Source organism: Prionailurus bengalensis, chromosome A1, assembly GCF_016509475.1.
Source record: "Prionailurus bengalensis isolate Pbe53 chromosome A1, Fcat_Pben_1.1_paternal_pri, whole genome shotgun sequence".
NCBI lineage: Eukaryota > Metazoa > Chordata > Mammalia > Carnivora > Felidae > Prionailurus > Prionailurus bengalensis.
In genome coordinates this window covers 208401885-208473973 of record NC_057343.1, presented here as the reverse complement: position 1 = coordinate 208473973, position 72089 = coordinate 208401885, and the positions used below count along the sequence as shown (strand labels likewise).

General features: G+C 37.5%; 1 pseudogene; it reads right to left on the bottom strand.

Moving 5' to 3' along the window:
• Nucleotides 1-30749: 30749 nt before the first annotated feature.
• On the bottom strand, nucleotides 30750-54061 carry LOC122480049 (annotated as a pseudogene).
• Nucleotides 54062-72089: the final 18028 nt, after the last annotated feature.

The window sequence follows — 72089 nt, the reverse complement described above, 5'->3', positions numbered from 1 at the left end:
CAGTAAAGGAGAGGTTCAACTAAAAATTTAGAAACTAGTCCAAATAAACTTTAAATGCTTGTCCACTTTCTTAGTCTCCTAAGAAACTAATCCATTGTTGCTTTTTTTTTGTCAAGGACTAGAGACTGAGTTGGTAATTTGGGCAACAAGGCAATTAAATAAGCAGTGGAATTAGCTGCATGGTAGAAAGTGCCTCCAGTAAGGATCCGAGGACCAGGGACTAGAAATGAAAGGGACTGTACAATAGCCCCTGCCCACCTACAGCCAAGGTGACCCCTGACACTGAACCACATACCTGGCTAGGCAAGAGGTACCTACATGCTTTTGAACTTGGGTCATAGCTGGTCTCAGAATATGGGTTAATTCAAACTCATTGGTAGAGGTCAATAGGGACATTTGTCAGGCAGTTTCTGATATTAGAAAATAGGATGTGACTGGAATGACTCCCCCCCCCATAGGAATTTAGAGCCTTATAACAGCAGAAGTATATTCTACATGCAAAACATGACCGTTATGCAGTTCAGATGAATGTGAAACATTTTACTATATAGATATAAAGAAGTGTTATGATAGTTGAGGGAGCATTTTCTTTTATGTCTGTCATATCTTTTATGGGATTTTCCAGCTTCACTTGAGATATTTCTGGTAAATGAGGTACAAAACTCAAAACATCAATTGGAGCTGCAGACCGTAGATTTTTTTCTCTTTGCGTTTTATTTTCTTAAAATTCTGTTAAAGAAATAACTTGAGACTTTGGTTCAGGTTATAAATAAGAAGCATCCAGGGATAAGACCCATGCATGAGTCAGCATGAGTCAGTAATTCAGTAAGCCTGGGAACTGGAAATGAGTTGGAATGTAATAACTTTCTAGCACTTAAATGAACAAAGCTTTTGAACGCCTGAAATTTCAAATGTCTGTGGTTGTCTGTTTGAAGATGATTTTGTAATACAAAGTAATTCAGGGAAAGGTCTTTCAGACGGGACAAAAAGTTGCTACCACGTCTTATTAAAAGAATTACATTACTTGAGTAACTCAACCATGGTGAAATAAAGAAGTTACATAGTGTGAAATCCTGCAGCATCCACAACTAGTGAAAGCTTGAAGTACTTAACGTGAAACCCCAAATAAATCATTTCCGGGACAGATTTAAGCAAATTTCTTATTATAAAACAAGTGTAACTTTCAAATCTTCAAACATTGTAGTCATATAAAAAGGGGCTTCCACTTATTGAAGGAAGTAGCTGCATTTGCTTTGTCAGTATCTTCAGCTTTATGGAGGGTGGTGATAGTAAAGACATGTAAATAAATTGCTTGTGAATTCCTGTTATAGAAAAGCAAACGATCAAATAAATAGGCAGATAATTACCCACTGCCAACTACTGAGCTAATTAACTTAGAGATCCAAACAGGGACATTGAGAAGTTATAAATTACAAGCAGTAATGATATTCCAACTGATTAAAAAAAAATAACATAGTCACAAGCCAGTCAGCATGGGTGGCACAATTATTCAAAAAGAACACCAGCTGTAAGTAACCAGTAGAGTCTTACTGATAAGTATTCGCTGAATATTGGTGCAGGTTATGAGTAAATTCACCTATCAAGTTAATGATGCAAAGGAGACTTTGATTTCAACTAAGTCACTTTTATGTACCAGTAAACTTCTATGTACCAAAATTTTATTCATCTTCATATGTGGGAATTTGATCACTACCTCATAAGCTGTATGGAAAAGTATACAAATTGTTTAGGTTGCTGAGAAATAATTAAATTAAAATGTTTTCGAACAGTCAGTAAATTAACTTGGGTAAGTGTGGGTAATAATAGACCAGTATTATTTGTCAAGGTCCTTGCAAAAGTGTGATAGCGAATTTGACTCCAGTGAAAGGATGAGAAACTGGCTTAGTTTGTAGAATATATTGAATCTTAGCTACAGTATATGCTTCCCTATGACTTTGAGTAATATTTCGTGGTTTGCACTGAATGCTTGATTAGAGAGATAAGATCAGTGTTGTTGCTTCCTTATTTATTGTGCTGTAACTCTAAAAGTAGCAAATTGGAATTATTGATGAGGCAGCTGATATCTCACCCCACTTCTAACTCATAACGTTGGCTGTAAATTAGAGTTTGATGATCCTGTATGTATTCCAAGCTCCTTCAGACCCACTTGTGTTGCAGGTCAGTGCTAAGTTACCAAAAGCTTCATAATAAACTGTTCATCTGAACATGGAATTGCTAAGTAAATGCTGCAGAGAAAGAAGTTTAGGAGAGAGAAGGTTTAGGAGAAGGTTAGGAGTTTAGAAAGAAGTTTAGGAGAGAGAACTATTATGTTCAATTTGATTTATTATATTTGATAATATAAAAGGCTTTTGATTTTCATATATTACTGCATACTTAAAAATTACCCAAGACCTATCCCATGTTTTTCCATTCTTATAGAGTATCTAGAAGTATAATGTATACAAAATAGGAAAACCTCTTTTGCAAGATTAAAGGAGTTCTGGAGACTGATCGCACAGCTATGCGAATGTACTTACTACTGGAATGTGTGTTTAAGAGTTGTTAAGATGGTAAATTGATGCTATGAGTGTTTTACTATACTTTTTTAAATGCTGAAAAAAATGGACAGCAGACAAGCAAAAAGCAATGACATGTCTTGGGGAAATTCTTAAGTCACTTCACTCATGGAAGGTCCACAAATAACTTACACTATCTTTAGTCATGTAACTTCTTAATCAGTCAGACTTTTTAAAAAGTTTTCTTAACATTTATTTATTTTTGAGAGACAGAACATGAGTAGGAGATGGGCAGAGAGGGAGAGAGAGAGAGAGGGAGACACAGAATCTGAAGCAGGCTCCAGGCTCAGAGCTGTCAGCACAGAGCCCCACACAGGGCTTGAACCCACAAACTGGGAGATCACGACCTGAGCTGAAGTTGGACACTTAACAGACTGAGCCACCCAGGCACCCCAATCAGTCAGCCCTTTTAAAGCAACATGGTAACTGGCTTCCTGGAGGGTTGGATCCTTGAAGGGAGAGGACATTGTCTTGCTATATTCCCATTGCCTATAACAGTGCCTGTTACAGAGTAGACAATAAATCCAACAAATGGGAGACCACTTATTTTCTATGTTACATTATCCACTAAAAGTAAAAAACAAAACAAAACAAAAAGTCAATCCCTGAGGATAAATATTTTTGTGACTCTCAATTCTAGGAGAAATGTAAAGCCCTGTTTTCAAGCATCATTCAAGTCCATTTCAAAATACTGTTTCTGAAACCATGCTTTATATTCCCACAACAGTATCTTCCAAACTGATATCCCACATAATGCTTTCTGGAAATTGGACAGATGTGTTGAGCACAAAAGAATTTTAGATTACAGAAGACTGGGAAGGGCCAGGTTACATCTTCCCATGTTTCTATATGGTAAGAATACTCATCATTTTTATAAGCCAATGAGCATCAGGAGCCCTCACCAGGGGATTAACAACAAGCCGTGCTTCCCAAACTCTTTTAATCATAGAGCATTGTGAGTGTGTGTGTGTGTACATAGTGCTCGTTATATATTTCCTGGAAGGAATGTTCTCCAGCCCAACATTCCACAGTCGGAAAATGCCGTTCCAGCTAGAAATCAGCATGTTGATTCTGTGTCAGTGACACCCTCTGTTAGGTGGAACCATGTTAAGTTTCTACTTAGTGGGTCAGGGCGGTCCAGGTGTCCTTTGGGGTCATTTAATCAGATTTAAAATATACAGAATCTCAAAGAAATCTATAAATCTCCTTTTGTTATCAAGTTAACTTTTGACACTAAGTTATGCTTGGAGAACCGTGGTGTCAGGATGATTCATTTTTGGATCATACACAGGCCGCGAGCAGATTCTTCCTTCCTGATATTTTTATCATAGTTCTCCAGGATGCATCTCCAGAGATCAGCACAGTTGTTCTTGTCTAACATAAAGCAATCCACTTTAATTTACTTTCTGGAACATGAGAGTACTGTTTTTTTCTGTTCAGGGACTAGTAGAAAAACATGGAGTCATATTTCTGTATTATATTTAAAATCACAAAGATTTATGTATATATATATATATTTTCTAGTTGACGTGTGTTCCATAAATTCTGTTTAAACTGACGTTTTAGTATGGGATATTGTTGAAACATATGATTAACATGATTTATATGGAGCAACCCAGGAGCAAATTCTTTCAATAAAGATAAGAATCCTTTCTGCCTTCATTTTAAAGGATATATGTGTTTGATTATTTTCATAAAATCAGATACAACGGCAACCATGATATTTCAGTTGTGGTGGTGCTGGTAAAAAGATTATTGATAACTTGGAATTTCCAAAGAGATCTCATCCATCCATTCTCATTTAATTTTTGCAAATACCTTATAAGGTAGATATTATTAGAAACTACAAAATGATTCTGACAATCAAACACATTTTAGTGGTTTGCGCAAGTTTCTGTAGTTAACAAGATGAGCCTAAACTTAAATCTAGTTTTACCAAATCCAGCCTTGATTCTTCTTTCATTAGGCTACAGCTACTTACTTTCTTGATAAAAAAAAATTATGCAATTTAAATAATTCAGTAAGTGCATTTATATGATGAATTCTTAGAAAAGCAATTGGTGGGTCAAAAGATGCACACACACAAAATTTGATATATATTGTCAGAATCTTTCTAAAGGCTAAGTCAATTACATTTTCACATAGAAACATGAGTTTCTCTTTACTCATACCCTAGACAGCTGTGTGTATTATTAAATATTGAACATTTTAATAAATTGTTCTTCTAGTAATTTTGATTTCTCTAAGTGATGAGTTACTTTGAAGGCCTTTTAATGTTTGGGTTTTTTTTTGTTTTGTTTTTTTTTTACAAATGTACAGTTCTGTTTTCATAAGACACCCTTGCTTTTCTTTTGCTCTTTTTAGAAAAACTGTTTTGCCTTATTGACTTACAAAAACTCATTGTACTTTAAGAAGATTAGCCCTAATCTTCTTGGGCTGGCTCAGTTAAGCGTCCAACCCTTGATTTCAGCTCAGGTCATGATGCGATTTGTGGAATCGAGCCCCACCTTGGGCTTGGTGCTGACCCAGTGGAGCCTGCTTGGGATTCTCTTTCTCCCTTTCTCTGCTCTCTCTCTCTCTCAAAATAAATAAACAAACTTAAAAAAAAAAGATTAGCCTTAATTTACTGGCGTATAAATTAGTGTGGAACTAAATGTATCCTTGTAATACCACTTTTCTCAATCATTCCAATATATTTTCTTTAGTGGGACAGAAGAGACAGAGTGTTAGCTAATACCCTGAGAATTCAGGGTAACCCATGATCTGTTTTATCTGTGATTTGGTCTGTCTGTAACATTATTTGCTTTATTCCCCACCAGACTTTCTTTTATGTCAAAATATGGACATGCTCTTGAGAAAGTGTCACACATGTGAAAGTCATCTGCTGTGAATGTCACAGAAGGAAACAGTTTGAGAAATATTTATTGGGTATATCATCCCTTTTTCTAATGCGGGGGGGCGGGGGGTGGAAGTGGGGGTGGGGTGAATAGGTGAGAGGGGAACAGCCCAGAAGCACCGAGGTCAGGTGACTCACCAACAGTCATGAGATTACTGAGCACCAAAGGGAAGGAATACCAGGCTCTTGGAAGCCTCACATTTCGATCCCAACTCGCCAACAAATAAACTTTACTTCCGTGGCATTCCATTTCGGCTTCACATCCAAGCAAGGAAAAACTGCATCCTAGGAAGCTCTGCAACATTCTTGATATGGTTTCCCATAAAAATCCCCTTGACAATTAGCTAATAGGAAGCGTTCACATGAGTTTATTTGGGAATTGGCCGCGGCTGTGTTTTTGCTGTTGCTGCTGCTGAAATAGTTTGAGTCTGAAATCATTATGGCTGTGGTTACATTTCTTTGGCCAGAGGATATTGTGAAAGCCTCCATCACCACAGAAACAGATGAATATTCCTCCGCTCATACTGGAAAAAAAGTGAATTGGTGACAAAGCTCTGGCTGCTTCATGGGAGGCCTCGAGCAGTGACTCAGGCTCGTGAGCTGATGTCCCCAAACACGATGACCCATTTCCTCTCCTGCTGGTATTTGCTGCTGCTCACAGGACCCAGGGTGCACTTTGAACAGTCTCTTTGAAAAGTTACTTTTCTCGCAATTATTTTCCGGATTTCGGATAGCTTTTGTAGAGAAAGGATTTGACATTATCCTATCTGGAAAGAGAGACTTCTTTCATGAAGCTAAGGAGTAAAATTTCTAGGTTCTTGAAAAAAAAAATATCCTAGGTTCTGATTCTTGAAACTTTGATATTCCAAAACAATAAATGTAATTATAGAAAATTTACATAACACAAACAAACCAAACCCAAAGAGATCACCTGCTAGGCCAGCACACGATATGAATCCTGTTGACCGTGATGAATAGGAGGTTTCTTTTCTATGAATTTTTGTCTTTCAGCCTTTTAAAGCTTTGGTTTAATTACAGATTACCCTAAAAGAGCACAGGGACAATTCTTTTTATATGCTCAGATGATATAATATTTTTATTTGGTGAAACATTCGTCTCCATTGCATGAAAAATATCAAATATATAAGGTGGCAATGTGGCTAAATTCGACCGATTTTAGAAGACAGGTCTTAACAGCTGTCTCCTTAGTTCACTTAGTCATGAATCTTTCAGTGAAAATCACTAAGTTCTTTAGGCTTTTCTTTACCCCATCTCTGAAATGGGATTTGATGACCCTAATTTTTTTTTTAATCCATACTTTTATGATTCCGTTCAAAGGCAAACATAGGGAAATCCCCCAACTCAATCTCCCAATTCCGTGTGTGGGAGGCCTCACGGACTAGTTAGAAGGTCTTAGTTTACCATCTCACAAACATGAACATCAGACTAAGTGGATATTTTTAGTTATAGATATATTTTGGATTTTTGGAGAAACCAAGAAAATGACTCTTTCATTGCAAGAATGTTATCTGTTGCATAGTTTAATATTTTCTTTTAAAATGTGGTCATAATCCTGAAAGTTTTCTGGCATGTATCAGGATGCTGTCTTTTCTTTTTCACTTGTATGCAATAAACTCATTATTTTTATAAAAAAAAAAAACATGAGTTCTTTGTGGAAAATTCAAGGAATTCTCAAAATGTTTAAAGAAGAGGTAAAAATGACTCAAAATGCCACCACCATAAACTAACAAGAATCAGCACTTGGTGAACATGACTACAAATATTGTCTGTGCGTTAATATATAGAGAAAGACAGACAAACAGACTGGCGTGAAGATGTAAAGGAAGTTTGACAAATATACTTAGCTCTCTGGATAGGTTTCATTTTATAATACGTCCATAATTCTGTACGTGCCATTTTAATAAAATTCTAAAGTTTAAATGTACTTGAACCTAATGGAAAAAATAAGGAAACGGAATTTGAAGTAAAGGAAATGCTGAATATCATTGCAGTCAATGTTTCTTCAACCCATGGGATGGGAGGGACAATTATAAAAATATAATCAATTTTTGAAACATTATAATCAATTTTTTCCTTAATTTCTTTTTTCAATTTTCTGAAAAATGGTCTCCCTGATATAAAAGGTAAGGAAGTTAGGATTCTTACATCTTCTCTACCCTTCCTTCTCCCATCTCATCTTTATTAGGTATAGTTTATTAGTTATCACTATTGCTTTTCAAAACTTTTAAGATTTCCATAGACCTAACAATCCTTACTTTTGTGTAATATTTGTCATAGGTTCAAATATTCACTGACCATCACCAGTTTTTTCCCAAAGCTTCTCCATTTTGAGTACATTATTTTAAATCATCTCTTGATTATTCTGATTTTATTCACAATATAAATTTCAGGAAGGGCACTGGTTATTACAGTCCCCAAACTCTCTTATTTAAAATTGTGGAACTCTTGCCTTTATACTTGAATTGTGATTTTGTTTTAGATCAAAATTTGCAATAAGAGTTTTTCTTCCCTGATTTCTATAATTAACAGTAGCAATTCCATTGTATTGTCAAACTAAAGGGCTCTACAATAATGGTTTTGTAACACTTAGAACAGTGCCTGGAAAGCACTTAGAAAGTCCAATGTACATAAACATCTGAGACAAGACTTCTTTTTTTATCTCTTTACTGACGGATTGCTTAGTTTGTTTAGATGCTTGAATATTTATCTTTATATTTTGATACATGAGCCAGATATGCCACAATATTGATTATTCTGCATCAATATTTCTTGGAATATAAAGCATCATTTCAAACTGCAGATTAAATTTTCTCTTAATTTTAGGAAATCTTCTTTTAGATCAAAGTACATTTTCCACTGTATTTATTTATGCCTCTGTTTCAGGAATAACAATATTGCTTCAATTGTTTCAACTCTGCCTCACCTCCATATTGCTAAACATCTCATCTTTTAAATTTTCTTGTATTTTTCTTCCTGTGTTTACTGTAATTATCCTAAATCTTTCCACATGATAATATTTTTTGTCATAAATGTCTTTCTTCTCTTTCTTCTTCCTGTCCTTTTTTTTTTTAATTTTTAAAAATGTTTTTATTTTATTTTTGAGAGAGAGACAGAGTGTGAGTGAGGAAGGGGCAGAGAGAGAGGGAGACACAGGATCTGAAGCAGGCTCCAGGCTCTGAGCTGTCAGCACAGAGCCCGACACGGGGCTCGAACCCACAAACCTCGAGATCATGACCTGAGCCAAAGTCAGATGCTTAACCAACCGAGCCACCCAGGCACACCATCTTCTTCCCGTTCTTTGTAATTCATTTATTGAATGTGCAGAAATGTAGCTTTTGTTAAGATATCTCCATAGCTCTGTGATCACAGAGGCTGCCGTGGGGAGGGCACTGAGGGTGCTGGGGGGTGGGGGCAGCTCACTCTCTCCCATCCAGAACCACCTTTGGTGTGTTGAACTGGGGAAGTAGAAGGAAAAGTGAAAAGATAACACAAATGTGCAGAAGGTGCCTTCTTTGGCTCATACTCTGAATCCTGGAGTTGGTGCTTTTATAAATATATTTATATACACAAATAGTGAATGGCAAAATCGGCTTGTCTAATTATTTGGCAAATAACCGATTATTTAAGAGGTAACACAGAGAAAAGCGATTAAAATTTAGGAAAGGAAAGCAAGACCCTTACATCACAATATATTACAAAATAAAATTACATATTTAGAAAGGGATTGTAACAAACCACCACTACCACCACCACTAACAACAACAATAACAACAACAAACACTTAAAAGGATTAGCACAGGCAAATGGATCAACACATTGTGGTGTATCCAAATAGTGGGATAAAAAGGAACAAGCTATTCGCAACAGGGGTTAATCTCAGAACGACACTTTGGAGTAAGAGCACAGAGGAGAGGGTTCATGTGTATGTTGCCATTTATATAAAATTTGAGGAAAAGTCACTGGTCTACAAAGACAGCAGTAGTGGTCACCTGGGAAGTGGGCTGGGGACAGTAGGGAAAGGGGCTGTAGGGAATGCAAAGAAGTGTTGGGGGATGATTAATATGTTCCCTCTTGTGGTGATGGTTTCACGAAGGTACACATATGTCAAAACTTAACAAATTGTACACTTTAGATATGTACAATTAATTGCATATCAGTAATACCTCAATAAAGCCTTTTTTAAAAGCCCCCCCCCCAAAAGAGCTTATTGGGAGGTGTTGGAAAGACTGGATATTCACCTGCAAAAGAATGGAATTACACCCTAAACTTACACCAATCACTTCAAAATGGATTAATGAGTTAATTGTCAGACCTGAAACCATAAATCTCCTTATAGAAAATATAGGGATAGGGGTGCCTGGGTGGCTCAGTCAGTTAAGCATCTGACTCTTGGTTTTGGCTCAGGTCATGATCTCAGGGTTCATGAGTTCGAGCCCCTTGTCAGGTAGAGCCTGCTTGGGATTCTCTCTGTCTCCCTCTCTCTCTGCCCCTGCCCCCTTAAGATAAATAAACTTAAAAAAAAAAAAAAAGAAAATATAGGGACAAAGCCAACTGACATGAGTCTTAGCAGTATTTGGGGGGGGGCACCAAATCACAGGCAACAAAAGCAAATATACAAGTGTTACTATATCAAACTAAAACTTTCTGTACACCAAAGGAAAAATTAACAAAATTTAAGGGCAACCTATATAATGGGATAAAGTAAACGCAAAGCATATATCTGGTAAGAGGTTAATATTTAAAATATATAAGGAATTTTTACAAATCAATAACAAAACCAAATCACTCAGTTAAAAGATGGGCAGAGGACTAGAACAGACAATTGCCAAAGAAGATATACAAATGACCAACATTTGTATATGAAAAGGTATTTGAACATCACGAATCACCTGGAAAAGGCAAAGCAAACCCATGAGATACCACTTCACATATATTAAGATGACTATTATATTAAAAAAAACCCTATAGATAACATATTTATAAGGATATGGACAGAAGGGGACCCTTTTGTTCAGTTGGTGATAATTTAAATTCATATAGGCATTATGGAAAACAGTATGGAGGTTCCTCCAAAAATTTAAACTAGCAGGGGAGCCTGGGTGGCTCAGTCAGTTAAGTGTCTGACTTTGGCTCAGGTCATGATCTTACAGTTCATGAGTTCAAGCCCCGTGTCAGGCTCCGTGCTGACAGCTCAGAGCCTGGAGACTGCTTCAGATTCTGTGTCTCCCTCTCTCTGCTCCTCACCCACTCATGCTCTCTGTCTGAAAAGTGAACAAACATTAAAAAAATTTAAAACTAGCATATGACTCAGCAGTCCTACTTTTGGGTACATATCAAAAAAAAAAAAAAGGACTAGGAGAAAAGTTGTGTAAATATTACCTTATTCAAGTATGGGAAAGATCATTCTCTGAATAAAAGCACAAAATGACAAGTTGTTAAACTATATCATATGAAAATTAAGGTATTCTATATATGAGAAATGCCATAAAATTGAGAGTTAATCTGACAAAAAGTATTTGCAAATAAATGCGTAGATATCTCTCCTAAAAATACTTTTAAAAACAATAGTCTCAACAGAAAATTGTATTCTCACTCATGCTTAGAAATTGTTCAACAATACAGGAAAATGCTCATGATCTATTATCAATTAAAATTGCATAGAGAACTGAATGACAATTGCTATAAAATGTCCATGGTGCTTAGTTCTGTGTGATGAGATTATGGAAACTTTTAAAATATTTTCATACTTTTCTAAATGGTCTCAATTTTCCTTTATATTCAGAAAAGAATACCATATTATAAAAATGCAAAAGTCTAAAATAAACACAATGATTGATCCCTAAACCAACTTCAGGGAAATAGGTGTGGGGAGATATTTGAATAATGTATGTGTTCACCCTTTGTGAAAAGATTACTATTAGAAATGTTTGTCTTAGGGGCGCCTGGGTGGCTCAGTTGGTTGGGTGTCCAACTTCAGCCCAGGTCGTGATCTCACGTCTGTGAGTTCGAGCCCCGCGTCGTGCTCTGTGCTGCCAGCTCAGAGCCTGGAGCCTGTTTCAGATTCTGTGTCTCCCTCTCTCTCTGACCCTCCCCCATTCATGCTCTGTCTCTCTCTGTCTCAAAAATAAATACACGTTAAAAAAAAAAAGAAACGTTTGTCTTAGTGAAAATGTGATGGAAATTAGTTATTTAAAAAAAGGCTTTTCTTGAAAAGCATGTTCGAATGTCTAAAACTGTGTAGCCTATTATCATTTTGTAAGGTTACAAAAATGTCTTAAGTGAGCAAAACAATACAGTAGGTTAAGTCATGTCTAAACTTCATCACTGTGTGTGTTCTTGGGTGAATCATTTTATTTTTCTCTTAGTTCATTTATTATAAAGGTTTGAGCTTTAAGCTTAAGCAACATTTGGGCATGTCAGGGAGCACCTTGATGTAGGCAGCTAGAAATCTATTTGCATGGAGGGCAGGGAACCAATTAGGCCATAATATCCCAATGTTAGCAGGGAGTCAGGTGGGGCAGGAATGCTTCTCAACCAAGTGTTAGCCATGAGCACAGAGAAGTGAGTCTAAGTACACATAATTTCTCTTATTTGAATTTGTTTCTGGCTCATTCCCCATAGAGTTGTGACTTAAGAAAATAGAATCTAAGTAAAAACCATAAAAACAATTTTATTAAAAATTTCATAAGGCAATAAATACAGCATAAACTGCCTTACTAAGACATCTAGTTGTTTCTCACTGGAGGGAGGCTTCCAAGTAGTTCTACATACAAGCTGAGTGACGACGCCTGACCTGAGAGGTCAGAGTAGCGACAGGACCCAAGATAAACCATTGGTTAGACTCACTAATCGGCTCTCCCAGGGAAGCTTTGTAGTGAAGGGACTTTTAGAAAAACTCACCAACAGCTGGAGCAAGAGAAAGCACAAATGTCATCATTTCACTTGAGGCACAGATGAGATAGCGTATGTGGAAGAACTTTGGGAAATAGGGATCATTACAAGTGTTCACGATGTGTATTTGCTCAGTTCAGACACCACGTGAGCAACTGAAAAGAAAGAGAACAAAGCTCAGTCTCTGGACTGGCTGTTCTTTCACTGTTCTTTCTCTCTGAGTCCCCACTCTTCACTGTTAATTATTGTGACGCCGTGTCTTCATTAGTAATTATAAGAAAGATCAAAAATCAACCAGAAATGGGCGCCTGGGTGGCTCAATCGGCTGAGTGTCTGACTTTGGCTCAGGTCATGATCTCCCAGTTCGTGAATTCAAGCCCCACATTGGGCTCTCTGCTGTCAGCGCAGAGCCCGCTTTAGATCCTCTGCCCCCCTCTCTTTCTCTGTCCCTCCCCTGCTTGCACTCTCTCTCAAAAATAAACATTTAAAAAACTCCACCAGAGAGAATTAAAAAAACTTACAACAGCTTGTTAAAGTTCTCTATAATATCCTTGTATGTGTACACAAATGCATATAATTTATGTAAATTGGATTACATTATGCATACTCTTTGGCAACTTAATGTTTTCACCCAGAGCTATTCATTGACAGCTTCATCCCATGTAGGGGCTGCACAGTATCCCTTTGTATTGACAGATCATATTTATTTATCCAGTCGTGTACTGCTGGAGAATCACTCATTCAATAAGTCTTTATTGAGCACATACTATGTGATAGGCAATTGTGCCATTGATTGAGGTACTACAGTGAGCAAGGTGGAGACTGTTCTGCAGAGCTTCCAGACAGATGTGCAGAGACACAAATGAAGAGCCGGGAGATCCTGATCTTTTCTGCCTAAACAGTAACTGGGCAGGGCCTGAGAACTAGGGACGAATTTGGTTGAGTTACCTCTGATTGCGGGCAGCCCTGCATGGTGCTCGTTGGAGCAGGGTAGCGATTAACCTTGTAAGCTGCGAAAGAGTGAGTGTAGCAAGCACAGGCTGTTTCATTGTGACCCAGTGTGGACATCATGTCCAGGGTGCCCAGTCCACAGTGAAAACGTCCTGGAGGTGCTCTCTTATTTGGATGTCTAGATCAACGGCCAGCCACAGAGCTCACTGCTGCTGCCCATAACCGAGGGCCTGGGGAGCTGTGGAAGGAGTTTACATTCCAGGTGTCGGGGCACATGCTGAAGAGATCAACCTGTGACCACACGTGGGGGAGGGGAAAGGAAGCGAGACGGGGCACCAGGCAATGGCGGCCCCGGGTAACATCCTCCATTTCTGTTTCCATGTATCATAAAATCTGTTCTCCTTTTCCCCATAAGCTTTGTTTAATTAATGTACAGAGCTCAATGAAAAGAAGAGTAAAAATGGAACAACCAAATCCTCTGCGTTTTGTTTTTTTGTTTGTTTTTTAGTATATTTTTTCTTTGTTTGAAAATGTTCTCTCTTTTTAATTTAGAATATAGATGGCACACAATGTTACATTAGTTTCAGGGGTACGACTTAGTGATGTGACAAGTTTATATATTACGCTCTGTTCTCCACAAGTGTAGCTACCCTCTGACCCGTTACATCGCTGTTCCGATCCCCTTGACAGTATTCCTTGTGCTGTGCCTCCAGGAATTGCATCAGGACTGCTGTGACAATGCATGATCATTCTACAAATTCGTGTATCCTGGATATTTTGAAATACTTGATATGAAAACAGTCTAGTTGGCTTAAAACCCCGTTAGTACTCTCCAACAAAAAAATTCAAGGTTTCATTTGCTAATGGAAGAAAAGGAAACCTGTTAAGATTCCTTAGATACAAATTGAACTCTTATGTCCTGATGCACAGAATCACCTTTACAGAAAACAAGTTCAAATTTCTCATTTTAAAATATTGGAAAATATTTTATTTGATTCAATAATTTCTTCCGTGTTTTGAATTATGCTTTTCTTATTACAAATATGTGGAGTAATAGTAATATTTTTCATTGAAACCCAGTTAGAAAGCAATTAAATGCCCTGACTTTACCCCAGTGTCCCACACAAATATTATCAACTTTTTAAAAAGCTGTGCTATGAAATGATACAGGCTAGGAAGCGTGGATCCAATGACTGCTTCTAAAAGTATATGTGGTGAGGGGCACCTGGCGGCTCAGTCAGTTAAGTGTCCGACTTTGGCTCAGGTCATGATCTCACGGTTCTTGAGTTTAAATCCCGCATCGGGCCCTATGCTGACAGCTCAGAGCATGGAGCCTGCTTCAGATTCTGTGTTCCCCCTCTCTCTGCTCCTCTCCCACTCACACTCTGTCTCTCTCTCCTTCAAAAATAAACAAACACTAAAAAATATTAAAAACAAATAAATAAAAGTATTATCTGTGGTAAAGTACCAATTTTTAAAAAAAATTTCGGCTGTAGTGGATCATTATTTTTGTGACAAATGAAGTGGCAATAAAAATGAATGATTAAAAAAAGGAAAGAAAAAAGGGCATAAAATATAAGCTTCCATATTTTTAATTACAAAGTTCAACAGATATGATATTACTTTGTCAAATTGCTATAAAAGCTTAATGCTTCTTCTCAGTTCTTTACTCTATCTTGTCATGAACTCACTAAAAACCAGTTTGCAGACCAACAATAGAAAATGGACCATACTCTTTTGTGTAATCCTGATCTGTTAGAGTTGGATTCTGAATTTCAGGTATTTTGAAGCCACTGAGGCATTTCTATATTATTAGGCATACAACTTAATAAATTTTCTGATTATTTACTTGCAAGAAATTCTTAGAAATGCAATAATAGTCTTTTTTAAACTTCTTCCATAGGTAATGTAAATCAACTTCTTTTCCACTGATATGATATTTTTGGTTACCGTACATATGGCTGCTAGACTTGACCTTTTGGATGTTGATTTTATGTATCAATAGAGTCTATTTTCTTTAAGCATGATGCATCCAAGCATAGCCAAAACAATTTTGAAATAGAAGAATAAAGTGAAATAATAAATCTTCCCAATGTTAAGACAGTGTCAAACTGGTTGAGGGACAGACACATAGATCAACAGAACAGAGGAGCCAGAAATATCTATTCACACACATATGTCCAATTCTTCTTGACAAAATAGCAAAAACAATTGAATGGACAAGTGACAACCTTTTCAATAAATGGTGCTGGAGCAATCAGACATCCCTGGGAAAAAGGTGAATCTCAACCAAAATTCACATTTCACACAAAAATCATCTCAAATGGGTCATGGATTTAAATACTGAGCAGAAAACTATAAAACTTCTAGGGAAAAAATGAGAGAAAATCTTTAGGACCTAGAATTTGACAAAGATTTCTTAGATATGACCCAAAATATGTTCCATAAAAGGTAAAATCATCAGATTGGACTTCATGAAAATTAAAAATTTTGTGTTGTGAAGACTTTAATAGGATGAAAAGACAAGTTTCAGACTTGGAGAGATAATTGAAAATCACACATACAAAAAAAGGTTTGTATTTAGAATATATAAAGAACTCTCAAAAGTCAGCATTAATAAACAACCCAATTAAAAATGGGCAGAAGGCACCCATAGACATTGAACTGAAGACATGTATGATGAAAATAAGCACATAAAAGATTTTCAGCAACAGCTGAGGGGCAGAATCTGAGGGTCCAGGAAAGGCAGAGCTTACCAGCTATACTCAACGAAGGAGCTATGAAAAATACCATCATCATTGTCATTGTTGTCATTATCATCAGTCATTAGAAAAATGCAAGTTACAGCCAGAAGGAGATAACAACCTTTCAGAATAGCTAAAAAAAAAAAAAAAATAGTGACAACCCTAAATGCTGGAGAGGTTGCACAGAAACTGGATAATTCATTTATTGCCTTTGGGAATGTAAAATGGTACATCTACTGTGAAAAATACTTTGGCAGTTACTTTCAAAGCTAAAAATAGACTTCCACATAACCAGAACATATATCACAGAGAAATTTTTTAAAACATTTATGCAAAAATGTGTACATGAATGCTTATGGCACCTTTTTTTTTTTTAATAGTCAAGAACTGGAAACAACCCAGATGGCCTTTCAATGGGTACATTCAGATCACGGGATACTATTCAGCAAGAACAAAGAAAGATATTGATACAGACAACAACTTGGAGGAACCTCAAGGAAATTACATTAAGTGCAAAAAACTAATCTCAAAAGGATACATACTTGGAATCTATTCATGAGGACACTGATGTAACATGTCTGTGAAGTGACATAATTATAGATAAGGAAAACAGATGAGTGGTTGCTAGGGGTTAAGCATGCATTGGGACTGGGGCAGAGTGGCTATAAAGGGGTAGGACAAGAGAACCTTGTGGTGATGGTACAGTTAAGTATCTTAATTGTGGTGATAGTCACAAAGAGCTACACATGTGACGCAACTACAGAGAGCTACGCACACACACGTGCGCACGCATACATATATGATCAGTGAAATATGAATAAGCTCTATAGTTGTATCAATGCCTGGTTGTATCAATACCCTGGTTTTAAGGTTGTGCTATAGTTAGGCTAGATGTCAACAATGAAGGGCATTAAAAGTTGTATATATATACAACTATATATATATATGTATATATATATATAGTGCCCCCAGTGTTGACATCTAGCCTAACTATAGCACAACCTTAAAACCAGGATTTATATTTATATATATTATATTATATACATATTATATATATATATATAATTTTATAATTTAACATTCTAGTTCTAATGAATCAACATTAAAGCATTTGGAGAAAAATAAAAGTCACACAATGATACGAGGGGGGAGCCTGGGGAAATTTCCAAAATGGAAGAGAGATAGCACAGCATTTACTAGTATAAATTGTATATATATTGACATCTCAGTTTTATATCCTTACTTTGTGATAAAGAAAAGTTAGAGAAAATGAACAAGGGTCTACTAACAGAAATTCCAGGCAGGCTGGTGAGTTGGCACTTGGTTATTGAAAGCACTCAGCATTCCTTGGTATAAGGGCTCTGTCCAAGTTCATGGCATTATTATGCCTGTGACTTCAAAAGCCTTATTGGGTAAAAGCAAGGGGACTTTCCATAAACATACTGTTTTTATCCAGATGATTTCCGAAAATAATAATGAAAAATGATAGTCAAATATTAAAGGAATGGGCACCAAGTAAGGAGATTGCTTGGGGATATTTATACTTCACTCACTAAGACTTGAAAGATTTCTCTCTGTCCATCAGTGATAGCACGATTGTTATGATGGAATCACCAGTCTGTCAAATAGTATCCTTTCTGCTATAGGTTTCCTTGGGTTGGTTGAAAAGTCTAGAACTTTCCATCCCTGAAAGGTATCAGGACAAATGGGTAAAGAGATCCCAAATGAAACTTGAGAGAACAAGAAAAGGAATTAAAGAGGAGGGAGGAGGGAGGAGGATACGGCTCTAGTCCCACATGATCTCAAGGGCAGAGAACAGACAGCAGGCCCTGCCATAGGAAAACCCATATGGAAGATCTCTGTGTGTAGGCAACCCATGTGAAACAACTCACCCGGAATACCAGGCATGAGACGGAATTTGTAGGGTGTGAGAAAGGCAATAGAGAATGGAGATCTACCAGCACTTTTCTTGGATCCTGAAGTAAGTCTAACATTAGAATTTTTGCCGATTAGCTTATGTAATCACTTAATAGATATTTAGAGTCATACCTTTAACCGTATAAGGTGGATTTGTCATAATTTTAAATAAAAACTCTTCAAAGCTCAGATAAAAATTATACTTGGGTAAAAGCATAGATGGGTCCTTTGAAAATGCAATTTATTTGCATTATTACTTACTTTTTAAAGGATTAAGGAGCAGAGGTCTATTCAATTCACCTCAACCAGTAAATAAGAAAAGACAGTTCATTTTCTTTAAAATTGAGCAATTATTTTTCATGCTTCTGCCAAAAGAGATGGATTCTGGAGTGTGAGTAGGTGGTGAAGCCAGTTGATAGAGCCTGTTATGATGAGAGGAGAAAAAGAGAGAGAGAGAGAGAAGAGGAAGGAAGGAAGGAAGGAAGGAAGGAAGGAAGGAAGGAAGGAGGGAAGGAAGAGAAAAGTATTTACAAGAACATTATTCACAAATTTTAGGGGGGTTAGATCATGAGCACTAGAATCCATCTGCCTGGGTTTGAATCCTGGCTTCACCACTTACCAGTTCTGTGAACTTGCTTTTGTTGCTAAACTCTCTGCTCTTCGTCTATGATTAAGGGTAATAAAATAACTTGCCTTAGAGTGTTATTGTGAGGGTTAAATAAATCAACAAATCCTTTTATTTTTACAATCATAAACTCACTGCAAAATCTGAGGGCCAAGGAAAGATAGGGCTTACCAGCTGTGTGCATAGAAAGACTAATGAAAAATATGGTCATTGTTTTCATCATCATCATCATCATCATGGCTTAGATGGCTTCACTGGTCAATTCTACCAAGCATTAAAGAAAAAATAGTACTCAACACAAAAACTCTTCTTTAAAAAAAGAAGAATAGTTCAAAACAGAGAAAACAATGAGTTCCCAATTCATTCTTAGAGGCTAGTTTTACTATATCAGAGCAGGACAAAGATATCACAAGAAAAGAATACAAAAGACAATAATAACCATGAACAAAAACTAAAAAAAAAAAAATTAACAGCAAAAAAGAAACTGAATCCAGTTATATATATATATATATATATATATATATATATATATATATCACTGATACATTATCCAAGGGGTATTTCTGCAATGTATCAAGGACTCAGGAAGGCCACTCTGTGGGATTCATTATTTAATAAATTAATTCTCTGTAAAGAAATTGAATGTCCCATTCTTCATGTACTCACACTTTTTTCTCAGTCTCTTCAATGCTTGCTATGAGGTATGGGAGGTTGAAAGACAGAGTACAATGATCAGAGGGAACAATAGAAAGAAACAAAGAAAAATCTAGTTATTTAGGTCTGGTGTCAGTATAGTAAGTAAAAACTTGCTATGCATCCCAGAGTGACAAAGAGATCCCTCCAGTACTGTCTCAATCCACTAACAGATAGTCTTAAGAAACACGCTCATTACACTGAGTTAGGCAAGTGCTAGATGAAAACTCTCTCCACATATTTCCATAACCAATCAAAACATCCTCTCTGGATAATATCAAAGGCTGATTGACCAGACCAAGCTCCATTCCCCACATTCCATGATGCTGTGTTTCTCTTGAGATATGTATAACCAGTTTACAAGAATATATTTATAAATATAACTACTGGGGCACCTGGGTAACTCAGTCGGTTAAGCGTTCAACTCTTGGTTTTGGCTCAGATCATGATCTCAGGGTTTTGTGAGTTCAAGCCCCATGTCTGGCAATGGCAGTGCGGAGTCTGCTTTGCGATTCTTACTCTCCCTCTCTTTCTCTGCCCTTCCCCCACTCATGTTGTCTCTGTCTCTCTCAAAATAAATAAATAAACTTAAAAAAATAAAAATAAAAAATATGTAACTACCTAAAATCCATATTTGTTTAGAGGTTTTAGACTAACCAGTGTGAATGGGCACTAAACTGAAAATGCAAATAATTTTTATGCCTTGGCAAAAAACAAGTCCTACATTTGGTCAAGAACTAAAGGTCAAAGGAGACAGGCGGATTACAAGAAAAACAAATTATAAAAACTGATTCCCATAATAGTTTTGCCAGAGATTTCCTATACATGCTACACTTTCCTGTTTGGAATGCAGTGCTGTTTTTTCAGTAATTACGAAAGAATGATAATGCGTTTTTTCACATTGGAGATTATCTTTGGTATCAATGATATGCTCAGTTTGCTATGTCCTTAAAAATTAAATATTATGATAGAATGCTTAAGAACCTTTGTCTGGGAACCGTAGTTTGGTAGAACGTCTACGTAGTCTGGTAGAAGCAAGGATAACTGCTTCTGCCTTCCAAGGCAAGGTTAGCATCAATATTTCCAAGTCAGTAAGACCTTCCTTTAGGGAAAGCCCCTGGTTTCAGTGGGAGCCCAATGGCCAGTGATCCGGGGAAGCGGCATGGGTGGAGGGGTGAGGATGGGGGAGGGTGGGGGAGAGGTAGACAGGACTCTCAAGAGTTGAGGGGCTTTTACAGCTGCCTCCACCAAACCAAGTGTGTCTCTTCTGAACCCTGAGGTCAGCACTGAAATACTTCCTGTTATTTTCTACCTCCTTCAGAGAGATCTCCTTGTACTGGGTGAAATCTTGCCCAGAAATATGCAGCTTTGAATCTTAGTAATATTTTGTGATGCTGGTCAGTGGGTACATGTGAATATAATTTGGCAATGCTTCACCTTAGCCCGACAGCTGTTGAAGTTTAGCTAAACTAGAAACTCATAAAAATGACTCCAAACATTCCACATGCTTTCTTTAATTGTATTTCCCTGAATCTGCTTGGGGGAAGTCTTTTAGCAGATGTCCTAACCATATGGAACTGTCCTAGCAATTAATTTTTATAACTCATGGGCTGAGAATGTATTGAATGGAAATATGCCTGCTGGGTATATATATGTGTTGTTGACACTTTTTATAGAAACAGCTAGAAGTACATTGTAGCAAATACATCTCATTTATGGGAAGTTCACTCTTCCTTCTCTGGAGCATTTCCCAGACATTCTTCCATCATTCCACCCTGCAGGTTGTCAAAATGATAGATACTCTTTGCTCTGAGCACCTCTGCTTTCTCATTAGGGTCTCGGGCACTATTTTTTTTTCTTTCTGAGGAGACAGGTTAAGTTTTTTTTTTATTTCTTTTCGTCCTGCACCTCTGACCACTGCATTAAGCTCCTCAAAGTCTTATTTCCCACACTTGTCCCAATCAATGATTTTGAGGATGGATTTTGAGATTTTTGAAACCACTGATTAATTTCCTCTCCCACCAATCATGTACACCCTCTATAGTGATTACAGGAAAGTTGTCTTTTAGACTTCTGCCCCACTCATGCTAAAAATGTAGAAGAGAAATTTATGAGACAAGGCCAGAGCAGTGTTTTAAGAAACCTTTGTTGGTCTCTTACGTATTCATATGTATTGGTTATTATAGGATTTATATTAATTAATTGTATTATAGAATAAATTTGCATTTTAAAACTGTTATTATTGTTGTCATTATTGTTATTGTAATCTACTTGCCCTCCTTACTCCCCGGGCACCTTTACGAATTCAGTCTCGCTGCATTTAAGGAGGGAAGAGAGTGAAGTTTGTGGCACACATTGTGGAGATTTGGATTGTACATGGTTCACCACCACATCAAAGTGTTCCCTGTTCTCAACTTACCCAGATCCCACATTCACTTTTCTTGGAAGCGTTGACGTTCTTTTTTTTTTTTTTTTAATGTTTATTTATTTATTTTTGAGAAGCAGGGGGTGGCGGGGGAGGAAGAGGCAGAGAGAGAGAGAGGTAGACAGAAGAGGATCCAAAGCAGACTCTGGTCTGTCAGCGCAGAGCCCAATGTGATGTTCAAACTCACAAACCAAGAGATCATGACCTGAGCCAAAGTGGAACCCTTAACCAACTGGGCCACCCAGGCACCCCGAAGTGTTTAAGTTCTGTAGTTGTTTTCAATCAGCTTCTCTCACTTAAGGTGCGGGCATGCCACGAGAAAAGGAGTGGCCAGTGAAGTAGGAGGAAAACGAAGAGAGAGTGGGGTCCTGGGAGCCGAGCGGTAGGAACAGTGATTCACTGTGTCCAACCTGAGGAAAGCCCAGGGTGAGGATGGAGAAGCTTCCATCGGGAACATGGAGGCCATTTTCGTGGAGTGGTTGGGTCTGCGAAACTGGCAGGGATTTAAGGAGGAAGGAAGGAGGAAACAGCAGGCAGGGAGCATATATAAATCATTTAAGAAATTTTGTAGTAAGGGGAAGCAGAGAAAGTAAGCGGGAAATGCAGGGGGAAAGCAGGCCAAGGTTTATTTGCTTTTGTGTTCCCTTTAGGGGAAAATCTTGCTGCAGTGAAGAGTAATGGTTGAAGAGAGGGAAACTCAGTGGAGTCGGCGGGAGGGGACAGACCACAAGGGATAGATTCGTACTTCACAGGAACACAGAGAGTTCATCTATTTCATGAGAGGGAAGGCCGGGTATGTGCTCACAAGGGCCTGTGAATGAGTACAGCGGTGGGAGAAGGATTTCAAAAGAATCATTTTATTGCTTCTGTTACCTCCATGAAACTGGAAGCAATGCTTTTATTAATTTATGTAAAGCCTTTGCAGAGAATGTAAATTTCATTCCAGTGCAACCACTGAATGTGTGTTCATCCAGACACTTTTCTGTGCATTTATTTCACTTTCTGTTTATAAAACGTCCCTTCAACTCATTCCTTCCTCTTCTTTGTAATTATAGGTTCAAACTTAAATAAAGGAAAGCTTGCAGAGGATACTTGTAAGTAATGACTTTATGTGTATGTGAGTTTATTCATGTGTGTGTGTCTGTATTTTTTTTCCCTCAACTACCTTCCCAAAGACTCTGAGAAGTGCTCTACTGAAAAGCACATTCATGATGTGACTGAACAGATGCCTCCGGGGCCCTGCGTCAGTCTCCTCGGCCTATCAGAGTTCAGCAGCAGCTGAGATTCATACTCACCTGGCGTGCTAAGTATCCTGATCCAGGATCTACCCCTAAACGCCTCCTCTGAAGCCTCACCCACAGCAGAAATAACCCAGGAGGCTCCATCAGTGGGGGACAGGAGCTAGTGTATTATCTAAGTGACAAATCTGCTTTCTATGTGAGTTTCTTTCATGGGATAAAGGTGCCAATCTCATTCTTCAGGGCACTTCAGGGGGGCATGCTGTATACTCATAAATCTGATTAAACCAAGTCCAACTGCCCACCACGGTGATGCTGTGAATGCTCCTACTTTTCATCTCCCTCCTCTTGTCCCTCTTCCTTCACCTTCCTTCTGGGAATGACCTCCTAACAGATACCTGAGCCCAAGTACTCAACTCGGGCTCTGGTTTTGTGATCATTTAAATAAAAACTGAACATTTAAAACCACAGAGGGGGCTGTAAAATACAATAATAGAATAAACCTGAGCTGATAGATAACCATAGTTGGATGCTGAATTTTATTCTGAAATTTCCTGATACCTGTAGCTCAAAGAAGAAATGATGGACGAATAATGATTATCATCCTATAAAAAGAAGTATAATGATTGACTTGGAAAAACTCATTTATCTTTCAGAAAAACATAAGGAAAACTCAAATAGATACAATAATGCCTTAAAATTAAATATTGTGGTGTGGCAGCCATGTTCTTCACATCTCCCCATCAGGAGAACCGAGACTGTAATGCTGTTCATGCATTAGGTGACCAAGCTCATAGAATGAGTCTTGTGTTGATCATCTGCATATTTCAGATTATTCCAAAGTCTAAAATATAATAATATACCATGATACTGGTGATTAAATTTTTGGTAGCTTTTTTTAAAAGTAGAGAACAAAACTCTGATAAAATATTTTCTCTTGTTGCACAGTCTCTACATTAAGCTAATAATGCTTTGATTTGCCTTGTGATTAAGCAGATAAACTCTTCTCCCCTCCAGAAAGTGTGTAGACCCTACATTTGTAAAGCTATGAAAAGGCAAAACATGTCACACCTGATACAACACTGTCTTTCACATTTAAGTGGAGAGGTTTGCTGCTATAAGAATGCCCAAACCCACTCAAAAGGATTGTCTTTGTCTTGTTTGCCCTCAGCCTTACACAGTCAGAAGCGAGCAAGTCAGTGCCTGATATTTCTGTGCATTTGTTCAGTCTATAAATAGCAGTTTTGTGAACTATTGGTAGCAGAAATTTCTAATAATGCAGCACTCCCAGTGTGTAGAGTGAGGTTTTTCTGAGGAGCCTATGATCTAGTCTGAATACTGGTGCAGGGCTTTCTGGGTATGTTACCCCTTGCATCAACTGGGGTCCAAGCAGAGAAGCAGAACCAGTAGGAGATCTATATGAAGAAAAATGTGTCCAAAATCTGAAGGGCAGGTCATCAGGAAAAGCGGGGGCACTGAGGAAAGCTTCCACAAGTGGAAACCCTTCTCTAGGGAAGTCTCAGCTCTTCTAAGGCTTTTCAACTCATTGAATCGGGTCCACCAAGATTATCTAGGATAATCTCCCTTACTAAATTCAGTTGATTATACTTGTCCCATGTACAAAATACTTTCACAGCAACACCTTTATTAGTGTTTGTTTGAATCCTTGGGGACTGTAGCCTAGCCCAGTTGACACATCACATTGACCATGACACCCCTAAAGGAGAATTATGAACTCTTGCAGACTTTTTAGTAACACAAGAAGCAGTCTGGCAAAGCTTGTTTGGATAAAAGTAAGCAAGAAAAAAATAATTATGAAAACCTCTCTTCTTGGTAGTATATTTCTGCCAAAGTACTTTGTAGTTCATGGTCATTCTTCAAGTACAGTACTGATCTCTTTTTTAAAAATTGCTTATTTGCTTATTTTTGAGAGAGAAAGAGAGAAAGATTGAGTGCATACAGGGGAGGGGCAGAGAGAGAGAGGGAGACAGAGAATCCAAAGCAGGCCCCAGGCTCCCAGCTGTCAGTGCAGAGCCTTGCAGGACTTGAACCCAGGAACCCAGAAACCATGAGATCATGACCTGAGCTGAAGTTGGATGCTTAACTGACTGACTGAGCCATCCAGGCGCCCCAGTACTAATCTATCTTAAGCATTCTAATACTTTTATGCAAGGGTCTCAGTGCTTCCAGGACTCAGGACTAAACAAGACATATTCCCCAGAAAACCTCATTGACACCATTCTGATTTTCCAGGAGATCTTTGGTGAATTGACTGAAATCTTTGAGTGGCTAAAAGCAGAAGATCCAAAAGTTCTCTATTAGGGAAATCTCAGTGCCATTACCAAGGTCTCAGAAGACATATACATTACCTGGATTTCTAAAGCACGGGCCAGAAGCATCTCTTATGCTATATAATGCCTGTACTAATAACATTGAGACACTTGTGCTCAGGACCGGTGGCTTAGGGTAAGATAGTAGCCCTCATTAAAGATGGTCTGGCAACCTAAGAGATCACTAGCATAGATTCCTAAAGCAATGTCTTACCTTATTAAATGCTCATGCTTGAGGCTCTTTACATAAATTTAAAAACTTGGCTTGCATTTCTAAAATAATCCGCTCTTCTGGAAAGGTCATGTGGTTCAGCAACAACTTTGAAAGAAAATGAGAATGGCCGAACTCTGCAATATGAATGTGATGTTAGCTTGTACATGTTCCTAATTGCCATTGGAATGAGTGGCTTTTTTTTATAGTTACACTAAATCTGGGAGCACACCTCTGAGGAATAAAATGAAAGTGGGATAGATATACAAAGCTGGTAGTGCACAGCTTGTCTTGAAAAATCCCGCAATGGTATAGAAAATCTGAAGTGCAAAAAAATGTAAGATTAACAAGAATTACAAATTGCCTTTGAGTAATGTGGGCCAAGAATGCGGTCTACCACGTCCTTCTGTATGCATACTTTGTCTTTAGCTAGCCTTGTGTGTTCCAAAACTCAACTGGTGATAATATGAAGTAGTCAATTATCATGGTTTGTTTTCTTTCCTTGTTACCTTTTTTTTTATGATGAGGATTGTGCCTTTCAAAATTTTCATATTTAGTTCCTGGATTTTCCTATACCTTTGTTTTTATTACAAATATTAGAGAAATGTGGGGAGCCTGGGTGGCTCAGTCAGTTAAGTATCTGGCTCTCGATATTGGCTCAGGTCATGAGCTCACGGTTCATGAGATGAGCTTTGAGTCAGGCTTTGCTTATAGTGTGGAGCCTATTTACGATTCTGTGTCTCCCTCTCTCTGCCCCTCCCCTGCTTGTTGAACGCTCTCTCTCTCTCTCTCTCTCTCTCTCAAAATAAATAAATAAAAACTTAAAACATTTTATTAGAGAAATGTAAAACTGCCTCCCAGGCAGAATAAAAGGATATGCAGCAGCCATCAGCTCGGCTTATTATCAGTCTGTTTTCACACTTAGGTTCTGTATGGGATTTAAATTTTGCTGACTTTGTAAATACCCTCCTGCACTAAATTTTTAAATAAGTATGATTACGAATTTAAGGGAATAATAAAAGTTCTAAATAAAAATTTGGAACCAACATCACATTTCAAATGTATTATCCTGTCAGGTAGGCATTCAAAGCAACCAACTACAACACATTCTATGAGTAAGTTGCTAACACATTTCTAGAAATTTACTTGTGTAAATTTTCTTCAGAGCCTGCATTAAATAGTATTGCATATTTTTGAAGAAATAAATGAAATAAACACACATAAATAAAATTTGGAGTAAAGCTACAGCATAGACAAGTTATCAAGCCAATCATTCTGTCTCTGACCAAGAAGCTATGAAATTGGGGTACCTGGGTGGCTCAGTCAGTTGAGCGTCCAACTCTCAATTTAGGCTCAGGTCATGATCCTGGGGTTGTGGGATCAAGCCCTGTGTTGGGCTCTGTGCTGAGCATGGAACCTGCTTAGGATTCTCTCTCTCCCTCTGCCACTCTCTCCCGCTCATGCTTTCTCTCTCTCTAAAATAAAAAAAAAGAAGAAGAAGATAGAAGGAGCTATGAAGTCAAAACCATACATGGGTATGTATTACTGAATCTGAACACAATTTTCAAGAAGGAGTTATCAAAAAGTATCTCACGTATATACCTTTGCAGGGACATAACACCAATGTGGATGTATATTATTGGATATGTTTGCTTTATAAAGTGATTTAATATGTGCAACACTTTTCTTAACTGCTTTAAAATTGCTTATATGTATAATTTATGCATATATATGTATAATTTATAATTGCTTATATTGGTTTAAAATTACCCATTCATTATCATTCTACTAGGGGGTCTAGTAAGATGAATTATTTTTAGAAAATTTTGTTGCTTATCCATATGCAGTTGTCTTCTCCTTCTAAATACATGGCTGGATTTCACTCTTCTGCCTGCTTGTAATTAGGCAGGGCCCCATGACTAGTTCTAGACAATAGGTTATGAGGCAAAGTGATATATGTAATTTACTGGCAGAGATGGTACAAAGTCCAAGTATAATTTCAGTCTCTATTCTTCAATCAAGAAGACCATGTGATACACAGGATGCAGATAAAAGGTGTGAAACATACAACAGCCTGTGTTTTGTGTGACATGTGGAGCCAATCTCACTTTATGTCCATTCTGGACATGGTGGATGAACAGGAGATAACTTTTGTTCAAGTATGGAGTCTTTGTGTTTACCTATCAACACAGTACATTAATGAAACCAAGCCCGACTAAGACTGTAAGCATTTTCTTTACCTTAGAATTTAAAGAAGGTTGGGTATCATTTGATCTTATGGTGAAACCTAATTAACAATCAGTTCCATACTTCATGGCATGGCCCCTCTTTCACTAGCAGGCATCAATTACCAGGAAAAATGCTAGCAGCTAGTAAAAGTGCGGGGTGGGGGGAGTATTTTAAGGGACCTCGTTGTTATTACGGTTAGGTGGGGAAAGGCAGTCTTAAAAGAACAGTAAAATATAAAACTCCTTATTCTACTAGGCTTATCTAGGTTTGATTATCCTTTAAAAGTCTTTCTAATTAGGAATAGGTTTTCTAAATTTTAGTTTAAATTTAGTTCATAGGCAATATCATACCTCATAGAAAATAATGCCAAATATTTAAAGCAACAAACACTATCTTACTGAGAGAAGAGCCCCGATAATATAGGGAGATAGTGATGGGAGGTATCATTTAGGAAAGGTCCAGAATATATCCCAGTCTTGTTCTGGGTGATTGATCCTGTGTGGAAACTGACACTCTGCAAATAAGATGTGTCATGAGGCAGGAAGGAAGGTGGTCAAGAAGGACCGAAGAGGCAAGACATAAAGTGAGATGGCACGTAAATGTATTTCATTGTTTTGTGATATTTGTTCTACTGCTCACACTGATTTTTTTTTTTCAACGTTTTTTTTTTTTTTTTTTTTTATTTTTGGGACAGAGAGAGACAGAGCATGAACGGGGGAGGGGCAGAGAGAGACGGAGACACAGAATCGGAAACAGGCTCCAGGCTCTGAGCCATCAGCCCAGAGCCCGACGCGGGGCTCGAACTCACGGACCGCGAGATCGTGACCTGGCTGAAGTCGGACGCTTAACCGACTGCGCCACCCAGGCGCCCCAACTCACACTGATTTTGATTCTGTTATTCTTGTTTTCTTTATCTCCAGTCTGCTAGGCCACTTAGGAGATGTGTGTATCCAGGGACGCCTGGGTGGCTCAGTTGGTTAAGCATCTGACTCTTGGTTTTGGCTCAGGTCATGATTTCCCAGTTTCATGAATTTCAGCCCTGTTTCGGGCTCTGTGCTGGCAGTGCAAAGCCTGCTTGGGATTCTTTTCTCCACCCCCCCCCAGCCCCTCCCCCACTTGTTCTGTCTCTGTCACTCTTAAAAAAAAAACTAAAAAAATCATGTATCCACTTAGTTCACTGAAGATGCTAATGAAGACTCATCAGCACAATCTGGTCATTACAGTCCCAGTTTTGAATCCTCTTTTGCAGAATTTGCTGCCCAAAGTACCTCGTACTACCTATAGTTTTTAAATGACCAGATTAGGAACAACTTGAACGTAATTTGTGAATACTTTCCATTATTTCATCCGTGGTTTTGCTAAACCTTCTCTCTCTCGTTGGAAAGAGAGATTAGGTTTCACGAGGCTGTCTTAATGTATTTAAAGAGCTTTTAAAAATCAAATTGTTAACTACTAGCTATATAATGACCTAACCAAAAGAAGCTGGAACTATTAAAAGGACATGAGAAAATATATTCATAAGATATTCAAGAAAAGCATTGCTTCTATTTTTGTAAAGATATTACCTGAAATAATGTGAAAATTTTATTGTCTTAGTGATGCCATTTTTGTTTTAACAGAAATTATCTTCATACTTTTATGCTATTGGCTATATAAATGGATCAATTAAAGCATGTACCGAAGCATCAATGTAAAATAATTAAATAGTTACTATCATAGTCATTGAGAAATAGCCCAAAACTTCAGAAGTCACACACCTAATGAATATTTTATTCCTTAAAATAAACACATAAGTTTATTTAAATAAATAAAAGTGAGTTCCTGGATATTGTAGAGACATGAGTATCATATTTGGGAAATTCAGACTGAGCTAATACCTTTGGCTGTCTAAACACAATGAGAGGACAGCATTCCAAACTCAGTCATGTCAGAAACAAAGTGAGAGAGATAATAAAACAATTTCCAGCACTTTTATTTTCAGTCTTGGTTTTGAGGGCATGTTTTGGAAACTTATAGTGCTATGTATATGAAGGTTGTATAGCATTCATGAGTAATGAATTGAAACATCTCTTTGAAAGGTTCTAATTTGTTTCAAAGTCACTGTTAAACTCAGGGTTATGCTAGGTTATACTACAGTTGAGAAATGAGGAGACAATATCCCTTTGCATTGGTCTGCTAAGGCTGCCATAACAAAATACCAGAGAGTGGCCGGCTTAAACAACAGAAGTTTATTTTCTCATAGTTCTGGCGGCTGGAAGTCCAATATCAAGGTATTAGAAGGTTTGGGTTCTCTTGAAGCCTCTCTCCTCGGCTTGCAGATGGCTATCTTCCCATTGTGTCCTCACATGGCCCTTTTTCTGGGTGCGCACCTCCCTGATTTTCCCTCTTTCCATGAGGACATCAGTAATACTGTATTGGACTGAGGGCCACCCATATAACCCCATGTAACTTTACTTTTTAAAAATGTATCTCCAAATACAGTCACATAGGGGTTTAAGGCTTCAACATATGAAGTTGGGGGGAGGGACACAATTCAGTCCATAACACCCTTCTGAAAAAATATTAATAAATATACTCTGGTCTTCAAAGTCAGAAAAGATGTAGAAAGAAATTCCGCTTCTCCATGCTATGTTTTAACATACTGCACATACAAGACATACATACAGTCATAAGAGGGGTATATGACTACGTTGGGTATTTAAAAAAAATGGTTGGAATTGTAATGATAAAGGGGCAAAGCCATTTTGAAAGATGAAATCCCAGATTCTCAAGGAAGTTTTTCCTTCAGGGGCCCCTTACTGTGGGTAGCAGATGTTGTCAGTGCTCTGGCCATAACTCCTCATCTTCCAGCATGCTCCAGTGGGCGTTCAGTTGCTGGGATCTGTACATGTATTCCTGAGGGCTGTTTTGTCGGAATGGAGGAAAGCTCTATCCAAGCAGAGAAGAAATTCTGGAAAATTCACAGCCTCATTCCACCTCCCCAGCATTTCTCACAGAGGCTTTCAGGAGCTGCACAAATTCTTAGATGTGTGCTTAGCAGTTTCCTGGGTTCTCCATGGGATCAAACTCCCGTTGCTCCCTGCAGTAGATGGTTTAGTAGTGTAGCCTTTTTTGGCTGGCATTCCTGTGTCTCCTGTATCCCACAGGTAAACTACTTGCCCTTGATTCCTTGTAGCAGAGTCTACCCCTGGGAAAACCCAGTATCAGACCTTAAAGTGAACTGAAAGATCAAGTTTCGACCAGGACAGATGCACGTCTTACATAAGATGTTCTTGCTGGTGGGCCTCCTGGTTTAGGCTTGCAGATAATTTCTTATTTTTATCTTCTAGAAACTGATGGCACAGGAACGTAAGGCGAGATTTTTCTAATTAGGATGTCTAGAGTTGCCAGTTCTCTGCACTGTATGGAAGAATTGGTTATTTTACAGATTTAGGTTTCTCTGGATTGCTAAGCTGGGAGAACCAAAGGCATAGAAATGGTGCTGCCAATAAAGATCAAGAAGATAGAGATGGGGAAGATCCAAAGTAGAGGTAGCTCTTCAGGAGAATGGAGTAAGAAGACGTAAGCCAGGGAAGAGGACTTAAAAGGGTCATAAAAAAATAGTATGGTAGAGTGGCTCATACCAGCTAGCCAGACCCAATTGCACATTTTTCAGGAATTTTGTAAGGTTGTTGTTTGAAACAGCCAATATTTAAAATTAAATTATATAAATGTAATTAAATAATATATGCAAAACAAAGGTAATAACCATTATTCCCTTGTCATTGCTATTTTCCGTGGTCTTGAGGTTTTACGTCTATTGTATTTATATAGTGGAAATACTATATAATGATATTTGTTGCTACATCTAGTTTCAACTTTGCACTGAGTGATACCTTGTTGGTAGCCTGCAATGAGATATGCTGGGATATTGCTGTCAATCAGGACTGGTTTTCTTTTTTTTCTGGTGACCCAATTATTACACATTTACCAGCATACCACAGATGACAAGGTAAAATATTTATCATAACTGAGTATTCTGAATACAGAAGAGGTAAATTTGGAAGGTATACAGGAGACTTCCCTGATAGATTGATCATTTGATCTCAGAACACCCTGTCAGACTTGATAAAGTTATATAGAACTTCACCATAATCTAAGACCCTTCTGCCTCACCTTTACTCCTTCCCACTCTCCTTCACAAGAATCAGACCAACACTGTGATATTACAGATCTCTCAGCCTCCTCCAGCTCTGTTTTCCATCACAGGCATTTTCCTTAATAAATCTCTAATATTCTTGGTTCTGTCTTGGTGCCTGCTTTTCAGATGATCTAGACTGACACTTGTGGTTCCAAGAGTGGTCCAAGAAGACACTTGGTAAGATTGAGATTCAAGACTTTATCCACTGCCCTGCAGGTGAAAAGAACGCCGTTGTGGTTGGTAGGTGGAGCCTGGGAAATGCCTGGAACACAGAAGCAGCTTAACCACTAAAGACCTTGGAAGAATATCCTAGTGTAGAAAAATAATGTTACAGGCCAAAGAATAAAAGAATTTAAAATATACAGAGAGGGAAGTCCGGAAAAACAGTGGAGTTTGCTGGTTATTGAAAAGTTGTACTGATCACATGAAGAGGAAAAATGAGAGATTAAGGGCCTTTGAAAAACAGTCTTGATTTTGATGGCTATGCGTGAGAGCCAAAGGCCTTAACAAAAAGTCCCTTACCCTCTGCAATGGGAGAAAGGCCTGCTGAGCAGCAGGCCAAGGACCTTATTGTTAAAATTTCAGAGTTTTAGAGACATTCCATGCATGGCCAAGTCAATTCCAATATGTGGAGATAAAGGCCCTGATGGGAAGCCTGGGCCCTGTAGTATAAGATGGTAACATCTGGCTGGATGTCTCTGTAGAGGTTGAGTCTGCAGCTCGCCTGAACTCTCTAGGCTTGTTGAGGTGACCCACCCTTCCAAAGTAAGAACTAGCACTTCTGCTGTGCTAGAATATTCTACAGGTACCTCCTCATTGCAAGGCAACAGGAGTCTGCTTCAGGAAATGCCTCCACATTTTGTCCTGACTGCCAGGCCAAAAAGTAACATTAACTTTTGGCATGATATGGATGGGATTTGTGCTAAGCTTGATTTAAGAAAAAGATGTTGCACATCAACTGGTTTGCAAAAGGTAACCAGTATGTAGCAGTAGGAGTGAGAAGAATGCCTGTTAGTGAATTTTGAAAGTGCTTAGTAAGGCTGGACAACCAAGAATTCCATGACTTGGGCTCACTCTCTCAAGACACAGGATCTAGCTCCAGAAGACAACTTGCTACTGGAATGACTTGTAGAAGTCTGGACAAAGTGATGGTCAAAATTCGGCAAAGTATAAATGGACAAGTTTCCCTCAGCAGGGAAGACAGCAGAAGTAATAAAGAGGTTGAAAGAAGCATTCTGGAAGGGATATATTATATGAAGACCTTGCAGAAAATCATGTTCCATGAGAAAATCCAGAAGGACACACTATTCACTGAATCCATGAGGAATGTGCTCATAAAAGGGTCGCCAGCATCAGTGGAACTTCAGTAGTAGGTTTTCTATGTAGGCCAGGGGTGATGGTAGGGGAGACGGTTGTAGAGCTGAGTTATTAATATCCATGGAGATGTAGCCACGAAGTAATAAAAGCTGGGTGGGGGGTGGGGCACCAAAATATCAGAATCCAGGAGGCAGCAATTACTGTAAAGGCCAATAAGATTGATGAAGAATCAAGAAGGCTTGAATCAAAGGTAAATTGTGGAGATGCTTGTGTTTGCTCTCTAGGTATATATTGTTGTCATTTCAGTCCACCTCCACCCAAAATAAATAACTAGGTACATGGTTCAAGGCTCTTCCTTTTGGGAAGTTTTTCCTATTATCTTTCAAGGGCACATCTAAATGAAGTGTAATTTTGGGGTCCCTGGGTGGCTCAGTCAGTTAAGCGTCTGACTTCGGCTCAGGTCATGATCTCACGGTCTGTGGGTTCCAGCCCCGCGTTGGGCTCTGTGCTGAGAGCTCAGAGCCTGGAGCCTGCTTCGGATTCTGTGTCTCCCTCTCTCTCTGCCCCTCCCCTGCTCATACTCTGTCTCTCTCTGTCTCAAAAATAAATAAAAACATTAAAAAAAATTTAAATGAAGTATAATTTAGTCACTATCTATTTATGGTTTGTACTCATGTAACAGACCAGCTCATCTGTAAACCGAGCTTGGGCTTGCAGTTAAAAAAATATTTCATGGTCCTGTAAGTAGTATAAATGCTTGTTTGTTCTTCTAGTTCATCCAAGAAGCATATCCTAAAATGGGATTGAGTGTGCAAAGATGCTATTACACAAGAAATGCCTGAATCAGAGAAAATCATCCTTCATGTGTCCTCCTTCTCTGACACCCTGTGCTGTGCATGGACTCACACACACTCCAGGGACACCCACTGCCGATCTCTGTGCCCTTACCCCACTCCAGTTCTTTAATCTCTGGCATCTCCTCTGTACAGCTTCCCTGCCACTCTGAAATTAGCTGGAGTGTGGCAAGTGTGGAAGGGCTGACCTCAAACATTCTCCTTGAGGAGCAGAGTTCCCACTCAACTGGGACAAATTCCCGAGTGTTCTTATCTTGCTCTGCTGCTCTAGCACCTTGTGCAGGGCTTGGCATAAGGTGGGGGTTCAATGGTGGCCGGAAGGTTCTGGAAACTGAGTTCTCCAAAGGTGGGTCTGTTCAAAACTACTGTTGTGTAAGAATTTCCAGAAATTATTGAGGAGGCAGAAAGGGCCTAGGGAATGAATTATGTTCTCAACACAAAATTCTCCCCAACTTTGTGCCAGGAGCTGAAGCTTCCGTCTGGGTTAGGGAGGAGGGGGGGGTGTCTCATTCAGCTAGGACAGTTTCAGGTGTGTTTCAGAAGCCATTCTGCTTCTGAAAAACGGCTTACAACCACTGCACGCCAGGATGTGGAGCTTTCCTTCGCTGGCCCCCCAAATTTACACATATCCTGGGGCTTCTTTCACTTAGTATAAGGCATTTGGATTATTTTCATTTAGGGAGAAGTATTAAAAAGGCTGCTATAAGCATTCTCGTACGGGTTTTTGGGTGAGCATGTTTTCATTTTACATTGGACAAATACCTAGGAGTGAAGTTAAAAAGTCATATGGTAAGTGTGTGCTTAACTTTTTTTTGAACAAGGTTTTCAAGTAAACAACATTGGCTGGAAGCTACTGCAAATACTTCCCAAGTGACCTCAGCTTCTTAAAAGATTGAAGACTGATCCTCTTAAGAATATTTTAAATACAAACAGACCTCAGTTTCTTTTTTGCACTTTTTTTACTTTTACATTTTGACCCCCTTTACCCATTTATTCTGCCCCAAACCCTTGCCTCTGGCAACCACCAACCAATTCTCTGGATCTGTGAGCTTGTTTGTTTGTTTGTTTATATTCCGCATATAGGAGAGATCATAGGGTGTTTCTCTTTGCTGTTTGACTTATTTCATTTAGCATAATGCCCTAGAGGTCCATCCATGTTGTTGCAAATGGCAAGATTTCATTCTTTTTTATGGCTGAATATAATTTTGTCATACACACACACCACAGTTTATTCATCCATCAATGGGCACTTAAGTTTTGTATTTTGGCTATTGTAAATAAAGCTTCAGGGAACTTGGGGGTACATCTATCTTTTAGAAATAGTGATTTATTTTTCTTCAGATAAACAACCATAAGTGAGATTTCTGGATCATATGGTAATGCTATTTTTAATTTTTCAAGAAACCTCCATACTGTTTCCATAGCGGCTGTACTGGTTTACCTTCCCAGCTAACAGTGCACCAAGCTGCTCTTTTCTCCACCTCCTCAGTACACAGTTGTTCTTTCTTGTCTTTTTGATAATAGCTATTCTAACACATGTGAGGTGATACCTCATTGTTGTGATTTCCATTTTCATGATGATTAGTGATGTCGAGCATCTGTTTATGTACCTGTTGGCCATCTGTATGTCTTCTTTGGGAAATGTCTATTCAGATCTTCTCATTTTTTAATTGGATTGTTAGGGGTTGTTTTTTTTTGTTTTGTTTTGTTTTGTTTTTTTGCTATTGAGGTATATGAGTTATTTGTATATTTTATATACCAGGCCCTTCTCAGATACATGATTTGCAAGTATTTTTTGGTATTCAGTAGGTTGTCTTTTCATTTTGTTGATGGTCTCCTTTGCTGTGCAGCTTTTGGTGTTAGATTAAAAAAATAATCTCTAAGACCTGTGTCAGGAGCTTACTGCTTATGTTTTCTTCTAGGAATTTTATGGTTTCACATCTTATGTTCAAGCATTTAATCCATTTAGAGATAATTTGTGTGTATGGTGTTAAGATAGTAGTCAAGTTTCATTCTTTTGTAAGTGGCAGGTCAGCATTCCCAGCACTACTTATTAAAGAGACTGTCCTTGGGGCGCCTGGGTGGCTTGGTCGGTTAAGCGTCTGACTTCGGCTCAGGTCATGATCTCGCAGTCCGTGAGTTCAAGCCCCGCGTCGGGCTCTGTGCTGACAGCTCAGAGCCTGGAGCCTGTTTCAGGTTCTGTGTCTCCCTCTCTCTCTGCCCCTCCCCTGTTCATGCTCTGTCTCTCTCTGTCTCAAAAATAAATAAACTTAAAAAAAAAAAAAAGAGACTGTCCTTTCCCTGTTGCATATTCTTGGCTCCTATGTTATAAGTTAATTGACTGTATATGTATGGGTTTATTTATGGGTTCTCTATTCTGTTCCATTGATTCTGTTCCATAGTTTTATGCCAATATAATGTAGTTTTAAAAACTATAGCTTTGACATATAGTTTTAGGGGAGCCTGGGTGGCTCAGTCAGTTAAGCATCCAACTCTTGACTTCAGCTCAGGTCATGATCTCACAGTTTGTGAGTTTAAGCCCTACATCTGGTTCTACACTGACAATGCAGTGCAGATTCTTTGTCTCCTCCTCCCTCTGCCTCTCTGGCACTCTCTCTCTTTCCTTCTCTCAAAAAGTAAATAAATAAACTTAAAAAAATACATTTTAAAATCAGGGAGTGTGATTCCTGCAGCTTTGTTCTTCTTTTTCAAGATTTTTTGACTATTTATAGATTTTTGTGGCTCCTTACAAATTTCAGAATTACTTGTTCTATTTCTTTGAAAAATGACACTGTAATTTTGATAGGGATTGCATTGAATCTGTAGATTGCTTTGGGTAGTATGGACATTTCAACAATATTAATTATTCCAATCCATGAGCACAGAATGTCTTTCCATTTACTTGTGTCTTCTTCAATTTCTTTTATTCACATCTTGTAGTTTTCAGTATACAGCAGTTTCACCTTCTTGGTTAAATTTATTCCTAGGTATTGTATTCTTTTATTTATCTAGCTTTTTAACGTTTATTTATTTTTGGGACAGAGAGAGACAGAGCATGAACGGGGGAGGGGCAGAGAGAGAGGGAGACACAGAATCGGAAACAGGCTCCAGGCTCCGAGCCATCAGCCCAGAGCCTGACGCGGGGCTCGAACTCCCGGACCGCGAGATCGTGACCTGGCTGAAGTCGGACGCTTAACCGACTGCGCCACCTAGGCGCCCCTTATCTAGCTTTTTAAAAGGAAGTGGCCCCTTTATAGCCAACACCCTTGTATAGTGGAACTACAGGTCTTTCTGGGCTAACAGTGTAAATGAAGGAATTCTAATCTAGGATTTGGGGATGATAACAAAGCCACTGGATTGAAAAAAGTTGCAGATATAATGGGTGAATAATGGATAGTTCTTTTACAGGTGAAATTGAGAACAGAACTGGATAAGGTTCATTGTAAAATGAAAAAAGTTTAAGTTGTCTTATCTCTTGAGTGACAGAGATGAGGATAGCTAACTATAACTATTTTGGGAGGTCAGAGAGGGAAAAAAGGGAAAAAAGAGGGTTTTTTTCATATCTTCCCATTCTGCTTGTATCCACTACAAGTAAATGATGCAGCTGATCTTGACAAAAATACCTTGCATAGAATAGCAGAGGCGTAGAATATTTCTTGCTGTCGGGAGTAGGGACAAGAATTGATTATGGACAAATCAAAGAGTGGAAGGTGTTCTAAGATCCTAAAAATATTTAGACATCAAGCATTTATAATGGGAAAAATCAGCAGAGATATGGAGGATATTAGAGAAAAATGGACAGCAAGAGTCCTGCAAAATAATCAGTGGCCAAGAGAGCTTCAAGAGTTAAAGGTTGCACAAAACACATAACCAATGAACACATCACATGGGATCCTATGAATTGAGATACCGATTAGGATTTATGCCATCTTTCTCAGACCGAGAATATATTTTCTGACTGCCGTTAAGGTTTACCAAACCCAAACATTGAAACAAAGAGATGCAGTAGCTAATGAAAGTCAGTATTGACATCTTTGTGTGTGTAGATGATGGAGTAGGAGCTCTGTTCTACACACAGAGGTGTGCATGGTTCAGATCTTAGTTCTGCCACTATTAGTTCCATGGCTGGGATCTTGTTACTTAAAGTGTCTCATTCTATGTTTTCTTATCTGTAAAACTGGAATAGTGATATCTACCTCAAAGCATTGATGAAATAATCAGGTGAAATAAACAGAATAGTTTCTCAATAAATAATTCACTTTCTTGAATTATATAAAAATATTAAGATGGTTGAAGTACTAATTTCCAGAATTTCCAGCACTAAAATCCAGAATTTCTATTTGGAGTGTTTGTGGACCCCAATCTGGATGGAAGCCTGGAGGCCAGGAAACTTCTCTTGGGGCTGTGTTTCTAGAGCAAGAATACTGGTTTTTTTTTTTTCATAGCTGTTTTATTTATTTGGGTTATCTTTGGTGGGTTGCATGGCTACTGATAAGAGGGAGTGCTAAAGCATCACTCAGTTTGCAAGCCTCCCCTTGGCACTGCTATTGGTGATAAAGTTTGTTGCTTGGTGAAATGGGCCATGTCTCACTATTTTTGTAGACCCTAGCCAGTAGTAAATGAGCATAATAGTCAAAGTTGATGGTTATAGTTATACTGCGTGGTTGCTGAGAGCCCAAGCTGGGTGACAACTATTAAATCATCCTGTAGAAAAAGATTCCAAGAGGGAATGTTAGGTCAGAAGGCCTGCTTATTAAATCTCTGAGATGACGGTTTTCTATGTCTCACTGGAATTCACAAACCTCAACGACTGTAGCTAATAGGCCTGAATTTTCTGAACAGCCCTTTCTAGAAGGCATACAGGAGAGTGGCTGAGCAACTTCTGACTGGGATTTTGACTGTTTTTATGAGCAATCCTTGGGTCTTTCTAAATACACTCATAAGGTAAGAAATTCCCTTCTGAAAGCAAATAAAAAGCTCTACAGTACATGGTCAAAGTTGAACTTCGAAATGAGATAAAAACTGTTTTGTAAAGTCTATGTGTAGAGTTTGAATGAGTCAGACATTTGGGAAAATCTTGGAGTCTCAAGAACAATCCACCAATCCTGCCCCAGACTCTGTAATAACACAGAATCTGAATTTTATCACTTATCTTCAAGGTTAGCTTTTTAATAGGGATTGTGTATTATTAAAGAAACAGAAATACTCATATACACATATGTTCACACCATCTAAAGCTTTGTAGTAGGGGTATCACAGGGTAATTGAGCAGGAACTAGGAGTTGTGTGCTTAACATCTAGCTGCCTATAGCAACCAAAAGAGAATACTTCATGTTTCAGGGATTTTGTTCTGCTTTTATTGTTGCCTTGGGGCCATTGCTCAATTCTGGTGTTTTCATAAATGGACTGTAGAAGCTTTTGACCTTTCTCCTTTCACTCCTTCCTCTTCTTCCTCTTCTTCACCTTTCTGGTATGAAAAGTCTTTTTTATGCTACTACCTGATTTTTTTCCAATTTTCTCAAGTGGGATTTTAAACATTCTCAAAATGAATTGGACTACTGTGCGAATGTGATTCAGAAATTTGTCATTGTGATTTGCCAAACTGTTTAGGCTTATTTAACAGGTTAAGCAGATGTCCACTCACTTCTTCCCTCACTATTTCATGAATCTCCCTTGAAACTGAGCTTGGTTGCAGTTGAATGATTTCAGGTAAAGGATTATGGTCACCTGTATATAATGAACTCCAAAGAACACTCAAAATACATTTTAATGCATTTAAACTCCTGTTTACATTAGGCATAAGTAGGATGTCTGGATAATTTTTCCTAACTTGAGTATATACAGTCTTTCTCTGTTGATGATTTTATACTTGTTCTAATTGAATTTCCCTCTTCCATTTATTGTATTATATTTTTAAAAACCTTTACATTTTACAATATGCCTTTTTTTTCTTTTTTGTTTTTAACATTTATTCATTTTTGAGAGTCAGAGAGAGACAGAGCGTAAGCATGGGAGGGGCAGAGAGAGAGGGAGACACAGAATCTGAAGCAGGCTCCAGGCTCTGAGCTGTCAGCACGGAGCCCAGTGCGGGGCTTGAACCCACAAACCATGAGATCATGACTGAGCCAAAGTCGGACGCTTAACTGACTGAGCCACCCAGGCGCTCCTACCTTTTTTCATTAATCCACAACTAAACATTGGATTTCTTGCATATAGTTATAGCATTACTTATCCTTGAATCTCAAGAACTTCTCAGTTCCTAACCCATAAAAGATACTCAACTTAGTTTTGACTAGTAATTAAATGAATCAACAAAATAATTTTATATTTCATCCAAAGTAAATGCAAATTCAAAATAATAACAATAACTCACCAAGGTTTCATTCAAAGTGGTGTTCAATTATAGTTTGGTCAGCTACTTCTTAACTAAATTAAGGCAATGAGCCTTGTTAATTGATGACAGCCCACTGAACAAAGTTGAGAGTGTTGAGGAAAGGTTTGCATTAGTGAGAAAGCAGAATATTATCTTTTGCATACTACGGTGATGAGCAGGTGATGAAGAATAGGACTGTTTTCATAAGTACAAGTAGAAATCTGACTAACATACTTGCTAATTTTCTTCCTTTCTGTTACATCTGGTACCAAGATGATGTTCATGGTACACTATCAATGTCACAATTGTTGGGTATTGTTGTGATTGTTATTTTTGAGTAGCAGTAACAATGGATTCAAGCCAGTTCATCTAGAGTCTCTTCCTTAATATGGTTTATGACCAGAGGAGATGGTGTATGAGATTACCTGCATAGACTCTGCCCATCGATAGAGCATATCTAAATGTTCAGAAGAGCATTTAAGTAGAGACCTAACTCTTATCTTGTAAGACCCAGACAATGATTTTGACTATGTATCAATTCTCTTTGAAAGTAATGCTCAAAATGCTATGGCTTTAGAATAAGCAAATGAATAATAAATTTGAGAACATATAAGTAGTACAATTCTTAAAATTCTGTAAGAAACAATGAAGAGTCTATTAGGAAAACATTTGGAATACATATACAAGCAATGGGTGAATTATTTGAATTCACAGAGTTTACACAAACCAAATCTAACAGAAATATTAGATAGAATAGAAATATTATATGTAGTACATTATGTATATTATTTATGCATATAGAAATATTATAATAGAAATATTATACATACTATTATACATATGACATATATACAGATATTTTATATGTATACACACACATATACATATACAATAGAAAAATAATAGAAACATGGGCAAAGGATTTGAATAAATAAGTATCAGAAAATATACAAATGCACAAATAAATAATAAATTTTACTTAAAACTAAAGGCATACAAAACAAATCAGAGAAGTGATTTATTAAATATATAAATATATTGTCAAAAATAATATGTGTGGTATTATTTCTTACAGGAAAGATGGTGGGATAACAAGGCTCTCATACTTTGTTGGTGGAAGAATAAAGTGGTGTTGTATATTTAGAGAGTAATCTGATATCTGACAAAACCAAAATCCACACAGATTTTGACATATTTTTAGTGATTCATTCAGTAGTCATTCTTACAAAAGAACGTTAAGATGCAATAAACCTTATGTCAGCATTTTTAGCTATTGGAAAAACCTGAAAATATCTTCAATTTTCACCAATTAACCCGGTTAAGTCCTGGTTTTTACCTGCCCCCTCAATGGTTTTCTGTCTGTTTAGCACTTGTCACTCTTAAAAATATGCTGGTTAGGGAATAAATTATATGACCACCCTCCAATATGGAAACAGTTAATTTAATTATGGAAGAAAATATGGCACACATGGATCTCATTTTTCATTGTATACCTTTCTACACTGTTTGAATTTTGCCCATGTGTATGTACTACTCTTTTTGCTCAGAATATTTTTGGTAAAGTGTGTGCATCTTAGTTATTCTCTGAAATTCAATTAATGGGAATAAACTTTTACATTCCTACACAAACTATTGAGAATCACTGTTTTTATGGTTACTTTGAGAGGAGATAAACATTCCTGCTGAACCCTGAGGTTCTAATCCTCTGATTTTGATGCAGACTAAATTCTAGTGAATTAAGTTTTGTTTATCGAGGAACTGGAGTTTGTTCTATGTAAGACTATCAAAATCTCTTAGTTTGGTACTAGTATAATGCTTGTAAATTTCATAAGCAGATGTTAATATTTTCTGCATGAAGAAATTTTATGCCTGAAATAATATTCTCAATTTTAGCTTAGGTCATTTAGTGTTAAGCATTATGCTGAAAAATCACAAGACATAATTGAAAAGAAAGTCTCAGCAACCTTTTAATATGAAACAGACTAGAATTGGATGGATAAAATGGTGGGAAGGCTCTTTGTAAGCCTACTTATTGTTAATTTTGACGGTTCCAGAATTAGGCTGTTAGGGTTCAAATCCTATCATTTGGAAGTTATGTGACTTTGGGCAAATTAGTTACTTTCTCTGTATTTGAGATTCTTCATCTGTAAAATCAGGATATTAACTGCTATGAACTTCATGTATGTGTCCATCACAAAATTCATACATTGAAACTCCCCAGTGTGATGGTATTTGGAGATGAGACCTTAAGGAGGTCATTAGGTAATAAGGGTAGCGTCCCTATGATGGCATTAATGCCCTTATAAGAAGATGCCAGAGAGCTAGCAAACTTGCTCTTTCTCTCTCCATCCTCAGCCCTCTGAAAACCAGGAAGAGGGTTCTCACCAGGAACCTAATCAGCTAGCACCTTAATATTGGACTTTGCAGGCTCCAGAAGAGTAAGACATAAATGTTCACTGGTTAAGCCATTCAGTCAATGGTATTCTATTGGAACAGCCTGAACTAAAACAATAACTATATCTAATTCATAGGTGCATTTGTTTCCTATCACTGCTGAAACAAATCACCACAAATTTAGTGACTTAGAGCATCAAAAGTTTATTCTATATTCTGGGGTCAGAAGTCAGAAGTGATTTCACTGAGTTCTGATTTGACTTACAAAATACAAAAACCCATCTAGTTATCCTTGCATCTTTCCGGTTGCTTTTTTTCCTTATGGTCTTACTTTTCCCTACACCTGTCTAAATGGGGATTGTTTTTATTTTTCACTCTTTCCAACTACCACCTTGACAAGGTTCTCAAACCTTGTGGCATATTCGTATTGCCTTAGGAGTTAAAATGCAGTACTTCCAATCAACGCAGTTAGATTTTCTGGGGCTGGGAAACGGGAGTCGTTTTTGTTTGTTTTAAAATTTCTTTGAGATTCCAAGGAGTAGTGACATTTGAGAAAAAATGTACTTCACTATCCAAAGTGTGGTCATCAGACCAGTAGTTTGGGCATTACTGGATGCTCGTTAGAAATACAGAATCTCTGGGGCGCCTGGGTGGCGCAGTCGGTTAAGCGTCCGACTTCACCAGGTCACGATCTCGCGGTCCGTGAGTTCGAGCCCCCATCGGGCTCTGGGGGCTGATGGCTCGGAGCCTGGAGCCTGTTTCCGATTCTGTGTCTCCCTCTCTCTCTGCCCCTCCCCCGTTCATGCTCTGTCTCTCTCTGTCCCAAAAATAAATAAACGTTGAAAAAAAAAATAAATAAAAAATAAAAAAAAATTAAAAAAAAGAAATACAGAATCTCAGGGTGCCTGGGTGGGTGGCTCAGTCAGTTAAGCATCGGACTTTGGCTCAGGTCATGATCTCACGGTTTGTGAGTTTGAACCCCGCGACGGGCTCTGTGCTGACAGCTCAGAGCCTGGAGCCTGCTTTGGATTCTGTCTCCCTCTCTCTTTGCCCATCTTCCACTCAGCCTCTGTCTCTGTCTCTCTCTCTCTTAAAAATAAGAATAATAATAAAAAAAGAAATACAGACTCTCGTGCCCCACCTGAAATGTACTAGGACAAAGGGTACATTTTTGAAGTCCTAGATGATTCATATCTGTATTAAAACGTAAAAAGTACTGATGCAGATGACTAAATTTCAGCACTTGTCCTAACTTTTGTCCTATGCTCTCTCTCTGTTTCTACTATCATTTGCTTACGGAATAGCTTTACCTGTATCACCCAGTGAGGACCTCACATTGAACTTAAACTTACAATTGAACTAATCTTTGCTCTTCCAGTCATGTATCAGCATTTTTCTCTGAATGTTCACCTATGAATAATATCTCTGCTCATCCTGCCTTTATACTTTCTAAAAAATTGTCTCTTTTAAAAAACTTTTCTTTTATGCACAGTCCAATATCCTTTTATAATACTATTCCAAATCTCTCACGTGTCATTCCTTTCCATTTGCACCATCAATGCAGACATAATTATCTCTCACTTGAACTTTTCAGATTACTTCTTTACATAGATTTTGTTTGAGTATAGCTGACACACGACGTGACATTAGTTTCAGGGTACAGTGTCATGATTTGACAGGTTTATACGTTATGCCACGTTCACCATAAGTGTGGCTACTATCTGTCCCCATACATCGCCATTACAGTGTCATTGACTGTATTCCTTATGCTCTGCTTTTTATTCCTGTGACTTACTCATACCATAACTGATGGCCTGCACTGAGATCGCTTCTTAACCAATCTTGTTGCCTTCGGTGGCTCCTCACGTCAATCCGTTGTGCACACTTGGGTTAACCCTCCTAATACACACCAGTATCAGCTGGCACAGAGGAGCGCCTACTTTTAATGATCTCTGGAAGTGATGGCATATCTTATCTGAGCAACTCATTCATAAACTTCACTTTAAGTGAATTATAATCTACCATTTTAATAACCAGATTAAAGTAATTTTCACATTTTCTAATTTCGTTGAAGATGGAAAACTGGTGACCATAAAACAGAGTGCAGGGGCACCTGCATGGCTCAATCAGTTAAGCATCAGGCTCTTGGTTTTGGCTCAGGTCATGATCTCATGGTTCATGAGTTTGAGCCCCACATTGGGCTCCACACTGACCACGCAGAGCCAGCTTGGGATTCTCTCTCTCTCTCTCCCTTTCTCTCTGCCCCTCCCCTGCTCATGCTCTGTCTCTCTCTCTCTTAAATAAATAAATAAACAAACAAACTTAAGAAAAAAAAACAACAGTGTAGATTGAAAAAATCTAAAACAGTCAAAACAAGAAACCACAAAGTCCTTTGAGAGCAAATGCAACAATAATAAATTATTTTCACTTTCTATTAATTTAGAAAGTGTCCTGCATGTTTGTCATTTAATTTAGTTATTCTTTCCATCACTTATTATTCAGATAAGAAATTATTAAAATTTCTAATCACAGCTGAGAGTACTTCATGTATTTCCTCAGCAACAAAATGTAATAACATTAGTCATTCAGATTATGTCATTTTAATAAGTTTGAAATTTCTTTCAAACAATAACCATGCCATGTAAGAATTATTAAATTATATCTGGTTTCCAATATTAATGCTAATGTAGTTTTCTACTTAACTTAGCCATTACTTTTTAAAAACAGAATGGAAAAACTCAAGCTCAGTAAGAGGATACTTTTATTTCTTTAAAATGTTTAGGCTCAATTTAAAGAATGAAGCAAGACAGTCTTAACAAAATATATTTCTTAAGTTTTTTTCATGGGGAATTTGAAAAGTTTCTAAAGAAAAGTACTTGCAGAATTCCAGAAACTCAATTTGTGTTTGTCTGGACAAGGAGTTCGTTGAAGAGTAATTGGAAGAAACGAGGTTGGTTAATTACTAAAATAATTTCAATTAAATTGATTTATCTACACAATGCCCTTTCATGTTTAGTATTTATATGATCTATTAATCAGAGAATTGCAATAGAAAATTCCTGGGTCCTTGGAACTGCTTTTGAGTCCATGAGGAAACCCAAACAAATTTACTATCCATTTAATTCTGTTTCCTGATGGGCAAGCATGTTTCCTGAATTCTCAAGAATACTGTAAGAATACTCATTGAGATACTCCTGATAGGAACATTTTCCACATCATTTTTTCTAGCATAGAAAAAAATAACTGACTCCAAAAAAATGTTCATTAGCTGTGTATTTTTTGTTCACTATTTAAATTATAGGACTAATTCATTTCCACTTCGGGAGGTTATTAAACAGAGACAGATTCTGCTGATTTAACTAACAAATGAATGATAAAATGGAATGAACGTTTGATTGCTACAGCCACAGTAGGCAGCAGATGTTTAAAAAAAGCAAAACCACAAATTCTAACCAACAATTTAAAGGGTTGAGTCCTCCTCTGGGAAAAAAATTGAGACAGCATTTTTGGAATCTCCCTTGCCCCAAACACTGAAACAATTTTTTAAATATGAAATTTCATAGATACCAAGATATCATAGAACAAACAAGTAAGTCTTTTCTCAATTTCTCTATGGGAATTTCAGTAAAAGTTCAAAAATTAGCAAAGTAATGAGCCTATGCTTGAGTTAGGGGATCAGGAAGGGAGTTGCAGGGTCTAAACAATTGCAATTTTCCTCTTTTATGTACAGACCACACTGGGTGAATGTGAAGATGAAGTGAAAGTGTAAGGGGGCTGGGGCCACTGGTACGGAGAGGGAGATGGCTGCCTTGGATGCCATGTTGACAACAAAGAGAGTGTTACATCCTGGCTTGGGTTGTTGAGTTTATTTGGAAGCTACCATTCTGATGCTCTAGGTGAGGAGAAGCCTGGGTTTAGATGCCTCTGGAAAATGGAAGAAAGTTTTATTCCCAAACAAATGTATAAATTAATATAACTGGCGGTTTTCATCCTTTGACTGAAGTAGGAAGGGGGGGTGTTTTGACTGCTTGTCTTACAGGGCTAAGTTCATTGGGTTCAAAGGCACTTAAGTACATACAATTACAAGAAAGTGACAGCATCACTATTCTGCTCATCCCCACAGATCCAGAAATTTTGAAGATCTAAAGTGGAAGAAAGTGTTTTCTTGCCTTCTTTGTGCTACTTATGGGCTTCTGGGACTGGGGACCATACAGCACACAGATTAAGTACATAGTACAAGTACATAGAGACTCATGCCTATCAATTTTGAATATAAAAGTAAAAACCAAAACAAAAAACAACTTCCATTATTCACTGATGAAACCCAAAGTACTCGGATTTACCCATTTTAGAGTTAGTAGTTCTGTAGTCCTACCTTCTCTTGATACGGTATGTATCAAGGCAAATCCCTTGCTGCCCCCCTCAGTAACCACCATCTACTATACTCCATGCAGAATCCTGACAGTGTTTGCAATTTATCTGAGGAGAGTAGATAAGTGACATTTTCCAAACTTAATTTGAATCACTTTTCTTCAACACATACTGCCTTGACCAAAAAAAAAAAAAAAGGCCAAACAAACAAACAAATAAAACATTTCTTCCAATGTTTGCTTGATTGGAATTGTCATTTTTCCAAAGAGGAATTTTAGAGGCATCTTTGACCCCTCTCTTTCCTTAATTTAAACATCTGTTCATTCACCATATCCTATTGATTCTAAGTATTATTGATTCTGTCTCTTCTCTAAATCCACTGTTACTCCTTCAACTCAGGCCCTAAATTCTCTTGTGTTGACTGCTCTATTGGTTTTCTAATTGGGTACCATGTTTTCAGCTTTTCTTTCTTATGAACCCTATACTTTATTTTATAAAAATCGGAAATGGATTACCCTATTTCTCCCATTAGACCAAAACTAAAACCAAATCAAAACAAATTTGAACACTCAAAGGCTTCATAATGCCTGGAGAATAAAATTTAAACTTGTCACTTAGGCTAAAGCCATCATTCAATCAGCATTCTATTCTTTGGGTTCCCAGATTCAGAGTAGAGTTTGAAACATAACACCTTGTAATTATGGATGAATTCAAAAGGTGTGGTGTCCTTCAAAGTCTACCCACTTATTTCCTTTCCTAATTGTCTTTTTCCATTCTGCAGCTCTCCTAATCCCATGTGAAGCCATGTGATTTAGGTACCTCTCCTTATAAAATAGCCAACACAGAATTAAAAAATAATTATGTCCCAACATGGAAAGAACTATTTAGAGATTATTAAATAATTAATAGAGTTAACCTCATGAATAAAACTGCCAGCTATTATGCCAGCAAAACAAGACAATGGGTTTATTTGGGAATAGAAGAAAATTGCAATCTGGGAGAAGCAAGCTACTGTAAAACCAGTAAGATACAGGAGAGGATGACTGTTTTATAGAGGAAAGAGGGAACTAGGAAGTGCGGTCATAAAAAGTCTTTTGGAGTAACTGGGAATTTGAAGTATAGTGGCTTTTCATTGGCTGAGTTATGACTCTCATTGGTTAGGCTGCTACCTGTTGTTGAGGAAGAGGAAAACTTTCTTCCTCCTGCTGGGATGGTAAAAGTAGTGGCTCAAGTAGTATGGGCTTGCAAGGCATGTCTCTTCCTGCTGGGTCTGCAATTGATGATGAGTAGTAGGGCACGAGATCTCCCTTGCTTGCCTCCTGAATCCTTTCTAAAGGAGGTTTCTTTTTATTAATTTTCACAATAGTATATTCTGATGTACTTAAAAGTATAGAGGGGCGCCTGGGTGGAGCAGTCGGTTAAGCGTCCGACTTCAGCCAGGTCACGATCTCACGGTCCGTGAGTTCGAGCCCTGCGTCAGGCTCTGGGCTGATGGCTCAGAGCCTGGAGCCTGTTTCCGATTCTGTGTCTCCCTCTCTCTCTGCCCCTCCCCCGTTCATGCTCTGTCTCTCTCTGTCCCAAAAATAAATAAACGTTGAAAAAAAAATTTAAAAAAAAGTATAGATAGGTAGATGATAGATAGATAGATAGATAGATGATACATAGATAAATTGATAGAAGAAAGGAAAGAAAGGAGAAAGAAGGAGCAAGAAAGGCCAAGTTGTGCTTACCATTTCATTCTTACTACCATCAATTTGAGTATACTGAATTATCGTGCCCTATTCTGGAATTCTATGTTTATATGTTGTTTTGTCAAGCATGTTAGGAAAACATGGAAACAGATTTATGATGCTTTGATGGAACTAATGGATTTTTCAAAAATAAAAAGATGACTTGATGTGATAGCACTTTAAGTGATAAATTTAGATAGAAGTTTCAGTGGAAAAAACACTAGCTTGAAAGCATATGTTTTAGACATGTCTTTGATATTTATTTACTCTGAGAACCTGACAAATTACTATATATTTTTCCATCATCTGATTTTATTAATAGCACATTGCTATTTTTTAGACTAATATTTGAGCCTCAACTGCTTAACAGGTGAAATAAGGATATTAATATCCACTCCAACTTTTGATATTGCACAGTTTGATACTATGAAGATCATATCATATAAAGAAAACAAAGGGCGCCTGGGTGGCTCAATCGGTTAAGCATCCTACTTCGGCTCAGGTCATGATATCACAGTTCGTGGGCTCGAGCCCTGCTTCAGGCTCTGTGCTGACAGCTCAGAGCCTGGAGCCTGCTTCAGATTCTGTGTCTCCCTCTCTGCTCCTCTCCATTCATGCTCTGCCTCTCTGTCTCTCAAAAATAAATAAAAGTTAAAAAAAAAAAAGGAAATAAAATATCCTGAAAATTGTAAAACTCTGTGGACAGTTATTATTTTTTCTACTCATTCAGCCATTGAATAGATAAATTAAAAAGTACTTATCTGTATATTAATAAATAGTGTTCCACAGAGTTCCCAGAAGATTCTTATATATCCATGGCAATCTTGACATTTATTTTTTTATAATGCTCTTCTGGGAATTTTATTATGAGGAAACTAATTATTGAGCATATTTTCTTTTTTAGTCTTCTCTGTAGGGGCAAGATGCAGTAAAGGTTATGCCGATATATATTTAAAAGTTAGCATTTTAAAAATGGAATACTTTGGGGGGTGCCTGGATGGCTCAGTCAGTTAAGCATCTGACTTTGGCTCAGGTCATAATCTCTTGGTTCATGGGTTTGAGCCCCACATCAGGCTCCATGCTGGCAGTGTGGAACCTGCTTGGGGTTCTCTCTCTTTCCCTCTCTCTCTGCCCCTCCCCAACTCACGCTTTCTCTGTCTCTCTAAATAAATTAATTAAAAAAATAAAAATAATGAAAATGGAATACTTTGAGTCCACATGAAATGAAAATCCTTTAGACTCTGTGGGTTTTTGTTGAATATTTTATTGCTATGTTCCTATCAAATAATATATTTCTTCAGATTTAATGTTTTACTTTGAGGATGGCTTACATTTATGCATTTGAATACATTTGTTTTATTCCAAATCTCTTTGAAGACTGTATATAAAAATAAAACTTGTAAATTCTCCTTCAGTTGGAGAATTTAATTTATGGTGAAGATTAATGAACCTTCTAACTATCTAAATGTGTTCCACTTTGCTCTACTTTCATATGTATTTGTCTCTCATGGTCACTTGGATTATGCATTCTGACTGATGTAAATTTTATGGGAAATAATGAGTTAAATCACAGCCAGTACATCAGTCCCATTTGGAAATCCACTGACCTGAAGTGTAGATCTCGATGTATTACACATACATTGAAAATAACGAGTGGTATTTAAGTTTCTCACCATCTTAAGAACAATCCAAAGCGCGTTGGTATTTCCTGTAGCAGAGCAGGCATTATTATTCCCTTCTCACAGATGCCTCTTTCTGGTAGTCTAGATGCTGGTCTGACTGGTTCTCACACTCGTACAAGAGAACTTCAAAGGGAAATGAATCAGATTTCACAGTTTTGTTTTGTTTTGTTTTGTCTTGTTTTTGGTAAGCATGCTGGTATTTACTAGCTTTGTGACTTAGAGTAAACTCACAGTCCTTGAGGACATCAGCTTTCACATCTTTAAAACAAAGGGATTAAAAGATGATTGGTAAGGTCTCTTTCAATTTAAAAATTTTACATACTAATTTAAGTGTGAATCTTATTCTATATGGTAAAATCAAATATGCTATCATGCTTACAAGTGTTTTACTGAAAATGTTGGGTAAAAAAAGTCAAACTCAATCCCATGGCACTCAGGATTCTTTTAGCACTTTAAAAACAGTTTTTTCATTCACAGCTCTCTTTTTTTGTTGCCATTTAATAAATTATCTTCTTATAATACATATAATATATTGAGTCAGATAATTTCAAATTAGAATCTTATTTAGTATAAGCATCACTAAATTTTAAAATTAACTTTCATTTTTTTTACTGCTTTTATCCCATATTTTATTAACAAAAAATTTCAAAGATATAAGAAGCTTGACTTGAACACAATCTAGATGTTAAAATATACATTTTGGGCACTTGGGTGGCTCAGTCGGTTATGGGTCCGACTTTGGCTCAAATCATGATCTCACAGTTTGTAGTTCAAGCCCCACATCGGGCTGTGTGCTGACAGCTCAGAGCCTGTCTCTCCATCTGTGTGGATTCTGTGTCTCCATCTCTTTCTGTCCCTCCCCCGCTCATGCTGTGTGTGTGTGTGTGTGTGTGTGTGTCTCAAAAATAAATCAACTTTTAAAAAATAAAATAAGCGTTTTGCTCACTCTGCTTTGTCACATATCTATCCAACCATCCATTTCTCTGACATTTCATCAATCTGTCTCATTACAGACACATTTTAAAGTAAGTTGCCAATATCAGTACCCTTCACCCCTAAACACTTCAGGATGCGTGTCCTTAACTAGAGTTCAATATTTGTTTATAGCTTTTTCTTTTTTTAGTTTAAATTGCCATACAGTACGGGGCACCTGGGTGACTCAGTTGGTTGAGTGTCCGACTCTTGGTTTTGGGTCACATCATGATCTCACAGTCAACCTTGCTCTGTGCAGAACATGGAGCCTGTTTGGGATTCTCTCTCTCCATCTCTGCCCCTCCCTGCTCATTCTCTTTCTCTTGTGTGTGCTCTCTCTCTCTCTCTCTCTCTCAAATGAATAAACTTTAAATTGCCATACAGTGAATTGCACAAATCTTAAGTGCACCATATGATAACTTTTGTTGTACAGGAATATCTATGTAACCCGAAGATTTGTCAAGATAAGGAATATCATTATCTTCCCAGAAAGTTTTCTTGGGCCCCTTCCTGATCAAACCTTTTGCATATTCCCCAAAGACACCTACTGTTTTGGTTATTTTTCCCACCAGAGATTAGTTTTACCTATTATAGAACTTCATATAAATTGAACAATAAAATATGTACACTTCTGTATAAGGTATCTTTTACTCAGTTACCTCAAAAATTTTCAGGCACATCAACATTGTATGTATTAGTAATTCGTTCATTTCTATTGCTTAATAGTATTCCATTGACTGAGTATACCATAGTTGATTTTTGTTTTGTTTATTTCTCATTAAAATTTTGTTTTAATGGATCTCAAAATTCTTTGACAGATATTTGGTCAAGTTGTGTCTGTAAAAAGTACCGACTTTTGCCACACACACACAAGTTGTCCCCAAAATATTTCCCTTTCCTTCTGAAGGTTTTACAATGCATTGTTATCATTAACCAGTCTTTTACTATTAAACTTAAATGGCCAATTGACACAAACAGTTCTGAGACCATTCTTCCATCACTGATTAAGACTGGGGTGGCAGGTATTGGTGATATATTCATTTAGCCTTCTGAGCTTCTGGGCAGACTTGGTGACCTTGCCACTTCCAGCTGCCTTCTTGCCCACTGCTTTGATGATACCCACAGCAACTGTCTGTCTCATGTTACAAAGAGCAAAATGGCCCAGAGGAGGATAGTCAGAGTAGTTCTCAACACACATAGGAACCATATCAATGATGGCAACATCACCAGATTTCAAGAGCTTGGGACCATCTTCCAGCTTTTTTTCCAGAATGACAATCTTCTCCTTCCGCTCAGCGAACCTGCAGGCAATGTGAGCTGTGTGACCATTCAGCACAGGTGCATATCCGGCACTGATTTGGCCTGGATGGTTCAAGATAATTACCCGAGCTGTGAAGCCAACTGCTTTCATTGGTGGGCCATTTTTGCTGTCACCAGCCACATTGCCACAATGAACATCTCTGACAGACACGTTCTTGACAGTGAAGCCCACATTGTCCCCAGGAAGAGCCTCACTCAAAGCTTCATGGTGCATTTCAAAAGACTTTACTTCAGTTGTAACATTGACTGGAGCAAAGGTGACCACCACACCAGGTTTAGGAATGCCAATCTCCATTAGGGCCACAGGGACAGTACCAATACCACCACTTTTGGAGGCATCGTAGAGGGGCAAGGACTTGTCGCTTGGGCAAGTTGGTGAACAAGTTGGTGGCTGTCCATTCTTGGAGAGACCTGCTTCAAATTCACCAACACCAGCATCAACAATCAGGACAGCACAGTCAGCCTGAGATGTGCCTGTAATTACATTTTTGATAAAGTCTCCGTGTCTTGGGGCATCAACAATGGTCACATAATACTTGCTGGTCTTGAATTTCGACAGGGAGATATCAATGGTGATACCACATTCACATTCAGCTTTCAGTTTGTCCAGACCCAGGCATACTTGCAAGAGCCTTTTCCCATCTCAGCAGCCTCCTTCTCAAATTTTTCAATAGTTCTTTGTCAATCCCACCACATTTGTAGATCAGATGACCAGTAATGGTAGACATGCCTGAATCTACATGTCCAACGACAATGATGATCATATGAAAGTCTTCCTTCCCCATTTTGGTTTAGGTTTAGGGATGGTTTTCATGATACCTGTGTTCTGGTGGCAAACCCGTTGGGTTTGTCTGAGTTGGGTTTGTCTGAGTACATGATAATTTATCTATTTTTTTTTTCATGGACACTTGGGCTGCTTCCAGTTTTTAATCTAACATAAATAAAGATGCTATGAACATTTGTTTTAGGTCTTTATACGAGCACATATTTTAATTTCTATTTGGTGACTACCTAGGAGCAGAATTGCAGAGTTATAGGGTAAGGTATACATCTAGTTTTATGAGAATCTACCAAAAGTTTTTCTAAGATTTTTGTACCATTTTACACTCCAGCTACCAGGGTTTGAGAATTCTAGTTGGTCAATATACTCACAAACATTTTATGTTGTGTCTTTTTAAATTTCAAACATTTTGGTAGGTATGGAGTGGCATCTTATTGTGATCCTAATTTTTATTTCTCTGATGACTAATGACGTAGGTTACCTCTTCAGAAATATATATGGACCTTTGTCAGATACATAATTCATGAATATTTTTCTCCTGGGATTTTGCTTACCTATTCAATTTCTTAATTGTGTCTTTTGATGAACAAAGGTTTTTTAAAATTCTGATGAAGAGTAATTTACTCAGCATTATAATAAAATAAAATAAAAATAATTTTTTATTTTATTAAATAAAATAATTTTTCTTGTATGGTTATTGATTATTGTGGCCTTAAAATAAAACTTCTCTCTTCCAACTCCCAAAAACCTGTTTTCTTCTAAAAACATTGTTACATGTTTACCTTTTATGTTTATGTGTTCTAATGTAATTATTCAATTCTTCCAGCATCATTCTTAGGCTTCCTTTTCCCCCATTGCATTGTTTTAGTGCCTTTGTAGACAACTGAACAATCTGATAAGGTGGGCCTATTTCCGAGCTCCTTATCGTTTCACTGATTTACACCAGAATTATTCTGTCTTGGTTACTGCATATGTATGGTAGATCTTGAAGCAAGATCTTCAAGCAAGATCTTGAATCAAGATAGATTCTTGATTCCACTAGCAAGAAGATAGTGTAAATACTTATTTTCTTCTTTTTGAAGATCGTTTGGTCTATTCTAGTTCCTTTGACTTTCCATGTACATTTTAGAAGCAGATTATCAATTTCCACTAAAAACGCCTGATGGATTATGACTGGCATTGTTTTAAATCTATAGATTAATTTGAGGAAAATTGATATCTTAACAATTTTGGATCTTCCTATTTATGGATATAGTATCTTTCTTTGTTTCAGAATTTTTCAGAATAATGAGTGGTCACTACATCTATTTTTAGAAATGAATGAGTAATGAAATGAAAGGCATAGCAGAAAGCAGAGCAGGGGAAAAACAGGTAGAGAGGGAAAGTTGGAAAATGTGGGTGTGGCTTATACTATGTATGCAGAGCATACACAATTCTTATGAAACAAAAGATCAAAGATCTTGAGAAAGCTCTGCAATCAGAGTATTTTAGACCCAGTGTAGAGCCAAAGCTGCAAAGCAGTAAATATTTTATTATGTAAATGGCATATCATAGCCACTTCACATGTATGTGGTTAACATGTAAGATAAAGGAATGATGAGTGAAAAAACAAATTCTAATCTTATCCTAAAAATTAACAACAACAACAACAACAACAAATGCTAAGATTGTGCTTAGAATTAGGTTTCTGTTTGGAAGTTAATATAATTATCTCATACCCACAGCTCTTATGGCAAACCAGATCTATTGCTGGCTGACTAATGAGGAACAATGATGATCAGTTAAGGTACTGAACCTGGTTCTCTTCCTGATGTTTTTGTTTCATATACTAAGTCATGAGGATAGTAGTGTTATTGATACCATATAGCAGTGGAAGTTTTTATGATCTCTGTAAAGCTGGTAATGGAAGTTTATTAAAATTACTTATTATAAAGAAAATCAACATTTTTGAAGTGGAAAAATGACTTCATAGTGGTTTCAAATTACCTACAAGATAGTCTTTGATTAATGAAATTAAATGAATTAAAGAAGCAACAACTGACGTATCAGTAATATTCATTGTTCTCAGAGTTTCCTCTCTCTCTCTCTCTCTCTCTCTCTCTGTCTCTCTCTCTCTCTCTCTCTCACACACACACACACACACACTTTTTAAAAAATCAATTTAACAAAACAGAAAGTTTAAGTGGTTTGTCTGACTCATAAGGTGAATGTAATTTGTATTAGGACTTTCGGGCTTTAATGTGACATATTTCTATATACACTACAGCTTCCTGAGTAATCTTAACAGGTGGTGAAAAGAAAATGTGTGAATGGTTATCACCCACCCTATTCTGTCTTGCTATATTAACTGGATTTTAAAAATTTTACTACTACAGAGACCATCTTCAAACCAGACCCAGAAAAGCTCTACTAGGTTTTTTCGGGTAATTTTTAAACTAAACATTCTAAAATTATAACTAAGCAGTAGAATGCTAAAACATTAAGCTTTTTTTGTGAACTGTTTGGAATCAGACTCCAGAAATCAGGTGGTACTTCCTCTCCTTCACATGAATGCTTCATCCCAATTCTGAAGTATGAATTCTTTCTATCCATCTGTATAATAGAAGCACAAAATACTTTAAGTTGTAGAGATATGCTAATGGTTTCTGCTTTAATATGCTCTTTTGCTTCTATTTGGTGAATTTATCTTTTACTGATGATTCCTTGCATCACATAATGAATTGTTCCATTTACTGTACTAAAAGAGTGAAAAACACAAGGTTATATGATTTTTCTCTAGACTGTGCACGAAATGCGACATTAAAAAAACATGTTGTAGCAACGTGGATGGAACTGGAGAGTGTGATGCTAAGTGAAATAAGCCATACAGAGAAAGACAGATACCATATGGTTTCACTCTTATGTGGATCCTGAGAAACTTAACAGGAACCCATGGGGGAGGGGAAGGAAAAAAAAAAAAAGAAGTTAGAGTGGGAGAGAGCCAAAGCATAAGAGACTGTTAAAAACTGAGAACAAACTGAGGGTTGATGGGGGGTGGGAGGGAGAGGAGGGTGGGTGATGGGTACTGAGGAGGGCACCTTTTGGGATGAGCACTGGGTGTTGTATGGAAACCAATTTGTCAATAAATTTCATATATAAAAAAAACATGAAATCTGTGGCTTCTTTTAAATGTCAGACTATAATATGTGTTCATTTTTTTCTTTTATAATAATAATGCTCAAAATAACTTAGACATCAGCTGTTCAGCCTCCTCATGTCATACATAGGAAACTAAAAACCAGAACTATGTAGCAACTCACATAGATAATTAATACTTAGTTCACATTAGAATTCACCTGGGTCATCTGGCTTCTAAAGCAACACTGCTTCCATGACACGAGAGAGAGCCACAAGGTACTTGTCCATTTACTGTCAAAATGGGATAAGCAGCCATCAAGAGAATCCCAAACATACTATCTTGTCCCAAACACATTCTTCCCTGACTGCTTGTATGACAGCAGCCTTACCAGTATCAGTTACCCAAGTCAGATAATAACTCATCTTCTGCCTACTGGTCCTGCATATCGATAAAACCTAGCAAGAGTTATCTACTTCCATAGTCCTTATAGATACTATTTCTACTCCATTTCTCAAAAGCCTGATATAATATCACACCGGCTAATGAATTCTCTTCCACCACTATTCTATCCCAGTTCACCAGTACAAGTTTTAATGATTACACTTCCACCTACCAGAGGCTATTTGTGTTCCACCTACGACTAGTGATTAGGGTCTTACTGGCAGCCAAGTGGTAAATGATCCAGTTCCAAAATGCCATCTCACCATCTGCTTTCTCAAACTTTTAGTGATATGAAGTTCTACAGAGTTGGTTCCTCAGGAAGCAGCAATTAACATGTAGATGATTTCTCAGGGAGTAACCTTGAGAGCAACACCCTTGGAAGGAAAGATTAAAAAGCAGGACTGAGCAGCAACGGACGTTGATTTAATTTCAGTGAGGGCCTCAGATCACTCTGTGGAGTGTTCTGAAGTTGAGATAAGGGGGCTGGCATTTATACCCCTACATCAATTAATCATAAGGATGCAAGGCTGTATGTCCTTGTTTGAAGTGATTCTCTTCAGCTAAGGCAATTCTGCAGAGGCTGACACCTAAAGATTTTCTGCCAGCAGTGAGGGAACGAATCTTTCATTCTTGAAGGGGATGTGCATAGCACATCATAGTGGCCACCACACTTCTTTGGAAAATTCACAGTTTGTCATTTTTTATATCACTGTTACCTATTTATTGATATCATCGCACCTACTACATGGAAGGCATATTGAAGATAGGATGTTGACTTTTTCAACTTTGATCTGCCTGACAATGTCAGTTACTGAGTTTTATATTTGTGTTATTATGCTGCATGAATGCATGGCCTTTTCTTTTTCCTAAAATCTTTATACTAAATTGAGCACTTCTACGATGCAAAGTTAAAAATGCCAACAATTGTTCCAAGTGACCCTTTCTTTTTTCTTCTTTTGCTTGTTATCTTGTACATTATTTTAAAGATACAACTATGCTGGGGTGCCTGGCTGGCTCAGTCAGTAGAGTATGCAACTCTTCATCTCAAGGTTGTGAGATGCATTGGGCATGGAGCCTATAAATAGCTAGCTAGCTAGCTAGATACAGCTGTGCTATAAAGTTCTTCTCCTGGGGCACCTGGGTGGCCCAGTTGGTTAAGCATCCAGATCCAACTCTTGATTTTGGCTCGGGCCATGATCTCACCATTCATGAGTTTGAGCCCTGCATCAGGCTCTGTGCTGACAGCGTGAAGCCTGTTTGGGATTCTCTGTCTCCCTCTCCCCACTCACTCTCTCTCAAAACAAACAAACAAACAAACAAACATTAAAAAAAATGTTCTCCTTCTATCCTTTTCAACTCTGGCTATATCCAGAAATTATGGTGATTTTGAATGGATCATACCAGAGACAGTTTATAAAGTTTAAATATTTTACTTTTAAAAGATGTCTAAAGTCTCTATCAGCTCCTTTTATCATTGTGTGTGTGTGTGTGTGTGTGTGTGTGTAAATTATGGAAAAGATAAAATCTAAAGTGACATAAGAGATCACCTGGACTTTAATTATTTCTCCATTTCAGCATGAAGCTTTGTGCATACCAGATCTTCAGAACTTCTGATTATTGAATCCACATATTGGAATATTTAGTGCATTGGAGACTTTATCCAACAGTGATGAATAAGGAAATCAGGTCACCAGTTGACCAGCTCCTTAGCAACCAAAAGTACAAATTGACCTCATTTGTACCAATAGTTCCCTCAGAACAATTTGTTTAAGGTATAAGAACAATGAAAGGAAAAGTAAACTTTTGCAATGTCTGAATTATATTTATAAATATGCATCAATTCTAGTTGAACCGTAATAAACTGGAAATTTGCCCAAAACTTGAAGAAGAAAGTTGGAAATAAAACAACATGCCACATGGACTTCTAGCATTCTTTTAGTTTTAACAAAGTAGTAGACAGTGTTCCCATAAGATTGCCCCTCCCTGGTCATACAGAGACATTATTTACTCTACACTGCTTCTTTAAAACTGTGTCCTTTTTCATTTGTGTATTCTGCTAGGGGCTATCAGTCATAGCTTGGTAAGATGACAGGTCCTTAGCAATGTGTTTGCACTCCCTGAGGAAGACAGCTAATAGTTGACAGGATTATATGCTTAGTGAGCTGAAGGCTGACAATATTTCATTATGCCAACAACAACATTTATAGAAATAAGGCTCAAATAAGTTCAGCTAGCAATGTTCTCTTCAAGGAAATTGATAATATGAACTCTTTTTCTGTGTAGAATCAGTAACATAAGAATATTTCATACTATACTATGACAGGATGTGTATATGAATGGGCTCCTAAGTTAATAAGCATCCTAATAATACTCTTCAAAATTCAAAGAGTGTAAAACTATGGAACTAAAGATGAAGCAAATCTGATTGTTAAAATGAATAAGGATACAGAAATGGTTAGTGGTTCTCTATTTAGTTGTTTAGCGTCTTATACAAATAGCCATTTCTATTGTTTTGAAAACTGACGTGTTGTTTTATTTTTATTTTTAAAATTTTTAAAACATGTTTTGTTTATTTTTGAGAGACAGAGAGACAGAGTGTGAGCCGGGGAGGGGCAGAGAGAGAGGGAGACACAGAATCCGAAGCAGGCTCCAGGCTCCAAGCTGTCAGCACAGTCTGACATGGGACTCAGATTCATGAACTGTGAGATCATGACCCAAGCTGAAGTTAAACAGTTAACCAACTGAGCCATCCAGGCACCCCTGTTATTGCTTTAATGCTACAAATTCAAAGAAGAAATTTCAGCAGTACAGAAAAATAAAAGATTAAAAAATTCCCACGTTTCTCCACCTAGAACTAATTATGATAGATATTAGGTAGAGATTATTCCAAACATCTATAAATATATGGAGAGAAGGATAGACACACTAACAAAGAAATTTTATAAAAATAAAATCACATCTTGCATGCTATTTTTAACAAAAAACATTGAAATTTATTTTTTTTTTAAGTTTATTTATTCTGAGAGAGAGAAAGTTCAAGCAAGGGAGGAGCAGAGAGAGAGGGAGACAGAATCCCAAGCAGGCTCCACACAGAGCAGAGCCGGACACATGGCTCAAACCCACCAACCGTGAGATCATAACCTGAACTGAAACCCAGAATTGGATATTTAATCAACTGAGCTACTCAGGCGTCCTGAATTTATTTTTTATTATATTTAACAGAATGAAAGAAATCAGACTGCAAATAAAGGAAATGGTAAAGTTCAGATTCTTTTTGTTTTAATTTCAGAAGATGGTAGCTACTAAACTTTCCCTAAAAAGAATAAAAGATGAAAAATTAAAAAATCCTTTTTTTTCTTTTTCTTTTTTAAAACCAATTACTACCAATTTGTCTCCCTGCTTTGGAAGCAAAGTAAATTAGTACACTCTATGCTTTTCCACTTCTCTATTATTCTTAGTTTTGTTAATTATACTGTTAAGTTGCTATGGTTTATAATATTTACATTGTTATATGACTATAAGTCCCATAGTTATTTTTTCTTAAATCTGTATTCAAATGCTCCACACTCATATTTTAGCAAAGATTATCTATTTTCAATTAATTTATATATATATATATATATATATATATATATATATTTATCTTTGTTATTACATTTGGTCATCAATCAATTTTTGAAGGAAAGGATCTTGGGTACTACATTTCCTCAATTTTTTCACGCTTGAGAAAATTCTGTAATTTTAAGAATAAGTCTATGACTTAATGAAGAACAATGCTAGGTATAAATGTCTTGTTATAGTTTCTATTTCTTATACTTTTATAAATGTAGATGCTGCTTTATTTTTCTCTGGCATGGTATGCTGGTGGAAAGATGTCTAAGGCCACCCTAATTGCCTCCTTATAAGCTACTCAAATCTCCATCCATATACTTAAATAATTATTTTCTAAGCTATAACTTATCATAAACCATATATTTATCTCTTTTCATATAACTATGTGTGACCTATAAATTCATTTCAAAAACTTTTTAGCCATTGTATCATTGAATGGTTTTAAAGACTACCAATTACATTTATGTTGGATGGTCTTTGTCCTCTTTTCTGTATTTTTTTCTCTTGATGAATTTCATTTGTCTCTATTTCCTACTTTCTCTACATTTATTGCAATAAGTAATTAATTATAAGTAATCAATGATAAGATAAGTAATTAAGATTGAACTCTTCTATTCTTTTAGATGCTATCCAACTTCTTGGTTTATAATAATGCCATTTTAATTCTTGATTCTTTTCCTTCAGTAATATTTCTTTTAATGGGATTCTGCTATTTGTAATAATCTTATCTTTGAATAATTTTTCTCCAAATTTATGTCTTCACTAAATTCCTCTTTAATATGGAGGTTTTCTTATGGTGTTTGGATTATAATTTCTTCCAGACTGAGTTCTTCATCTCTCTTTTGTTTAATATGTTACCTATTTTTGCTATAAAATGTTCATGTTTGCAGTGACAATTCTTTATATTTTGCTCACCCAAACATTCCATTTACTTTTATTTCATTTTGATGACCTTTCCTTGACTCTTTTACTGCCTTTCTAAGATCTTGAACATGGAATTTGAGGAATAAATGTTGCTTTCTAAAAACTTCATTCAAGTCTGAAGGCACAGGATTGGGAGGAGATTTTCTGGAACTTCGTGGAGTCTTTGTTGGAGGACTTGAACCCTACTTGTTCTTTGTTATTTTGTTGAGAGCCTTAAGTTAATGTTATGGGTTGAATTATGTCCTCCAAAAGTTGTTGAAGTCCTAACCTTAGCTTCCTGTGAATGTGACCCTATTTAGAAATAAGATATTTCAACATGATCAAGTTAAGATAAAGTCATTAGCATGGAGTCTCACCCAATGTGACTGTATCCTTGTAAACAGGGAAATGTGGACATTGTGGTAGATGTGCACATGGAAATAATGCCAAGTGATGATGAAGGCTGAGACTGAGGTGATGCATCTACAAGTCAAGGAATACCAATGATTGCCAAACAGCCCAAGAAACTAGGACAGAGTCATAGAACAGATTCTTCCACGCAGTCTTTAGGAAGCAACTCCACTGACACCTTGAGCTCAAATACTGAGCCTCCAGAGCTGTGGGACAATAACTGTCTGTTGTTTATGCCACACGGTTTGTGGTACGTTGCTATGACAGTCCTAGGAAACTGATACATCTAGTTAGGATTATTTTTTTTTTATCATGGGGAGAAAGGACATTCAGTTTTGGCTTATTTCCCACAATGAAACCTAAAGGTCTGAATTTTTAGGCATTTTTTTTTAAACAGGGGAGGGGGGATAAGAGTAATTAAATCCTGTTGTTCAATCTTCTCACATGAAGATAGGAGTCTTCCATTTGTCTCTTACCTTATTATTCAGTTATTATTCCTTCATTTATTCTCAAGAGCTCATTAAGTTTAGACACAGAAACATATTAAAATAGATTCTACCTAAACCCTTTATCTGGATTCATGTTTGGCTTTGGATGTTTTTGAAAGAAAAGATGTCCGTGTTGTCTTGAACATAGCAAGTCTTATGCCAAGGATCCTCTGAGCCCTGAGCTCTAATATGAATGGCCCTGTGCAGATGTGCCCTTCTCAATTTCTTTGGTCTCTAAGCTAGTATTAGATCTATGAGCAATCCCTCATCCAGTTAAACAAAAGGGAACATTCTAATAAGAGTGAATATGTCACTTTTTTGTACAAATAATGGTAGTTTTAGGGGTGTCTGGGTGGCTCAGTCAATTAAGCATCCGACTTTGGCTCAGGTCATGATCTCATGGTTTGTGAGTTTGAGCCCCACGTCAGGCTCTGTGCTGACAGTTCAGAGCCTGGGGCCTGCTTTGGATTCCATGTTTCCCTCCCTCTCTCTGACCTCCTTCCCCCCTCAAAAATAAATAAACATTAAAAAAAAACAAATAATGGTAGTTCTAGAAGAATGATATGTTTGGATAATAACAACTGAATTTCTAGTTTCTCTCGTATCTCCCCTCTTTACTGAAGTAAGAGGAGCAATGATGACTACTTATCTCTTTACAAAAATTATTTTCCTGCAAGGAATCGAGGCTGAAGGGATCAAGATAGTTCTCACTTCACTTCTATTCAGGGGCAAAGGAAAGAAATTGTTAAGACATTGGAACATAATAACTGAATTCCCAGTATTCTCAAGTAGAGTATCTTCATTTAAATGTATAATCCAACATTTTTTTTCTGACTGCCAACATACTTCAGAGTAGTTATTTCTCTTAGCACTCCCCATCAAAAAAGAACTACTACTTGGGCACCTGGGTGGCCCTTGATTCAGCTCAAGTCATGATCTATCTCATGGTTCCTGGGATCAAGCCTCACAATGGGCTCTGGGCTAAGTGTGGAGTCTGCTTGGCATTCTCTCTCTCTCTCTGCTCCTCCCCCACTCACTATCTCTCTCTTAAAAATAAATACACATTAAAAAAAGTACCACTCAAGCTTAGGAAAACTATATTACAGCAAAAACAAGCAAACAAACAAAAGGCTTAATTACTGATGAATAAAATCTATGTACTGCTTCTTTTTTTCTTTATATATTTTTTGAGAGAAAGCAAGAGAGAGAGTATGGGAAGGGAAGAGAGAGAGGGAGGGAGAGAGAACTCCAAACAAACTCTGTGCACTGTAGTCACAGAGCCTGATGTGGGGCTCAAACTCACGATCCATGAGATCATGACCTGAGCTGAAATCAAGAGTTGGACACTTCTGAGCCACCCAGGCGCCCCTCTATCCTGCTTCTTCATCCTAATCGGTACAAAACTAATTAATCCTGTCTGAATAAAGTAACATTCATTCATTACAGAATACTTTATTAGGAGAATATTTCAATTCCTGTATTAGGCAGTGATAGTTGTTTGTGGCTTCCTTTTTGCACATAGTCTGTGAAGGACAATGATCCTTATGAGCAAACACTGGTCCTGGAATCACATATCTTAAACATAGCGGTGCAGCAGTTTAAATGTGTTGACATGCATACAATAACAGAAGCCAGCTGATAGTGGCCTAGACAAATGAACTTCATTGTTTTCTTTAATTACAAAAAGTCTGGAGGTAGATTTCCTTTACTGTTGATGGGCCAAAGGACAGAGTGCTGATGCCAACCACCATGGTCCCTTTCATTAGGAAAGCGAAGGAGGGCTGCAGAAACAAGTATTTGGCTAATTCTATCAAGAAAGGCATGGAGACAGGATTTGGGAATGCTTATTGAATCAACCATTCATCAGGAAACAATATGAAAATAACATATTTTACATGCTCTTTGTTTTCCTATTAGCTTATTTTCCACATTTGTCGGCAAGCTTCCATTGAGTAATGAATATTCATTTGCTGGATTAAACTCTTTGGATTTAAGGTACTCAAAGATCTGAAGTTTTCTATTTAGAATATAATAAAAACTGACTCACTCCTTAACTCCTTTTAGACTCTTCCACCATTTCCATTAGGAAAGTACTTTTGTAAACTATTTGCTGACTCTAAACGTTGGAGTTTTTCTTGCATTAGTCAAATTAGACTTAGCAATCAAGTGAAAACTACCATGGCCACAAATACTCACATTTATATTCTGATCCATTTCACATACATATTTGTGAGATAAAACAAAAAAGTGACAACAGCAAAACCGGGATCGGTGAGCCAAGAAAAGTGAGAGCCTAAGAAATGATTCAGGAGCTCCAAACTGGTTTTGAAACTGAACAGTGGCTTCTGAGGATATTTGCCTCAGGCAGTCGAGTTATTAGACTCTGGGTTAAACTAACAATGGGAAGCCCCAGACGTGAGGGATTAAAGTTAATATTTACGTGAGCTTTGAACTGTTGGGACCCCTTAGGTTAACTAGTTACATAATATTAATGGGAAAATTTAGTTTTATCACTATTTCCCATAGAATGGGAATGTATTAAATTTTTTTTATAAACGTTTAATAAAAGTATTACAAAGTGTCAGATTTATCCGGGGAAAAGTATCCTGTGGGAGATATTTAAGGCACTCAGAACACCAAGATGTTTTAAAAAAATAACAAAAATAATAATAAAGGAAAGAAGGTTGAACAATAGAAAGGCAATTAGCTGAACTTAAGAGGCAAGAGCAAGTCTCTTAAAATCTCAAGTCCTAGCGAGCCCAGCAGAGGGTTCTCTTCAACATTAAATCACAACATAATCAATGGCGTCTGGGTGGCTGGGGTAGGGAAACATGCTAAGTGCTGACTTTTTAAGATGCTTTTGAAAACCTTAAAGCTTCAGACTAAAGTGTTTGCTAAAGGGAATAGAGTGGATGTTACAAACACTTTGAGTGATTATGTATGTATGTATCCAAAAAAATTTTTATAGCAAGGAGGAGCAGAAAGTAGAGGAAAAAACAGATGTATGAGGGAAATAAAAAGCCAAGTCTGTAATAAAAGAAGGAAAACAACAAGTTTTCAAAAATGGGCTATATTGTTGTGACCTAGACCTGCCCTTACCACTCAACCTTGCTGGTCTTTTTTTCCTTCTTCTTCTTCTTCTTCTTCTTCTTCCTCTTCTTCTTCTTCTTCTTTCAAAAAGGTATATGAATTAGAGAAAGCTTCTCAATCCTATTTGGAAACCAGAAGACCTTGCTTCCTGCCCTTAGCATGGTCGCTCCTTCTGCCAGAGCCCAGTTTCCTTGGAGCACTTTCTCTATGATTCTGTGCAGGCTAAGTAGGGCATAGCAGAGAGTTAAAAGTACTCAAGACTATCAGTCTAAGGTTTACCCTTTTCTGTGAGTAAACCAGATAATGTTTTACTACAATTACCTCCATAATTCATGGCCCATTGCCCATATCAAAACGATAGGCTTGCTGTTGTTAATGCTATGGGATTGGTTTTAACCATTTGTGAGATTGTTAAAAGTATTTTTAACTTGTACAAAGGCCACATGGTTTTGACCTGTAGCAAGCTGGACAAAGAAAGAGCAACAGAGTGCCAGCCCTTACAGTTACATATCTTGGGCAGATGCCAGGCAAAACTGAGTCACATAGATTGCATTCAGCATCGGATCACCATTCTTCTCAATGTTGCTCTTAGCACTCCACCCCACAGTCCTCAGGGTATCTTCTGGTTGTTAAAGAACTCCATCTTCCCTGTTTTCTCTGCTGGGAACCTGTTCTTATCTAACCAAACTGGCCCCAGTTTCTCACCCCAATAGCTACCCGGGCAGATATTTCTGTAACAAAGGCTAGTGTTTATAGTGGTGATGTGTTGAACTGTGGATTGTCTGCATCATTGCTATTTTGGGTTACAGGCTTTTGTGAGTACTTTTAGCATCTTGCTGTTTGATCTTACTGATTCTTGGCTTTGTTTTAAAGGATGTCTTAGCTTTAAATCCCCTCAAAGAGAGCCTGGGACAAAGGCTTGTTTGTACGTAGTTATTTAAGAAAGAGAGAGACAAAACAGAAAGTGGGAAATAAGGAAAAAAAAGCCAGAAAAAAAAGCCAGTACAAGAATCTGCTACCTATTTATCCACTGCAGGTGGCTGGCACTTGATCCAATGTGACTTTAAGTGGAGACATATGACATATGCCTCAGAGCTGTCCAACCAGGGGACAAAGGAGAAAGCATATATCCATCAGTTCCTGGCCCACTGGTCAAGGATGAGGTCATCAGTATTAACTCCCCAAGCTTCCTTGTTTGCCTGCCTGAGCACCCAGAAAATCCCTGCAGCAGAAGAGAAGCCCATGGCAGAAGCAGCACTCTGCAATGAGTCTGTGCAAGGTGCTATCAGGATGCAGTTTTGTGAAACTAAGTAAAGGTTCAGTGAGCTGGTTTTGTAATAGAGGCTGGAGGAAGGGGTGGGACAAATAGAATCTGAAATAGTATATAAGAAGTGTTAGATATACTGGAAAGGCCAGTTCTGAAATTCCTAGCCTCCAAGGTTGTCTCCTCTCAAGATGTACATGAGGCTGGATAAAGTACTTTCCTTAAGGAGGGTTAACCAAATAACAAAGTCAGACATTTTTCTCCCTCTTGGCTTTATTACAAGAGAGCCCTAATGAATGGGCCTTTTTGGCCATGAGTTATTCTCAGATGCAAGCATGTTCTAAAGTGTTACCAACTTTTCATTAAAATGAATAAGGATAAAAGCATTACATAATCTATAATAAAATCTAAATATCAGGAAGGGTCACAGAGTAAAACATTCTGGTTTCTTTCACTTCTTATGGATTTGTCAAAGGAAGCCATGTTCTATGAAACATTTCAAGAAAAGCAAGAACTGCTTTGAAATAAATCAGGGTATTTAAGTGGGTGAACAGAGAATTCAGAAGTCTAATTCCATGGAATGTTGGTATCTAAAAAGCAGGAAGTTAGGATTCCTTAGTATCCCATCAAGCCATACAATGCCAGCTTTCCTGCATCTTTGGTTTTGCATGGTTTGCTCATAGTTTCCTCTTAACCCTTCCAATCCAACTCAAATTCCATCTTTCCTTCAAGATGGTGCCCCAAGCCCTTTCTCCTACATCAACCTGTCCCTGAATCTGTGGGCCCATGTGAACCTTTACTTTTCTTTATCTTTGTTAAAAGCAAACTATAGTTTGCCAGTATTTCCAAACTGCTGCTTCACAGACTGAGCAGATAGAATATTTAACCACATACCTCAGTTTGCTTCACTTCTCTTTCACTGATGGAATTCATGGCCCGGTTCTTTTCTTCTCTACTTCATTACCTGATATATATTTATATGAAGTATTACATACATTGGAAAACATGAGTCTACCTTTTAAAAATGGACCATTCATTTATTTAGTCATTCACACACACAAAAAAAGTGTATTAAAACACTTACTCCAAAGTAGGTACTTGGGCTGGGAGCCATATGCATAAAACTAATACGGTTCCTGTTTCACAGAGCTTATGTGGGGCAAGGGATAGGGTAAACACCGGCATGCAATTTGATTTTTAAAAAACGCAAAAATTGAAAGCTGAATAATGTGCTAAGAATGAAATAAAGAGTTGAGCTGGAGAATAACACAGATGGACTTTAAACCCAGTGTTCAAGGAAGTGTTCTCTGGGAAGGGGATACTTAAGCTAAGTCCTAAATGATGGAAAGGACCTAGCTCCAAAGAAGGTTGGGAGGAGAATATTTTAAGAAGAGGGTTACAGCATGGAAAAAGTCCTTGAGCCAAGTGGACTATAGAGGACAGTGTCCAAGAGGAGACTGGAGGGATGGGCAGGGCTGCCTCATTCTGGACCTTGTAGCATAATGAGCATTGTGGTTTTTTTTTCTAATGTGTAATGAAAATTCCTCGAAGGATCTTATGTAAAAGAATGGCATAATTGAATTTGCTTTTCAATGATTAGTTTGCCATATGGAGATTAATTTGGAGATGGGGTTGAAGGGACTAGTTTAAAAGAGGTTGTTCTGGCCTAAGATGATTGGTGACCTCCACTAAGAAAGAAAAGAATAGATTCAAGATGTATTTTAGAGAAGAGATTGTCATGTATGGAATAAGAATAAGGAAAAATACATTTCCTAATATGTATTACCTTGGATAAATTAAATAAATTTTTTGGTATGCTTGCTTTCTCTCATACACCAAATTACTAACTCTTCAGGATAGGATCAATTTTTTATATGTACTCTATATTTTCCTTAAATTTCTGAGAACAAGATAGATGTTTAATAAATACTTGTTTTCTTGTTCAGTTTTTATTAACTAAACCACAGGATATTTCATCAAAATTATATTAGATGGCAGAATAAAATACTGTGAATACTTTCAAGTCTTTCCAATGCTGTTTTTATTACTCTGTTACTTGGTGGATAGATGCTAAAAAACAGAATGTTGACTTTTGTGGGTGTTTCATAAAAATGAGAAATCTCTCTGCTTGATTTAGCATTGATTCTGCCAAACTATTCAGTGTGGTTTCCAACAGAACACAAACTTGGCACCTAAAATAGGGCACTGTGTGCCCTTGCATTTGGAGCTGATCAAAGCATTCGTAACCCGTGTAGACTCTGGACAACTTTAGAAAACAAAGTCAAAATCTTCACAAGATAGTCCCAAGCAAAGGGGACACACCAGCCCTCTTGTAGCAAAAACACTTTCTCCAGGCAAGTTCTGAAAAGGAAACTACCATCTGCACACTTCCCTTTCACACGCTTTCCCTTGTAGTGATATCCTTTTCTCCACCAAGTACCAAAATTTACTCTCAGGGAAAAGACCAATAAGTGTATTTACATAATGGCATATGAAATTCTTGAGGGGGTTGTATTTCCCAGGAATATCTGGTGCCAAAAGTATTTCCATAGATTTCATTTTAGATATGGAGGGGCTAAAGGGACAGTGCTCTTCATAAAGAAATCCTACCGGAAGGTCAAATGGTGATTCTTCCTACTGCTCTGACTGACATGAGGTCTGTGGAGGATGTGAAAACAAAACTCTAGAGTGGGTCTGGCTGAGGACAAATTGGGAGGATCCTGGCAGCCCACATATCTAGGAACTTTCCTTTAAATTCAGAGGTCCCTGATTCTCTCTTTGGCATCCCTCAATCTGCAGCTTTTAAAGAATTCCAGAAAAATTATATTGCCTTAAGCCATGGAAGTCCTCCACAACCTCTTGTTGGACCTGGAAGACCTAGTTGCAGAAGGGAGGTTTGTCTCTCTTGTGTTTGCTAAGGTTTGTCATTTATGCCGTCTAATATTTGAAGAGAATAATCAAATGTTTGGAAGTTTCAGATAACTGTCAGCATAGTGTTTGGGATTAAAGGCTAAGTTTGGGGGGCGCCTGGGTGGCTCAGTTGGTTAAGCGTCCGACTTCAGCTCAAGTCATGATCTCACAGTTTGTGGGTTCGAGCCCCGCGTCAGGCTCTGTGGTGACAGCTCAGAGCCTGGATCCTGCTTCGGATTCTGTCTCCCACTCTCTCTGCTCCTCCCTCGATCATGCTCTGCCTCTCTCTGTCTCTCAAAAATAAATAAAAGTTAAAAATTAAATAAATAAATAAATAAATAAATAAATAAATAAATAAAGGCTAAGTTTGGGAAACAAGGTCCTCACGTTTATTAATTGTTCCACAAGAGCACAAGTCTGTCTACTGGACCCAGGTTGGACTGCATGATTCTCTTTTTGAGTAGCATACTATTGCTATGTCCTGTGGCTCGCTGATTCTGGTTCTGACCCTGACTCTTGACTTAGAAAATTTTATGTTATGTTCTTGACCTTTATGGGACAGAGTGCAAGACTCTAGCTTCATACCTTTGTCCACCTCTTACATACTGACAAATCTTCATATATGAACAGGGATCAACTATCACAAACCCTTCGTATACTCCCAAATTCCTGAACCCTTAGTAGTCCTCGATACTATGTATAGTTTAATGACATGGAAGTCTTACCTCTTAAAACTCTTTGTAAAGTTCTAGATCATATGAAATTTCCCTCTATGATGAGGATGTTCGATCTCCATGTAGACCCATTCATACTAGCTTTAACCTCTGAACCATATGAGCAGATCCTTTCTCTTAGGAGAATCTTTCAAAAATTTGGAGTCAGCCATATTTCAGCCAAATATTTGGAGTCAGTCTTCAATTATTCACCTTCTTTAGATTATTAGCTCCAATTAATTCAACCATTTCTGATAATAAAAGTTTTAAGACTTTTTACTGTCCCGTGTGCTATCCCAATCACTACAGCTTTTCAAACATTTCTTCCAATGATTGATGCACAGAGCAGAATACCGTAACTCAGGATTCACCCTAAGGCACATGGAAATGATAAGTCCTCCTCATCCTTCATACTACGTCCTATTCAGATTAAGGTGACCCTTTCTTAATGTTCTGATCACTTCTCAGATGTTGGTATTTATTTGCCATAATTCCAATCAAAAACTCTAAATAGCCTTCAGTGTGTGCCTGCCATGCTCTTAAAATATTATTTGTTTCATTTTATTTATTCTTATTTGACCAACATTCCTTCTTTATATTCACTTGTTTCCTTAAAAAATTTTTTGATATTTTCTAAATGCCAGTCACTCTGCTATTTAGTGGGGAGACAATGCTGGCCTACATATCATGTCCCACCTTGTTCACAGTTTATAATCTAAGGGCAACTAAAAGAAGTAACTAATAAATTACAAATTACTATAATGAATTCTCTAAGGGGGTGACTAAGGGTGTTACTGGTATATAAATGAGGTAGCATAGGGAGGTGTTTCTGGAATAGGTGGCACCTGAGTTAAGGAGTTGAAGTGGGTACAAAACAGGAAAGGAGGATTAGTTCAAGCATAGAATCTTCTTATCTAAAGAGCCAGGCATGAGGCTGAGCATGGTGTTTTCTCAAACTGATTAATAAGAATAGGTAGAGCTTATGCAGGATATGAGAGGCAGATATTAATGAGAGATGACTCTAGAAATATAAGTAGATTCTAGATTCTGAAAGACTTGGCACTGTAACTTGAAAGAAATTGGTAGCCATTGAAGGATCTGATGGAAAGGAGTGACACATCATTCTTGTATTTTACAAAAATTACTTTTCCTGTTGTGTTAAAAAGAAACCACTCAAATCAGGGAAATAAGATGGGAAATTATGGCAGCTATCCAGGTGCAAGATCATGATGGCTTAAATTAAGAAATTGGTAGAGGGTTTAATTGAAAGGCCTAAGATATATAAGGACATATGTTATGAGGACACATCTATTATATTAGATGTTTGGCTGATAGAATTGGTAGGATTCAGCACTCATGTCTTGGTGGATTAACTAAAGTCCAGGAAAGTGAAGAATAATAACTAACTTTCTGTTTTG